Genomic DNA, 65,247 nt, shown 5'->3' on the forward strand with positions numbered 1-65,247 from the left:
ATCAGAGTCACTTGGTGCCACACAGTCCGGCCACAGGCTGCGCCAAGCGCAATTCAAATTTCTCTGGCTGATCCCGTTCCAGGCCGTGGTGATCATCTTCAAGCAGGTAACAATGTCGAAGTGGTCCTTCCAGAATTCCCGCAGGGTGATGGTGGTGCAATCAGTCACCTCGAAGCATCGCCTGAAAAGCTCCTTGGTGTAGAGTTTCTTGAAATTGGCGATGACCTGCTGATCCATCTGCTGGAGCAGTGGCGTGGTGTTAGGCGGCAGGAACATGATGTTGATGAAGCTGAACTCCTCCAACAAGTCCACCTCAAGGCCTTTAGGATGAGCAGGAGCATTGTCCATCAGAAGCAAAGCCTTCAGCGGCAGGTCGTTGTCCAGCAGGTACTGTTTGACAGCAGGGCCAAAAGCAAGATTGACCCAGTCCACAAACAGCACACGTGTGACCCAAGCCTTGCTGCTGGATCGCCACATGACACTCAGCCACTCCTTGTCGACCTTGTGTTTCTTGAAGGCCCGTGGGTTCTCCGAGTGGTACACCAGCAGGGGCTTGATCTTCAGGTCGCCGCTTGCGTTGGCACAGAAGAGCAGGGTCAGACGGTCCTTCATGGGCTTGTGGCCAGGCAACTTGGCCTCTTCCTGTGTGAGGAAAGTCCTTTTGGGCATCCTCTTCCAAAACAGCCCGGTCTCGTCGCAGTTGAAGACCTGCTGTGGAACGTAGCCCTCCGTCTTCACAACCTCCAGGAACTCCAAGGCAAAGTCTTCAGCCGCAGGAACATCAGAACTGGCAGCCTCTCCATGCCTGACCACGCTGTGGATTCCAGATCTTGCCTTGAACCGGTCAAACCAGCCTCTGCTTGCCTTGAAGACTTCTGGCTCGCCTGAGGTTCCGGGCTGTTCCCGGATGAGGTCTGCATGCAAGGCCTTGGCCTTCTCACAAATGACGGCCTCAGTCACTGTGTCCCCTGCACGCTGCTTCTCTTCTAACCAGATGAGCAGCAACTTCTCGACCTCCTCCAGAACAGCTGGGCGGTTCTTCACGATCCTGGTGACTCCCTTGGCTGCATCAGTCGCAAGGATCTTCTCCCTCATCTTCAGGATGGTCCCGATGGTCGATGGGTTCCTGCCGTACTCCCTGGCGAGGTCCGTCACACGCATTCCACCGTCGTGCTTCCGGATGATCTCCTTCTTCATTTCCAGCGTCACCTTCTCCTTCTTCCTCTCGCCGGCCTCCGCAGCAGCAGCAGTCTTCTTGGGTCCCATTGCAGCACAGCTGTTACCTTCGTAAACTCAGAAAATGAAAAAAAAAAATCAGCAATTCAAACCCAGAACCAAGTCCTTGAATTCCAAACACCCAACCCCAAATCCAAAAACCCCAAAAAAAGTTTTAAAAGTTTAACTTACGAAATGGCTGCAAATCACCAAAGTCTTCAAAATCCTCAAATGGCTGCAAAAGAAGTTTTGGGAAAGCTTTAAAAATCACCAAAGTCTTCAAAAACCTCAACTGTTCCCCCAGCCCCTCCCCAACTGTTGCAAACCCCTCCCCAACTGTTGCAAACCCCTCCCCAACTGTTGCAAACCCCTCCTCAACTGTTCCCCCATCCACCCAGCACACAGAAATTCAAAACCCAGAATTTTTTTCAAAAAAAAACAACATGGCCCAATGGTCACAGAAAATCATAAAAATGCAGAAAAAACCACACAAGCTCCCAGATTCTTGCAAACCCCTCCCCAGCTGTTCCCCCAGCCACCCAGCACACAGAAATTCAAAACCCAGATTTTTTTTCAAAAAAACAACAACATGGCCCAATGGTCACAGAAAATCATAAAAATAATAAAAAAAAAAACCACACAAGCTCCCAGATTCTTGCAAACCCCTCCCCAGCTGTTCCCCCAGCCACCCAGCACACAGAAATTCAAACCCAGATTTTTTTTAAAAAAATAAAAATAAACATGGCCCAATGGTCACAGAAAATCATAAAAATTCAAAAAAAACCCACACAAGCTTCCAGATTCTTGCAAACCTCTCCCCAACACCAAGTCCTTGAATTCTAAACACCCCAACCCAAAATCCAAAAAACCCAAAAAAAGTTTTAAAAGTTTAACTTACCAAACAGCTGCAAAAGAAGTTTTGGAAAAGCTTCAAAAATTCAGCAAACTCTTTAAAAAGCTCAAAAAGGCCACCACGCCGCGTGCAATGTGTTGCTCCTCGAAGTCAAGTCGCAACTGCACCTCTTCCAGCAATGCACCCTGGGTTTTAACGGTTTTACGAAAAAGGAAACAAACTTGCAAGACGTTTTCGTCTTGCAAAGCAAGCCCATAGGGAAATTCGTCTTGCGAAGCAACTCGAAAACGAAAAAACCTTTCGTCTTGCGAGTTTTTCGTCTTGCGAGGCGTTCGTCTTGCGGGGCACCACTGTAATTAAAAAATGCACAGCATTGCCATAATTATTAGCAATAGGTCATCCATGAGAAAGATGAATTGTATGTGAGGGGTAATTAGGGAAGGGATTAAGCTGCCAATATCATAGCACTTTTATGCAAACATATCATACAACTACACTTGAAATACTGTGTACAATTCTTGGGCACCACATCTCAATATTGTAGAGATATTGTAGAGCTGGGAAAGGTGGAAAAGGGGGCACAGCCAAAATGATCAAGGGCTGGCCTAACTGCTATGAAAAGGGCTATTTGGGGCTAGTTTGCAGGGGGCGTGATAAGCAGGGAGGCATGACAGAGGTGATACAATGACGCATGGTGCAGAGAAAGTGGGAAGGGGAGAAATTTTCCTCCCTCATAATATTAGAACCCTGCGCCAATGAAGCTGAATTGTGGGAGATCCAGGTCAGGCAAAAGGAAATACTTCATACAGCACATAGTTAAACTCTGACATTTGTTACTGCAATGTGTGTGATGGCCACTGACTTAAAATGAATTGAAAGGGAGTTTAGACAGATTCACGGACTCGGACCCTCGTACCTACGGGACCGCCTCTCCCGGTATGCCCCACAGAGGACCTGAAGGTCCATAAATAGCAACACCCTAGAGGTCCCTGGCCCTAAGGAAGTTAGATTAGCCTCAGCCAGAGCCAGGGCCTTTTCAACACTGGCTCCAGCCTGGTGGAACGCTCTGTCTCATGAGACCAGGGCTCTGCAGCATCTGATTTCTTTCCGCAGGGCCTGTAAGACAGAGTTGTTCCGCCTGGCCTTTGGCTTGGAGCCAATTTGATTCCCTCCCCCTCTTTTTTTTTCTTTGACCTTTCTCCTCCTGTGATGAGGCTGCATTTTAATATTTTAATGTTTCAATATTTTAATTGTTGTATTTTAATCTTGTTTTTAAGTTGTATTCATTCAACTTGTTTTTATTATTGTTTGTAAGCCGCCCTGAGCCCGGCCTTGGCTGCGGAGGGTGGGGTATAAATAAAAATTATTATTATTATTATAAGGCTGTCAAAAATCTGCTAGTCATGGTGGCTATTTATTTGCTGCATCAAGGATTAGAAGCACCATCAAAGATCAGAGGCAGGATGAGGGCAGCTGGCTTCACATCATGTTTGTGCACTTCCAATCTTCTTCTGGTTGGTCCATTGTGGGAAGCAGGATGCTGAACTAGACAAGCCAGGGCTATCCTAAATATCATCAGGTCTAATAATACCCTGAAAGTTTATGATATTTAGGTTAACGGCAGCAATGCTTGCCACTGGACAATGAATGCATTGTGCTAAACAAGGCTGGGCTTAGTTTTTAAAAATTGAATTATCTAAAAAATAGTAGCAACATAAATTGGAGGTTTTAAATTTAAACTGGGTTTTAGAATTTCAGTTGTATTAAGTGCCCCCATTAAACCTGATTTATATTCACATAAAGATGCAATACAAGCGTAAGAAAGTCTGCAACTGAATCTATGGCCCTCTGCCAGCTACATCATTCGTGTGCTTTTCCATGGAAAAAAAAATGAACCAAGGCAAAAAAATGTGACGTTTGAGGTCAAGCATTATAAACATAACACGTGGTGATTTATTGTGTAAACTCTGAGTAAGACTTTGTCAACTAAACAGCATGGAAACTTCCTTTCCTCCTCATGAAGAAATGATGTTCCACCCACTAACAACTAATCCTTGCTTCAGGAAAGTTTTGGGAATTTGAGTCTTTTTGGTGTCCTGTTTGGAGACTGAAATCCTTAATTACACAATTGTTCCCCTAAACTGATATACGTTAAGTTCTGCAGCACATAATGCAGGTGTTGGCCAGAGGTTTTGGATTTCTTCCCTTTCCCTTTTGTTTTGTTTCTGTTCTGCTCCTTTCCTTTTCTCCTTCACTCATATTATTCAATACAAACTTTATCCCAGAGTCAAAGGTACCAAGTGTTTAACTTCAGGGATTGACAATTCTTTAATCTCTTTGCAAGTTATCCCGATTAGGGAGGTGATAAGACCTCTATGGAGGAGGTTTGGGTGGTTGTACAAATAGAAATTTTATCTATGCTAGGCCAAAAGAGCAGCTAGATTCTGCAAGACACTGCAAGATTCTGATTACTAGCTTTGCAAATCTGGAGCACAGTGACCTTAAGGCAGAACCCACCTGTTCCAAAACGTGCATGCCAGCCCTGTGTCAACATGTGGCATCTTTGGGCAGCTGCTGTAGCCCCAGTATCTGGGGAGGACCCGCTGCTGATGCATCCAGATCCCAGGTTCAAAGCCCAACATCTCCAGGTTGGGCTGGGAGAAAACCCTGCCTCAAATCCTGGAAAGTTGCTTCCTGTCAGTGTAAGCAAGACTGAGCTAAATGGACTAAGGTAAAAAGGGACGTGGGTGGCACTATGGTCTAAACCACTGAGCCTCTTGGGCTTACCTTGCCTGTGCTGGTTCACTGCCGCGGAGCTCCCTCCGTGGGCCGGATCGCGGGTGTGCATGAGAGTGCGTGACCGCGATTTCCAGCGTCTGTGTCGACGCAGTTTCCAGTGCTGCAGAAGTGAATTCCCGCACTGCGCCAGTTTAGCGCAGAGCACGGGGACTCACTGAGTGGGCGGCTCGGGGGCGCATGGGCCAGTAAAGCCTTAGGTTGCTGACCCCTGGATTGGAAGGTCAGCGGTTTGAATCCCCGCTATGGAGTGAGCTCCCCTTGCTCTGTCCCAGCTTCTGCCAACCTAGCAGTTTGAAAGCATACCAACGTGAGTAGATAAATAGGTACTGCTGTGGCGGGAAGCTAAATGGCATTTCCGTGCGCTCTGGTTTCCATCAGTCCTCCGTGTGCCAGAAACAGTTTAGTCATGCTGGCCACATGACCCAGAAAACTGTCTGTGGACAAACACCAGCTCCCTTGGCTTGAAAGTACAGATGAGCGCCGCATCCCAAGGTCGCCTTTGACTAGACTAACTGTCCAGGGGTCCTTTACCTTTTACCTTACATGGACTAATGACCTATCTCAAGCCTACTTGGATATCTAAAATGTTGCTGTGTGTGTGTTTTAACTTGTTTTAAGTTTATTCGTAACTTTTTGGACGATTTCAATTGTTGTTTTTAACAGCTTTTTACCAATAATTTTACTGCTCTATTACTTTTGTAAACTGATTTGAAGGTTAAAAACAAACAAACCATAAAGCAGTATATGCATTTTATGAAATTAAATTAAATTAAATTATGTTATTGAATGAGGCATTTTTAGATATTTTGTATTTTATATTGTTTTACAGTTTCTGATTGTTTTCATCTGTTTTATCTTAAGCCATTCTGAGAACGTTAGGAGAGCCTACTGGAAATGGAATACTAATAAATAATATTAAGAAGAAAAAGAAGGAACCTTTTATCATATGTGGTGGACGTGTCCAAAGGTGAAAGACTTCTGGGAAAAGGTATATAATTAATTGAAAAAAATGTTGAAATATACATTTATTAAGAAACCAGAAGCTTTTCTACTTGGAATAATAGGAATGGAATTGCCTAAAAAAGATGCTAGATTGTTTTTGTATGCCACAATTACAGCGAGAATTTTACTTGCCAAAAACTGGAAATCACAGGAAATACCAACAATGGAAGATTGGCAGATGAAGATGTTGGACTTTTTGGAGCTGGCCGACCTTACTGGAAGAATCCACGATCAGAAAGAGGAGGAACATCAAGAAGAATGGAAGAAATTTAAGGAATATTTAGCGAAATACTATAATATAACGTAAATGGAAATACTTGCAAGTATTAAATTTGTTTTAGGATTAAATTATGTTGAATTGTTTAAGATTATGGATTAAGAATATTATGGAAAGAAAGGAAGTTAGTAATTTGAATAGGTTAATTTTATTAGAAAGTGGATACTGTATTGGAAAATTGCTAAAATGAGATTTAATGAAAATCAGTTAGGAAGGATTTGAGGAAGTCACTCAATAATGGAATGAAATTTGGATCTTTAACTGTAAGAAGTTTTGAATGTATGTTTTTCTTTTTTGTATGTTTTGTTATTTGTTATTTTGTGTTGTGTAAAATTTGGAAAACTAATTTAAAAATTGGGGGGGGGGGGGAGAAGAGGAAGAAGAGGAAGCAGAGGAGGAGAAGAAGAAGAAGAAGAAGAAGAAGAGGCCGATAGTGGAAAGTGAGGTGCACGATGTCACATCATTGCAGCACCTATTATGAACAAAATGGGGCCAAAAATACAATGATCTGTTACAGCCTTATCACAGCTCATTGTGCCCTTGGCCAACGATATCTCTTAGCTCAGATACATCCAATAGGGACAATGGAGGTGAAGAATCTGTGCTATAAAACACCTGGTTTAAATCTGCCATGAGAAACTTTCTCTCTGCTTCAACTCCTCTTTTGCATCAGGGCAGTAATAATACTCACCCAGCTTTCTGGGCCATTGTAAGGGCTTTTTTGATCAGTTTCTTGAGTGCTGCTTTCTGGCCCATCAGGAGTAGACTTGAGTTGCAATGGCCTCCACAGTCACTTATGGACTCACTGTTAAAACAGTGTTCATGGAAGACAATCTTACTTGGCTACGGGTGATCGCCAAAGAAGAAGAAAGAAGGTACTAGGAACAGGGCCTTCTTGGTGATGGCTCAACATTTGTTTAATTCCCTCCCACAGGAAATGCACATGACCATTGTAGTTAAGCCATGCTCTTAAACCTTTTAAAATTTTTGATACAAACTAGAAAACACTTTTTGACTGTCGTCTTTTTTTGCGTTCTCATTTTGTATTGTTATGTAGAGCACTGCCCTGTGTTCTTTGGATGAAAAGATTGTACAAATTTAATAATAATAATACAGCTCTTTTAAAATAAGATTTAATACTGTTATTTTATAAATCGGAATGTTTTGTTATACAGTACATTTCTTGCACACTGTCTTGTAGATGTGCCCTTTATTCAGGCATTTTAAAACTATATTTAAACAAAGCATTTTAAACCAAGAGCCAAGCATTATTACCTTAGACCAGCCTTTCTCAACCTTGGTTCCCCAGATGTTGTTGGACTACAACTCCCATCATCGCTGACTGCTGGTCCTGCTAGATATGGATGATGGGAGTTGTAGTCTAACGACCTATGGGAACCCAAGATTGAAAAAGGCTGTCTTAGACCTAATAATGCGAACTTTCCCGATTGTAAGCGCCCCGAAGCAGGGGCATCTTTTGCGTTAAGTCGGTTTCACGTTGATCGGTGCTATTTTTGAACGCAAGCCATTTCATTTTAACAAATGCCTCGGAGCGGCTTTGAAGGTTCTGGGGCTTGAGGATTGTGGCCGAAAGTGAACAAAATAGCCTCCCCGTTCCGGAAAAAAGAGCTTTGCCCCTAAAATCAGCAGCAACGCGTTCCCCGCCCCCCATGAAAGACCCAGGCCCAGCAGATCCGGCGCGGGAAATATGCGAGCCCAGAAGCCTTCGCATTTCTGCTTCGGATTGTATCACCGCTGCAGTTTCCCCCACTTCCTTTCGATTCTGCGATACAAACATGCTCTCCCTCTCAGCTTCTTCCGGGGTTTGGATGATCAGCGAGCGGGTCCCATGCGTAGCAATAGCAGCAGCTGCCGCTCGTAGCAGGAGGCGGGGCATTCCGTGTTTCCACACTGCACGGCGCTGCGCCTCTTCGCCTGCGCGCTTTCTCTCTCTCCCCATCCTCCTGCGCTCGCTTTTGGCTGAGACACTGTTCCTGGCCTCCTGCGCTCGTTCTGCCATCGCAAAGAAGCGCCTGCGCCCTTCTTCAGGATGGTGATCGTAGTCTTCATCGCTTCTTCATCAGGTTCCACAGCGGTAAGGAGAAGCCAGCGGCTCCTGCTCCCCTCCCTCGCCCAGAAGCTGTTCTCCTTCCTAACTTTCCGCCACCCCTTTGTACTGAAGGAAAGTTGCAGCAGCAGGCTCCTTCCCTTCCCTCTCTCCCGTTTCCCCCTACAGTACTGCGATCTCTTACATTCAGGGCATTTCCGCATTTTCCTTCCTTATTTCTTTTATTTCCTCTGCTCGGTTACAAAAAATATGGGCTGGGTGGCTTTTGCAAATTGTAGCAAGCAATTTGGGACAATCTTTAGCAGGGTTTATTTTATCTTCCATTTTATGATGGGGTGGGGGGTGGGGCAACCCTATGTATTATCGGCATCTTCAAGGCTGACATGAGTATGATCCTAAGCAATCTTACTCGGAGGCAAGCTCCGTTGTGCTCAGTGCAACTTCCTGCCCTTACTGTGGCATCAGCTTTCATAGTATGAGAAGCTGAGACTATGAAAGCTGATGCCACAGTAAGGCAACTCTCTGTGCTTGATTACCTGGTGGGTATTTTCCCACTGAAAACAACTGGATTGATTCATGAGAAAACATGCAGTAGGATTGTTTTTCTCTTCAGTTGCCACAAAACTCTTGACAGTGCAATTGTTATGTACATGTTTATAGACATCTCAGAAGTTCCATTAATTTCATTTTGTCTTGCTCCCAGGTAAATGGGTATGCAGCTGCTGTCTACAGCTGCCAAAGCAACACATGGATCCTCTTCTGGAATTTAATTCCCATTGACTTTAATAGGATTTGCTTCCAGTGAAGCATACTTGGATAGTGCTCTTTAGTCTTCAAAGTTCTTTGCAAATACCCTTGAGGAAGGAGTACTCTTATCTGTAATGATTACTTTGCATGCTCCAGTACTGAATCCTAGTATTCAAGACTGCTTCTGCTTGCTTAGGGTGGTCCTTCCAGTCCCCAACTTTTAATTTTTTTTATTGTATTGATTTGTCACAGATATATGTACAAACACGTAACCATGTAAGTACTGTACTTGTCTGAGATAACTTGTTTGCAACCTAGCAAGTTTTTCACTAATAAAAGCTTAAAAGTGGAGTAAACAGGGTAGACTTCTGCTGCATTTGGTGATTCATGGGTCGCAGCAGCAAGTCATCTTTTGCTTACCTAGAAAGGGCTTAAACTGCACCTTCAGACCTTCTGCCTACAAAACTGTTTAGCTGGAATGTATGAAGGCATAATGTGAGTGCATTTTAGCATGTACAGAGTGCCTTTCCTTTACATTCGAGTAGCAACCACCAACTTCCATGTTCCTGGGGTTAGGCAAAACTGTACCTAGGGAAAGAATGGGTTTCAGTTCTCATTCTTTTCCCTTTTTGGCAAAAGCACTTTTATTTCATGGAGATTATCCAGGAGGTAAGCATCCGTTTAATCCACTTAACACCACTCTTCAGGCTTGTCCTGCTGTTCAGAATACAAAGGCTCAGATTTCCCCCTCTGGTATAGAAATTAAGCATTAACCTCCCCCATGTTCCTTTCCTGTTTCGTTTCTTCCCTTTTCAGTATCCAGTTCCACAATCTTGGATGCTCATGTTTTTATTACATTTCTATATGACCTCCCTTCAAAGGGGGTGTGTGCATGTGTGTGCGTGCATGTATAAATCTTGTTATTCTCCAGACATGGCTTGTGTAACTTCAGAAATAGAGCTAAATCAGGTGCCTGATTGTCAGGTGTGTAAATCAGGTGTAGCCCCTGTGGCTTCGTTTGGACAAGGAATTGGAGGGTCCTTTAAGAAGTAAATTTGGTACCAATATGATTTAGAACACAATATACTGTATATACTTGAGTATAAGCCGACTTTTCCAGCACATTTTTTATGTTGAAAAAGCCCCCCTCGGCTTATACTCGAGTGAAGTGGGCGGCAGTGGCCCACAAGGAGCCCCTTCAGGCTGTTCCTCCCTCCTCCGCTGTCGGCGGTGGCGGAGGAACGAGCAGCCCGAAAGCAGCCATTTCCGGCTGTTTGTTCTTCTTTCTCCGCCGCTGCCACCACCACCAGGTTTGTGGTGTGGTGAACCGGCTTATACTTGAATCAATACATTTTCCAGTTTTTTGTGCTAAAATTAGGTGCCTCGGCTTATATTCGGGTTGGCTTATACTCGAGTATATACGGTACCTTGGTTCTAAGCTCTGCTTGGCCACTAAGTTCAATGGGTAGCTTTGTACAGTACCAGTCTCTGCCTACCTCACAGGGTTGTTAGGAGGATAAAGTGGGGAAATCCCATAAATGTCCCCACTCCCACTCTTTAAAGGAAGGATCGAATGCAAATACAGTGGTGCCTCGCAAGACGAAATTAATTCGTTCCGCGAGTTTTGTCGTCTTGCGATTTTTTTCGTCTTGCGAAGCACGGTGTCGGGAAAGTTTTGGAAAAGCTTCAAAAATCACCAAAGTCTTTAAAAACCTCAAAAAAGGCTACCACACCGCGTCCTATGAGTTGCTCCTCGAAGTCAAGTCGCAACTGTATTAACGGTGTTAAGAAAAAGGAAACAAACTTGCAAGACGTTTCCGTCTTGCGAAGCAAGCCCATAGGGAAAATCGTCTTGCGAAGCAGCTCAAAAAACAAAAAACCCTTTCGTCTAGCGAGTTTTTTGTCTTGCGAGGCATTCGTCTTGCGAGGTACCACTGTAATATGACAAAGAACCTGAATATAACTATGATAAAATAAAGCCTGCAACAAAATGTTGCAGTGTGGAATGATTCTGCTTAGGATGTTCCATTTCATCCTTTCCCTGAAGATGTTTGTACTAGCTCAAACCTTGGGGTTCCCTGAACCTGTTTATAACCTCCCACTAATGCATGGATTCTGCTATTTCGGGTGCATAAGGACCCAGCGCTTGGAAAATTTAGAACATTCTTAGTGTATGATTATAACTCTCGGGCTCCAGGACAAGCTGGCTTTTAAAAAGAAATTCCCAACTTGAAATGTACTTGTGGCAGATCTGCCATGTGAGTGGCTCATTCTAACCACAAAGTGCATCTTAGCACTTTGTATGCCAGTGAATCTTAGCACCATTTTGTATGCCAGTGAATCTTAGCACCATTTTGTATGCCAGTGAAGGCTTTCTTAAAGTGCATCCTAGGAGCTCCTTTGTAAAAAAAAAGTCAGACTGTTGGTTCATCTTGCCCAGTAGCGTCAACTTCTGTTATAGACAGCAATTAAGGTGCTTCCCATATTATTTTCTACTGAACTTTTAAACAATAGAAGCTGTGGACTGAATTTTGTGCTGTCACTGGACAATGGCCTAATCAGTGCAGATCCACAGAGATTTGAACTCAAGAGTGCTGATTTTGGAATCCAGAGTTTACTAGCCTTTGCATCATGGAACCAACAACATTTGAGAGTGCTGTGCAGCTGAGGTAATCCATGGTCTGGCTTGTCATTGCATCTGAAACCTGGCTGGTGGGTTCTTTCCCACAAACAAGCCATGATCCGTAAGCCCAGAGCAAACCTTGGTTACAGCTCATCGTCCTCTTGGAGAAAAATAATAAAAGAGCCTAGGTTTGGACTTAATGCTAAGCCAAACAGTGGTTTAACTCTCACCAGGGGTGCAGGGGAAGCTCACTTTTGAACCACAGTAGTTAAGTTTAATGTGATGTGTGAGCCAGACCTTGCAAAAATTAAGGTGCAGCCTTTATGTAGCAAGACAGAATCCAGTATACACTGGAACTTCGGGCAGTTCAGTTTCTTGTGGATAATATTGCAGAATAACTGACGAAATGACTGTACAGTTATATGGGGGGGGGGGAGCCTGTGCATGTGGCAAACGCTCATAAGGAAGTGGTGAAATAGTTGCACCAGTTTTTACAGCACTTCTGAGGTGGATTTGGATTGTTTCTTTATTCTTGCATTGTGACTTCAGATGTTTACCAAGCAGCAGGATGCACCTTCTTCTAAATCTAAAGAAACCCATCAGCAGAGTGACTTGGAGACCACCCACCCAGCTGTGTTGGAACAGCTGAATCTCTGATCAACTTCTGCCTAAATGGTTAGAACATTTAAACGCTGGTAATGCAGTTCTTCTTGCTGCCTGCTCCCACCCTGCTGAGTTCTGATGTGAAAGACCACTCAGTCAGCTCCTTCCTACATGTTGTGACCACACTTGCCATACTATGCACAATTCTGATTGCCCCACTTAAAAAATAATATTGTAGACTGGAAACAGTGTTAGAAAATAGTGAGACGCCAAGCACATTTTGTACTTGGCTATTGACCATTTGCAACCAAGTGAAGATGTCTGGGTGCCACCGTTTCCATCATCTGGAGGTCATTGGATCTGGAATGTTTTCACACACTAGCAACACGTCCTGTAGAATTCTATCAGTTATATTTTATCTGCACAATCAGAATGAATTTCTGGAACCAAACTGCTTTTTCTGTGCAGTTAGAGCAGGAGCAGTCCAGAATAGGCCAATATGTGTGTGGACTGTCCCTGGATCAAGGGACTTTTTAAGTTCTCAAAGTTCTTGAGCTAGCTCAAGGTTGTCATCTGAACTAGCCAGATGTTTAACTGATAATCAATAGCAGTTAGTTCATTATTTGAAAAATAAGACTTCAGAGCTGTCTTACTCCAAAATGTCAACTAGACATTCCGTTTTGGCAACTGTTAAGGAACCATTTGGTGCCTATATTGTGACTGGAAAAGGTGCAGAAAGGGAAATGTAGGGGTGTTACAAGATTTGATGCTTTTTAGTTAACGGGGAAAACCGAGTACAGTGGTACCTTGGTTTTAGAACAGCTTAGTTTATTAAACAACTTGGAAATAAAACGCTGCAAACCCAGAAGTCGGTGTTCCAATTTGTGAACTTTGCCACCTGCTTAATAATACATGGAGACATAAAGTGAAGCCGGATGTTGGAAAATTCAGGACAAGCAAAAGAAACTACATCTCACAGCACCCAGTTTAACTATGGGATTTGCTCCCACATGATGTAGGGATGGCCACCAAGATGGATGGATTTGAAAGAGGATTAGACAAATTCGTAAGAAGATAAGGTTGTCAGTGGCTACTAGCTATGATGACTCTGAATACCAGCTGCTGTGAAATGCCAGTGGGGGGAATGATTTTTTAATACTAATAATACTAATAATACTAATAATAATAATAAATTTTATTTATAGCCCGCCCTCCCCAGCCAAGGCCGGGCTCAGGGCGGCTAACAAGCAATAATAAAAACAAGTTGAATGAATACAACTTAAAAACAAGATTAAAATACAACAATTAAAATATTGAAACATTAAAATGTTAAAATGCAGCCTCATCACAGGAGTAGAAAGGTAAAAGAAAAAAGAAAGAGAGGGAGGGAATCAAATTGGCTCCAAGCCAAAGGCCAGGTGGAACAACTCTGTCTTACAGGCCCTGCAGAAAGAAATCAGATCCTGCAGGGCCCTGGTCTCATGAGACAGAGCGTTCCACCAGGCCGGAGCCAGAGTTGAAAAGGCCCTGGCTCTGGTTGAAGCCAATCTAACTTCCTTAGGGCCCGGGACCACTAGGGTGTTGCTATTTATGGACCTTGAGGCTCTCCGTGAGGCATACCGGGAGAGGCGGTCCCGTAGGTATGAGGGTCCTAGAACGTGAAGGGCTTTAAAGGTCAAAACCAGCACCTTAAATCTGACCCTGTACTCCACCGGGAGCCAGTGCATCTGGAAAAGCACTGGGTGAATATCCTCCCATGGCAGAGTGATTTTGTACTCAGATCCTGTTTGTGGTCTTCCTATTGACATATGGTTGACACAGGACTGGCCTAAGACATTTTGGCACCTGAGGTGAACCACAAAATGGCACCTCTCTCCTCGCCATGGAAAAAGAAGTGAGGGAAGATCTACATCAGGAACAAGGGGGTGGGATTTTGACATCAGGATATGCTGCCTGGTGAATCTTGCCGCCTGAGTCAGTTGCCTCACCTTGTCTCATGGGTGGGCCGGCCCTGAATATAGATCTACATCAGGATCTGCTGCACTTGTGCTTCTTGAGTCAGGTCGCCTCACTTTGAGGGAAGATCTACATCAGGAACAAGGGGGTGGGATTTTGACATCAGGATATGCTGCCTGGTGAATCCTGCCGCCTGAGTCAGTTGCCTCACCTTGTCTCATGGGTGGGCCGGCCCTGAATATAGATCTACATCAGGATCTGCTGCACTTGTGCTTCTTGAGTCAGGTCGCCTCACTTTGAGGGAAGATCTACATCAGGAACAAGGGGGTGGGATTTTGACATCAGGATATGCTGCCTGGTGAATCCTGCCGCCTGAGTCAGTTGCCTCACCTTGTCTCATGGGTGGGCCGGCCCTGAATATAGATCTACATCAGGATCTGCTGCACTTGTGCTTCTTGAGTCAGGTCACCTCACTTTGCCTTGCGGGTTTGCTGGCCCTGTGCATGGCTATAAGTGTCATTGCTAAAATGTTTTCTTTTAGCAAGAAGGAGCTTACGGTGTAGGTATTTTTCTTATGGTGGCAATTGTTGCTAACACTTGATCTCAAAAATCATAGCAGAGATTAGTTTTGTTAGGGAAAATTCACACTAAACATCTTGGTGCAAGAATGTCTTAAAATGTATGGTGTGGACGTGATCAAAGCAATATTTGAAACTTTGCAAAACTTTTTGAGTTTTGCAATGCAGTTCTCCAGTCAAGTAATGCATTAAAAAGTGCAAAACTTTTTGAGTTTTGCAATGCAGTTCTCCAGCCAAGTAATGCATTAAAAAGTGCATATACTGTGGTAAAGTGCATAAGCATGCGTATATTAGTGAATTGGTAAAAATTGTGTTGCATTAAGGAAATGTGATTGCAAAAACGTGTATATTGGGAGAAATTTATACTAAAATGAGAACTTTTCATGAGAACTTTTTTTTTTTTAATAGTTGATGTAGAAATGCAGAGAACTGAACTTAAGAATGGGAAAACCAGAAATGGAAGAGAAACAGAGTTGTCAGATTCTCCCATCCCTAGATGAGTGTTGTAATCCAGAAGTATCTTCAGGGCCACAGGTTCCTCATTCCTGGTCTACAACACCAACCATGTTTGTGGTTGCATGTGGATAACACCAATAATAAAACTCATTGAAAAACAAATCCAAAGAAAATGGCTCCCTCCATTGCCATTTGGAAATGCTTGGTGAATCAGTCAAATTTTGATCTTAGGTGGCAGCCTAAGATCAGGGTCTTTCCTTATGGAAAGCCTCATAAATTCAGTTCCCCATGGTGACTGCTCCTGCCCCAGATCGCTAATGTAACGTTTTCCTCTGAGTTCTGTGCAAAGTACAGTACAGAGGAATTTGTTGATTTTGCCATTTCTGCAAATTGGGAGAATTGAGCTGATTCTGAACCCAATGTCAGTGGTTTGTAAAGGTGCCTTGTTAATTGAACAAGCTAAATGTAAGAGTAACCCCAGGAAGTTTCAATGTTTAGTTTAATTTTGATTGCATTTTAAACAGCGTGTATATTCATGTTGCGTGTATGTCTGTGTTAATAAGACATTGTATTATATTTGCAGTGGCCTGTGGCCAGTGTGGGAAACTTTGACCTTCCAGATGTTGCTAAACTGCAACTTCCATCATCCCTGACCATTAGTCATGCTTGCTAGGGGATGGCAGTTGTAGTTTAGCAACATCTGGAAGGTCAAAGTTTCCCACACTGCAGAGGTCTCTGGAGTGGAGAGGCTCTTTTTGCCTAGTTAATACTGGAAATTCAATAAGTTGCGTGAATCTCTGTCATTGCTTCTGAGATCTCTCCCAACACAAAGTGCAAATTTGGATGGATTCCTGCTTTTGCTTTCTTTGTCTAAAACCCATCAAGAAATGAGAGCAAAGACTCTGCCCTGTGTGCTCGTCAAAGGACTTTAATGGAGGGGTTGGTTCCATAAATATCAAACTTTATGGGCCCCTGGACCCAATTCTCTTTCGAATTTGGAAGGAAAACTTGTACACATTTTGAATAAGCGAGATCGGACCACTTGAATAGAGTTTATGGTATAACAAGAGCATGGGAACAGCATATGTTTTTGTTGATGTTTTTTTTAAAAAAACCTTTCCTCTTATGCAGCCTGCTGATAATGCACTTCATATATAGGTCATGCAGTTTAGGCTTTTATATAGGCTATTATGTCACCCCCTCCTCAGGGGGGGAGACTGTGCACAACAAAAGGGATCCCACAGCAGAGATTACTTTTAACAGCTCAAGACACTGACAGTGGCTTTGAGTGCTATAGCAAGTGTGTGCTAGCATCCATGTGCATGGACTTTGCCATGGACAATTGGTGGTGCTTATTTGTAATAATCATAAAGGATATGACGTAGGGTATATATCTGTGCAATGCTATGGTTTGCCAGAAGCAGCTTAGTCATGCTGGCCACATGACCCAGAAGCTGTACACCGGCTCCCTCGGCCAGTAAAGCGAGATGAGTGCCACAACCCCAGAGTCACCCACAACTGGACCTAACGGTCAGGGTTCCTTTTACCTTTATATAGGAATCTATAGCCTGGGCAACCTTTCATATGTGAGTCCCATTGCATACTACAAAGCCAGGTGCCTCTAGTCAACTGCATGCAGCTGCTGATGTTTGTTTGTAATGACGAACATTAGTCTTTCAGTACAAACAAAATGCCACCTCTAACGACTGGACAACATGCAAAGAATACTTTTTCTGAACAGCGAGGCATGGTACAAACCAAATAAACAAATGTGAAGCAATTGAGGATAAATGAGCACATTTTGGGGGGTGGGGGTTGTTATTGTCTAGTTCAGGCATCACCAACCTTTTTGTGCCTATGGACACATTTGGAAATTTGAGAACATTCCGTGGACAGCAGTCACATAATGACTGTCATGGGAAGGGTGGTGGTGGTGGCATTGAGCACTGTAGGGGTGTGACAAAACAAAGAAATCGCCGCTATTGGATTTTGGCATAATGCAAAATGATTGCTGCATCTAAAATAGTGGGGAAATCCAAGCACAAAATGGTGCAGCCATGATACAGCTGTCCCATCAATAGGGATAAAAGATCACCAGTGCAGTCACTCACAGAGCGAAGTTCTTTGCACCTCTGCTCTGGATAGGGAGGGTAGGCACTCAGTCTTGGCACCAAGTGGCACGTGGGCATTTTTAAGGAGATGTGTTCAATGTACGAGAGGCTGAGGCAGTACAAAGCACTGATTCTTGTGCCCTGTGGATTTAGAGGGGATATAGACCTTTCAGGGTTTCACAGAAGTACCAGCAGCAACATTTCCCCTCAGTTAGCAGCCTCTAGTGTGGTTTCTGCTCCTTTGAACATGGTTTTTACTATTGGTGGTGATCTCTCCCCCTGCACCCATACAGTGGTACCTCAGGTTAAGAACTTAATTTGTTCTGGGGGTCCGTTCTTAACCTGAAACTGTTCTTAACCTGAAGACCACTTTAGCTAATGGGGCCTCTCGCTGCCGCCACGCTGCCGGAGCACGATTTCTGTTCTCATCCTGAAGCAAGGTTCTTAACCCGAGGTACTATTTCTGGGTTAGCAGAGTCTGTAACCTGAAGCGTCTGTAACCTGAAGCGTCAGTAACCTGAAAGCATCTGTAACCTGAAGCGTCTGTAACCCGAGGTACCACTGTACTTTAAAAATATTCTCTGGAAGTAGTCCTGATATTCTGACTGGATGAATGTTTTGCCCAGTGAAATGACCCAGCAGAACAATGACTTAACACAAAATAAAAACCCTAACAAATGATTAGCTAAGGCACTTGGCACAGATTCCAGTTTTCCTTCTGGGAGGCAATCTACCAGTCACACCTTTTAAGTATGATTTCTGTTTCTTCCCCTTCCTTCTGTTGGGTGTGGTCTCCCATGTTTCCTCAGTCCTTTTCAAGGCATGGCTTAATCCTGCAGGGTACAGTCTCCTTATAAAGTTCCCACAGGTTATTAGGGTCCAGAAGAGCCATTTTAAAACACACACCAATAAATATTTACAGACTTAAACCCATAATCTTTATTGTTCCTGAGATGCAGAGGGGCAATATAATGTGATCAGTCTGGTACTAAATCTCATTTGACAAACTCACTCAGGCTTAAGGGCTAATGCCACAACATTCAGAGTTCTGTCTCCCATGCGCAGCAGGTGAGGCTGTGCACCACATTGTGTTTCCAGGGAAGATTAAGGATGATAAAGGCAACTTAGAGACATTTCCTTTCTGGAGAAGCAACCTCCCCTTCCCCTGCCCCTGATCAAGGGTCACAGTACTCAGGACTGGTCAAGTTATTTATTTCTGTGCACCCCACCTTTTCAATTAAGGAATTCAAAGCAGCAAATACAACCCCTTTTCCCCAAATATTTTTTTACCATTGCAACAACCCTGCAAGGTAGCTTGAGCCAAGTAATAGCAGCTGACCCAAAGCCAGCTAGTGAGCTTTGTGGCTGAGTGGGAATTTGAACCTGAGAAATCCCACAGGTACCTCTCACTGCAAGTAAAAAATTTAAATCAGTAACCTTTTCTTGCCCTTTCATGGTACTCAAAACCACCAGCTGCACTGGCTTCCTCACTCTGCCCAACGATAGGAACAGCTCTAAGGTACCTCCCCTACTTCACTTGATACATATACTGTATATATATTTCTGGTCATTAGCAGGATAATGCAAATGACCAAACTGGGGTGGGTGAAGCAGAGAGATAGAGAGACAGAAATAGTTGTTCCAGGTAGTTCCAGGCATACCAAGGTAAATTCCCACTTGGTAAATAACTTTGTTGATGGCAAGCAGGGCAATGATAACAATGGCTAAACAATGAAGCTATTGTTTTGCCATAGATTTGTTTAAACTGTGTGATAGTTCCTGCTAATCCTTTTATTAGCATGTGTGATGGCTAATTAAGTCAGACCCTGTGTGCTGGACAGAGATCCTTAATTCTTTGAAATCAGCATGGGTTCAAAGGTAATGGAGTCAGCCTAATTTCCTTTGAGGTGAGAGCCTGGGGGGACTGAGCACAACAAGGCATCAAATAACTAGGTGTGAGAATACAGATGAGCAGGGCCTCTCTCCTAAAACCAGGGCTTAGGATAGCAAGATGAGAACAGGTGAGATGTAGCTTTTCTTGGGCTGGGGTTGGGGAAGCAAGCTGCAAGGCAGGGATGCTGCTGCCTTTGGAAAGCTGGCGCTGCTTGGGACAAGATGCTTGGAACCACCCTCCCACAGGAGGCTATGGTTGTAAATGTGTGTAAACAAACCATATATCACAAAGACACCATAAAGACTGTGTCCCCTTGTCCAAAAGTGAACACAGACTCTGGGTTAAGGCACACCTGCAAACCTTGGAATCTTGCACCGCTTGGAGATTGAGGTGGCGCATAGCAGTATTGTGCTAGGGAAAGTAAAGCAGCAGATGCTGGGAACCTTGCAGAATGGCCGAGTCCTGGCTCAAGGCTTGGTGTGAAGGGTGATGTCTGTTTCATCAGGTCCAGAAGGCTGGTGCCCCTTCCTGGCTCAATCAGCCCTTGATCTGCCTGGCTCATTGTCTTCTCTGCTCCTGCTATGGCCCTAGGACTGGGATGGGGAATCTCTTGTCCGGGAGCCAGATTTGGCCTTCCAGGTGTCTTTGTCTGGCCCTTGGGACTGTCCCCAGACCACACCACTCACTGGCCCTAATTTGCACCCTGAGTGTTTTTGTCAGCTAGAATGTGTTTGTATTCTGAGGGGGCAGTACAAGAGTCAGCTGGAAGCCCAGGTAGATGGTGTGGGGACCTCCATTCCTGGGGTAGGAAAACCCAGATCCCATGGTTTCAGAGTTATTGGCAGAGTCTTCTGGGCAGATCTTGCTCCACATCATGTTTGAGGTCTGCGCAGAGCTGAACCATGGCGGGCCACAGCTGCATTCACCCTAGATCTGCAAATACAGTACAGACAAGCATCTTCTGTTGTGTTTTGGTTCTGAAATCCTTTCATGACAAGGGTTAAGGACCTTTTGGTTCTGAAACTTGGGCCACATCTGCACCATACATTTAAAGCACTGCAATACCTTTTAAACATTTAGTCCCTCTTTGCCTGCAACTCTGGAAATGGCAGCTCTGTGAGGGGAATAAGAGACTTCTAACAACTCTAGGCACCCTTACAAAACTACATTTCCCTGGATTCTTTGGGGGAAGCTGTAACCATTATAGTGATATCACTGTGTTGTAAATGTGAGACTTTTTAGATCTCCACCTCTGATGTTGTGGTTAGATATTAGAGGTTCTTGACATTGCTGCTTATTTCTTCCATTCTACTGCTGCTGTTTAGTTTGAATTTGGGTGCTAATTTGGGTGCTATCATTTAAGCTTCAAGAGCTACCATTTAATGAAAATGTACATGCATTGTTTAAATCTGCCTTAAGCATTTTCTTAAAGAAAGCTCAGGAAAGGTGGGCTGATCATGAGATTTTGGTAATACTGGGTAGCATTACTACCTATTACTGAGATACAGCTGTGCCTGAACAATATCTATAAATGTGGGTTAGGTCAGTATATTTTTTTTCTGAAAGGCATTCATTGTTCCAGTGACAGTACAGAAATGCACAGCAACCAGCCTTTGGGGAAACACAGTTATTTTAATGTCTCTGACAAGTTTCCTGGCAGACCTAAGCAAACAGCTGAGTTAAAATCCCAGCTTTTAGATCCCTTAAAATGCCATTTACTATATCTGTTGTTGCGAGATCTTGATTTCTGAGTAACAACAGTTGTACAACACTACTCAGGACAGTGTGGAAATGGATATATGTGCTTCCACAAAACTATTAAGAAACTCTCTTTTAATTTCAATTGTCTTATCAGGTTCTGGGACTCTTAAAAAATATATACAACCCTCAAGGAATTTTTACTACATGATAACCGTCTCTCCCATTGCATATACACCCAGCCCTCATTCTAAAGTTCCCCTGGTTCACTGGAAAATCCCAGTAGCAAGTAGGCTACAAATGTGGAAACCTGTGGCCCTCCAGATGTTGTTGGATTTAAGTTCCTATCAGCATCAGCTAGGGTGGCGAATGATTGCAGTTGATGGGAATTGTCCCCTAGCAACATCTGGAGTGCCACAAGTTCCACAGGCCTGCCTAGAGGGGAAAGGTTAAATCAAGGGTTCATAGTCTGACCACACTTTCCATAAGTTGCCTTGTGTGAGAGTTACACCTAGGTCCCCAGCAGTCAAAGTTCTGCACTACCAGTTGCTCCTTCAGAACAGCTCAGACCTTCATTTTTAAATGTTAAGGCTCTAGATCAGGTGTTGGCAACGTAAGGCCCATGGGCCACAAGCAGCCCATGGGGGTCATTTAACCAGCCCACGAGCTGCCCCCAAACCGAGTCGCCCTCTTGGCAAGTCCCCACCTGCTGCGCTGAACCAGAGCAGCGTGGGGACTCACTTCCGCGGTGCCAGAAATCGCATGTGCAATCTGGCCCACGGAGAGATCTCCACTGGAGTGAACCGGCCCAGGCGAGGTAAACCTTGCCAACCCCTGCTCTAGGTGGATGCTGTGACTTTTAAAAAATGTGATAACCAAATGGCCTGGGCCAAGCCAGAATCCCCAGAACACAATGGGGATGTAGTAGACAATGTGAAGGCAAACTTATAGCTGTGTACATATTCCTTTGCTGAACTTTTAAAGTAGTGGATGGATAACCCATCATGTTCAGCGAATGCCCTCCAGCAATTGTTGAGGTTTTATGTGGTGTTTATTTTGGACTAGGCAAAAAGCCATTTCCAAGCATGTAAAAGTCAAACATGGTTTGGCTGAATTTCAGAGACTGCCAAAGGGCAGACTCTTTTCACATTGAAAAGCAGTAATTGGGGTTATGGCTATGATGATTTGGGAGGTGCTCAGTGCTTTAAAAAGAAGCAGGAGGTCGCTGGAAGACATCCTTTTGAAACCTGATAACGGTTTGCCACATTGCATTGCAGACGGAAGTTAGTTGTTTTGACCCAAGCGTATGCTTGTTTTATTTCTTCTTCTTTTTTAAAGTGCTTTTTTCCAAGCATATGTTTTAAGGAGAAGAACAATGGCTTGTCTGATGCTGGGTTCTGCAGCGGCAACATGCAAACTCAAAAGGCACAGCCACAAAAAATAAATAAAAAAAATCAGGTTTTCTAGATCTTCTGATTTCAAAGTCAGGCATAAAGTTAGCAATTCAGCTTGAAATTGGGGGGTGGGGCGGGGTGGAAATGGGTAAGATGACCAAGCAGGACACTTGGCCCCACCTAACCAGATAGAAAGCATCATTGAAGGTAGAATTATAGCACATAGAGAGGAACCGGCATGGCTTCTGCAAGCAGTGGCAGACTTGGGTACTATGGTGCAAAATTGGGCATTCTTCCACCCCACCCCAGTCTTTGCGCTACTTTCCCAAAGGTGGGTAAGGAGGTACCTGGCTTCGTGAAGGAGGCACAAAGACTCTGGCAGGGACCTAGAACCCTCCCATCTCCTTCCCCAAGCTGGGAAAGTGCTAGCTAGGCTTTGGAACAGAGGCAGAAGGACCCTAGGACCCTGTCAGAGCCTCACACCTCCTACCCATAGCCCAGCACCTAGCTCACTCTGCTTTGAGATGGCATCCCCTTGGATCAGTGTACAACCCTAAATCTGCTCCAGCTGTAAGGCTAGTCTAACTAACGAGTCTGTCTAACTAACGAGTGTTTCTCAAACTTGGGTTCCCAGCTTTTGTTGGAGTACAGGTATAACCTTCCATCATCCGTTGCTAGCTGGACCAGTGGTCAGGGATGGTGGGAATTGTAGTCATAACAATAGCTGGAGACTCAAGAGACTCAAGCTTGAGAAACACTGAACACTTCTTTTGAGAGTGTTGACAAGCCTATAAGTAGAGGTGATCCAGTCAACACTGTGTATTTAAACTTTGAAAAAGCTGTTGATTAATCACCACCCTGAAAGACTCCTGATAAGCTTAGCAGTCATTGAGTGGGTTGGTGGGGAAGAACAGGTCATCTTATACATCAGTAATTTTAACCACTAACTTGTTTAAGAAAAAGTAGAGAGCAGGGATCAATGGGCAGTTCTCACAGCGGAGGCTTTTAAGAAGTGAGGTCCCTCAAGGATTCATATTGGGACCAGTGCTTTTTAAGTTGTTCATAAATTAGTTTGGGTTGAGCTGCTTGGCAGCCAAGTTTACTGATGACACTCAGTTGTACTGGAGGTAAGAACAGAAGGGCATTGCAAAGCGCTCTGAAAGAATCTTTTCAAAGTGCATGAATGGTAATTAAATTAGCAAATGTTATTCAATTCAAGCAAGTGCAAAGTGACACATACTATTGCAGAAAATAAAATCCACGTATACGCCTATGGAGTCTGAACTGGTGGTGAGTGACTAGGAATAAGATCTTGGATTCATAGTTAGCTTGATGAAAATTGTGACCCAGTGTGTGGCAGCTGCGAAAAAGGTGAAGCCCAGGTAAGGAATAATTAGGAAACGGATTGATAATAAAACTGCCAGTATCACAACGTTGTTAAACAAATGTTGGACACGCTTGGAATACTGTGTACAGTTTGGGTTTGCTTCATCTCAGAAAGCATATTGTGCAGCTGGATAAGGTCCAGACAAGAGCAACTAAAACAAACACAGAATAAAGAATTATGCATGGTTTGGAGAAAGTGGATAGAGAAGTTTTTCTTGCCCCTCTCACAACTAGAGTCATCTAATAAAGTTGAATGTTGGGAGAGCCAGGACAGACAGAAGAACGTATTTGTCTGGGTTACGTGGTGGAATTTTCTACCACAGGCCCATGTTGGCAAGGGCCACCAACTTGAATGGCTTTAAAAGGAGTATATTCATGGAGGACAGGCATCCCCAAACTCTGCCCTCCAGCTGTTTTGGGACTACAATTCCCATTATCCCTGACCACTGTTAGCTAGGGATGATGGAAGTTGTAGTCCCAAAACAGCTGGCGGGCAGAGTTTGGGGATGCCTGATGGAGGACAAGGATTATCAGTGACTACTAGTCATGACCTCTATATATTAGCTCCAGTATCAGAGGTGGTATGCCTCTGTAGACCAGTTGCTGAGAATTACAAGTGGGGAAGAGTGTTGTTGCACTGAGGTCCTCCTCATTAATTTCCCACAGGCCTCTGCTTGGCCACCAGTGATGCCAGAGTACCTGAGCCTCCAGTCTGAGCCCACAAGGATGTTACATTATTGCATTAACATCTGGAGGGCACCAGGTTGCAGAAGGCTGTTCTGTGTAAACCTCTGGGTAGGAGAGCCTGAGGGCAATTGAGGATGGCAGTTTGGTTGATGACTTATTTGTGAGATTCTAGAAGCAATTATCTGGATGCCTTAGAAATAGAATTCTGAACTAGGTGAATTTTGCCAGGAAGATGACACCAGACATCAGCAGCACAGGACCTGTAAGTTAAATTTCATTTAAAAGTAGGTGTTGTGAGAGAGTAAGTTGCTCTCCCCCCCCCCCAACTTAGCAGGTAGAGTAATCATGGATTCGGGACTTTTTTAGCTGTGTGGGTTTTGGGGTTGTTGTGGTTTTTGTTTTTTGCCTTATGCTGGGTGGTCTTGGACAAATTGTTGCCTGTCCATTTTGATTATCTTTAGTAAAAACAAAAACAAAAAAATTGGAACAGTGATCTACCTTACAGGGTTGTTGCTAAGACAAATAGACTTTGAAAATGCTTTTGCAATTCTTAAAAAATGTGCAGTAGACTGCTGGTTTCTTTTGTGAAACTAGTCCTTTCTTGAGGCTGAAGAACATGCATAGGACTTTCTGTACAGTTTAACAAACTTTGGAATATTTGGACAATATATGTTTGGAGGCAGTTAATACATCTAATTTGATCGGGAAATATTTTGTTCTTGTACATCAACTTTTATAAAGGACTTTGTGCATTATGCTGTGTTGTATAATGAATGATCATTTGAAGTGCTTTTTAAAAACATACAAACATTCCCACAAGCAAGCTTTCATACTGTGACTATTGCCGCAGATTATTAGTTTTAAGTATACCTGTCTAAAGTGCAACTTTCACTTACATTAATAAAGCTACCCTTCACCATTCCTTTGAATACCTTGCAGAAGTCTTCAAAATAACTCCTAATTCTGCTCTCCTTGTTCATTTATTATTATTATTATTATTATTATTATTATTCCTCCCATTTTGCCCTTTCCACTGTCTATTGTACTACATGCACTAAGTAAGCTTGCTAGGATAAAATCTGGACAGCACAAATGCTCAGTTTAATTTTGCAGAGCTTGTGTTGGCTCCCACCTACCCAAAGGAATACTGGCTTCATGTTAAATACATACGCAGCTTGAAACGGTGTCAAGTAAGAGGCCCATCTGACAATCTCTGTCTCCCTGGAGAAAAACCAGCTGCTTTTAGTTTACTTTCTTGTCAAGTTATCGGAAGCAATGTGATCTTCTAGGTTTTTGCATCAGAACACAACTCTGCTGTTCTTCCCCCACACTTTTCTTTTTCTAAGACAATAAGAGGTTGTGTTCGTATCATACCAAATTAACTCTTTGACGTTAGGTAGTGTATATTTTTGTTTGTGTTTTTTAAAACACAAAAATATATGTTTCCCTGACGTGAAAGGTTCTTTGCTTTCCTTAAGAATAAAATTAAAATAAACACATTTTAGTAGTATAATTATTGAATACAAAACTGAAGCCTGAATGCATCTATCTGCAGATAAACAAATGTTTTATAAATATTAAATACACACTGTTCAGAGAAATTCAGCATTATTCAATGCAAGCTGCTCATTCATTCCAATTTAATTTGTAATCTAATCACAGCACTAAAAAGAAATTACTCAAACCAAGCACATTTTGTAGACAACTTGATCTTGGATATATTTAAGTCTTTATCTTCCCCAATAGCTTATATGGATCTATTGTCTCCTTCCTGTATCCTTTCATTCCAGTTGATATGAAATATGTTCCACTTTTCTCTAAATCTATCATCTTGCTGCCTGCGTTCCCTAATCCTTATTATATTTGTAATTTGATCATCTGAATACAATACAATACAAAAGCACTGTGATACTTCTTTAAACAGTCATAGCTCCACCCAAAGAATCCTTGGAACTGTATTTTTCTTGCTGCTGCTGCTGCTGCTGCTGTTAATTTATACCCTGCCTTTTTCCTGACGTGACTCAAGGTGGCTTACTGATAAAAGCAAGAATCTTTAAAAACATAGAAAAACCAATCATTAAATTACAATTAAATATTGATAGAATTAAAACTATATTCATATATAAAATTTGTTTAAAACATGTCAGTAAGTACAGGTGGAGACTGTTTTAGGCTTGTCAAATTGTGACGTGCTATTGCCGCCATGTGGGTCCTTTTGGACCCAGAAGAAGGCAGAGCAGTGTGGGGAAGGGTGGACCGGGATGGGGGATGCTTATATATGCATGGGGGCCAGGAACGGAACCCTTGTGTGAAATGGTCACTGCCTGTACAATAAAACCAGCACAGCAGCAGTGCTTTAATTCAAAGCAGTCAGTTCCTAAAAGCCTGTTGGAACAAGAAAATCTTCACCTGCTGGCGGAAGAACAACAAGGAGGGAGTCAGTCTAGCTTCTTTAGGGAAGGAGTTCAAAGTTCGGGAGCACCCACCAAGAAGGCTCTTGGTAGTTTGTTAAGGGTGCTGAGAGTTGTTAGAAGGCAACCCATCCCAAATTCCCCTGATAGAGCCACAGTTACCAGGGTGCTTTAACAAGCAATCTTCTCTTCCCAGGGAACCAATGTATATGCTGTGATTTATAGGAAGTAGACCTATTAAAACTAATGAACATGATTAAGGTAGTTCATTAATTTTGTGACTCTGTTCCTAGTTGAATGCCACCCGCCGTCTCCATGGAAATTTCCCACATGTATTTAGCTCTTCAGAGAATAGCTCCTCCAAACTGGCCTGCTGAAATTCCAGCATGCCTCAGCATGTGGAAATAGGTATGTTCGTATCATTTAAATCGCCAAAAACAAAATAGCTGGGTGAGGAGCAAATGCTCAGGTGAGGAGCAAAGTGACAGAGACTGCCCACGAAATGCCACAACAGATAAGACAGAGACTCTGCCCTCTCCCCCAAATGCACTAGCAAACTTCCACGCCAGCAGTGACTGCAGATGTAGAAGACATTTTTTTTTATTGACGGATTCTCTGTGATAAAACAGAAACCCATATTATTATTATTATTATTATTATTATTATTATGTTTAAATGCCACGCACTGGCATTTTGTTGAGAATTACCGTATGTCATGTGGACAGTGCAAAAAAACTTCTGTGCCAAAGTAACACTGATTCTGCAATAAATCTCTGTCTGGAAGCACCCCAAGTAGTTTTATGCAAGAAGAGCCTGTTCCATCACCTGGTGACTGCACGATGCACCTGATACCATCTCCCCTTGATTAGACCTCTGGCCTTTTTGCAGCCTGGTAGATACTCTTCCACCAGTTCTCCCACTGGACCCTCCTCTGGCTTAGCTCATGAGGAGAGGGAGAGTGAAGGCAAAGATTCTGGATCCTTTGAAGCAATGTACAGGCTTGTCCAACGCCCAAGGTGAAATGTCTGGGCGAGCTGGGCTGCTTAACATGGTTCTTCAAGTGTACTGGGTTTTCCTGCAGATCCAAAGCCTCTTTTTTGGATGAAGTTCTCCTAGCGTCTGGGTCTGAGGGAAGCACTGTGGCTTAGCAGTGGCGTTGTTACAGAAGGTCCCAGCTCCCGGTTGTGTACTATCCTATCTATGGTGGGATGAGAACTTTACAGAGGCTGATTCTCATGTAGCTTAAATGTGCCATTACCATTTGTGATATTACCTGTATGTGCCTTCAAGGCACACACATGAAGGAAATGGCTTGGTGACCTTGAAGCTAGTCCACTGCTTGCATCATCAGTCCTAAATGTATCCAGTCTTAGCAATTCACACATGGTGAGGTGTGTTTAGTTTTCACTCAAAAAAGTTCATCATCTGAAACCATTACATCTTTTCTAGTTAATTTTTTTGAGGGTTTTTTTTTTTGTATTTTCTTATTCTCTCACCACAACCCCTACCTGAACATTTTGGTGCATTGCATATGCATTTTCAAAGCCACCATCGAACACATATACTGTATGCATGTGCTTTTTTGATTGTCCACCAGTTGCCCAGAATGTTTTGTCGCCAGCTGCACAAGCTTTTGCAGGTGACATGACTTCATGTGTGATTCTTGGCTCAAAAAAGCCCCAGTGCCTGAGACAGCAGAAGCAGCAAGAGTTCAGCAGTAATTACCCACTTCTAAAAATAGTCATGTTTTATCAGACCTCATGCAATGCAGAGCAACAGGGAAAGCGCTTGGAGCTCTTTGCTGCAAATGTCCTGATGGTGCTTGAATGCCCTATGGTCTGAAGAGATGTCAGCACCAGCTGAGGGTACTCAGCACCCTATTAGCAGGATTGCTAGAAGTCTTTGGGAGACTGAGGAGTGAGGTCCACATGGCCGTTTTCTTAAAGTGGTGACATCAGTGGTGTGGTAGTAAATGCTGGCACTCTGTGACAACCATAGCCACGCCCCTTCATGAATTTTGTTTGGCCAGTGCATACTATGGCTTGAACACCAAGCTAGAGTTTTTTTGCACATTTTGAGCATTTTCCGCTCAAATCCTGCTTTGCTTAACATCTAGCCTAATGAAGACTACTGGTGGACTCAAAAGCTTGTTCACTGTTTTGTGTCATTTTGCTTGGGACTTTGGAAATCCTTCTCCATGCCCTCCCTTTTATCCATGCATGCCATGCCAATCTACCTCTTTTTCTGCCTAGCTTCCTTGATGGGTTTCTCTCAGAAGAAAGCTTATTTATTTGGCATGCAGAAGATTAGCAAATAGCACCCCAGGATCTGGCCTTGTTGCCCTGTTGTTAAATAATTGACAGAACCTCATCCCTACCTGCCTCTGCACCACTGAGTGGCATTGTGTCAATTTAGACATCACACTAAACCATGGATTGCAATAATCATAACTTAGAACCCAGACTGTAGTTTCAGCTTCCAAATGTACAACACAAACCACAGTTTAGAAATTCTTGCCTGCTGTTGTTTTCCAAACAACGTGTGCTCCTTCTCACAGGCTATTCCACAGCTCCAAACCATAGTTGGTTCAAATGGAGCCTTAAGCCAAGCTGTGATTTAGCCCAAAAGCAATGGCTCCTGGGGCAGAGATTGACATCTCTTTGCTTCTCTTCAGCCCTGTTGCTGCTGCCAGTGGAGCAAGACAAACCATAAACCCAAGTTCAGATGACAGGCTAAACCAAATCATGGCAGCAGCGGGAGGATTGGGGGAGGAGCACAGTGACCATGATCTCCTCTTGAGGAACCAACGGTACTTGTTTGTGCATTCTCCTGAAGACATAGTTTGGTTTAGCATTAGGTGTGAACTGGCTCTATGTCTTTCCTTCTACACATTCAAGAGAGAGAAAACTTGGCCACAAGCTTTTAAATAGTTTTCTTTGGCAGATTAATAAACTAAAGCATTAAATGATTGATAGATTTGGTGAGGAGGTTAATCTGTAGGGTTGATAATTGAAGAGCACCTTTGTTCTGCTTTTGAATCAGTTCTGACTCTGGTTTGCTGCTGAAATAGAAAGTGAAAAAAGTCAAAGCCAAGATGGCATTTTGCTTCCAGCAATGAGTGCTGTCTCTTGATTTATTGCAAGTTTACCTCTTGCTTCTCTCAGTGGAATGTTGTGAAGGTTTGTGCAACCTGAGTATCTGGAAATGGCAGTGGCAGAGGTAAAAACCAGCTTATATTTATTAATGTTCTTTTTAAGGAAGAAGAGTGAGCTGTAAAATTCCAGGGTGTTATGTTTATGTAGCCTTCAGGAAACTCTAAATCTAAATACTCTAAATCTTGTGGCACCGTTTGGCACTTAAAGGTTGCCAAACTTCTTGTGAGATGAGCTTGTTTACTAATGCACCACAATATGCAACTGGTGAAGTAGTCTGTAGCTAACAAAAGTTTCTGCAGCAGTAAACCTGGTAGTCTTTCAGGCAGGAGTGGGGAGCCTTTGACCCCCCCCAATAGTGTTGGACTCCAACTGCCACAATCCCTAGTCAGCATAACCAGTAACAGGGGATGTTGGGAATTCTAGTTCAGCAACATTCAGAGGGGCTCAGTTTCACCAGCCCTTGCTTTATGATCTTGTTCACACTACAGTGGTACCTTGGGTTAAGAACTTAATTCGTTCTGGAGGTCTTTTCTTAACCTGAAACTGTTCTTAACCTGAGGTGCCACTTTAGCTAATGGGGCCTCCCGCTGCTGTGGCGCGATTTCTGTTCTCATCCTGAAGCAAAGTTCTTAACCCGAGGTACTACTTCTGGGTTAGCGGAGCCTGTGACCTGAAGCGTCTGTAACCAGAGGCACCACTGTATAGCTAAACAATGACTTGTCTATAACCATCAGGTTATGCATTTACCTTGTTTGAGCCGTCTCTTCCAACAGCTCTAGCTGAAGGGTTGATTGCTTTACCAAAAAATCCCTAAGGGCAAATTGGGTATATTTATGTCCTCCACAAGCTATGTCTGAACCCAAGCCCTTTATGTTTCATTGAGGACAAAAGGAGGCAACTGTCTCAGCTGAATGACTTTGTAGGCTTGGAATACCTTGGTTGATCTTTTTTTGGTTCAATAGGCTAACATGTCTAGTCTTCTGGAGGATTTGTTTGTGTGCCCCACATCATTTTTACAGGATCAGTTTCTTTGTAAGGAGGAAGTTTTGGAGATTTGTGCCATGTTTGTCTCATTTGATTTACAAATATACAAGCTGATGGGAAGGGAGGAGCAGGCATGCACCCGGGCCAGCAAATTTTTCCAAAAGCTCAGCCCTCTAGATCTCTCTTTCTGGCCTTTGGGATTCTTACCAGGTCACTCTTGTTCCCAGCCACCCCTCCTTTCTCTGGGTCACACTCTCACTCGCCCTGCTTTGCATCCTTCTTGTGTGCCTTTGCCAGGCAGGATGGGTCTTTGAACTCTGGAACTGCCTCTTGCTTCCCTGGAGAGAGATGGGTTTGTGAGTGTTTATAGGCTACTGTAGGAAGCCAAGCCTCCCATGCAAAGCTAAAATTTGCATGTGTTATTCTGCCCACTTCTGCCTCTGGCCCTGCACACTATAAACACGTGGCCCCCAGAAGATTTCCCAGAAACAAATGGGGCCTTGGCTTGATAAAGGTTCCCAACTTTTCCAGAAAGTGAAAAAAGTTGCCTTTTCAAAAAGTGAAAAGCCGAAAAGCCCAGCTAGACTCAAGCAGCGACATCAAATTCCTGTTGTTACAGAGTTTCCTTTTATTTCGTTTACAGTAATGCTAGGAAATGCTGTGCCCTTTAGAAATAAAAGTTATTGGCTTTGTTTGTTTGTGGCACGCAGGTTAACTTCTTGGCTGGTTTTGTGTTCATTTTAGACTCTGAAAGCACAACTGTTGTTCTCAGCTGGGCACTTTCACAGGGTGCTCTTTCAAATTGGAATGGTATGCGCATTCCTGGTGTTCTCTGGAATGTCAAAACGACATGCAGTTAGGACCTCCAGACTGGCTTAGTTCCCTGTGGATAAATTAATTTGACTTGGCAGCAGCCCATCTCTCCCTTGTTATCGCTCCACTGAAAAGCGGCTCTCTTCTTCTGAGTTTTATCAACAGCAGTTCAGGCAATTTGAATGGACAGATCCTGTGGGCTGGCACCAAGGGTGCCCTGTACAACTTAGTGGTATGCCAGAAACAATGAGTGTCATTCCTGGTTGTTTTTTAAAAATACACCTTTTGGTACTGCTCATATTGAAAACTAACCCTCTCCAAGGAAACCTTGGGAATTGTAGTTGTGTGAGGATGCTGAGGGGGCTTACTGTCAGTTGGGTAGTGAACCCATATATTTGTTTCCAAAGTGTGGGTTTTCTTTTGCTGCAGGATGTGAGATGGTTGGGGTCAGGAAGACATTCTCCTTTGAGTAACACACAAAGGATCTGTACTAGCTGTAGTCTATAGGCTACAAAGTCAAATTCTTCCTCTTAATACACAGTCTGGGACCAGCTTACCTTGCACCATGTATCCCTAGCCAATCTTTGTCTTCAGCCAGAGAGGCACTATTGAGAGTGCCTTGCTCCTGCAAGAAACATGATGTTTAGTGCATCTGTGCCTTGGTTGGCGGATTTGTTGCCTAATTAATACAATATCAAGCCAGCACTTTGTTTCAAATGCCTGCTTCTGATGTGTCTTGCTCAGTCCGTCAGCTATTTGTGAATCGTTGCCCAGAGGTTAAATTACTTTTGTGTTGTTTTTATGGATGTGTGATGATTAGCGCCAAGATACTTTGTTTGTTTGTGGTATTTAGGTATATAAAGCAAGAAGAACAAAGGATAACTTGTAGCTGGGACAGGTTGAGCTAGCCCTAGGTAGAGTAGGCCCAGCAGAGACCTGGCTGCACTTGATCCTGAACCCTGACCTGCTGATCTGAAATGAGGGCAAAGCTGGGGCTAATTTATTTGTTCTGGCTTCTCAGTCTGCAGCTCTCCTAAGCGTTCCTCAGGAAACAGGGCTGCTGATAGGCCTACCCAAAATAGCTTAATTGTGCTTCCTGGCTTTTCAGACCCTTTTGTTACTGCACACTTCTGTGACTTTTACCTGAGCTATGAGCACATCTTTTTAGGGCGGATGGGGTGCCAGCCTGCCATCTTATATCCAGTCCAAGAGACAGTACTGGTTGCCAGCTTATTATTCCCCCTTATCCTCAGTGTCACCCTCAGTAGGTAGGAGAATGGAGACTCCCCCTACTGCCGGGCTCCTTGCCTTTTGCCCTACCTGGCACTGTGGCACGCGGGTGGCACTGTGGGTTAAACCACAGAGCCTAGGACTTGCCGATCAGAAGGTCGGCGGTTTGAATCCCCATGATGGGGTGAGCTCCCGTTGCTTGGTCCCTGCTCCTGTCAACCTAGCAGTTTGAAAGCACGTCAAAGTGCAAGTAGATAAATAGGTACTGCTCCGGCATGAAGGTAAACAGCGTTTCCATGCACTGCTCTGGTTTGCCAGAAGTGGCTTAGTCATGCTGGCCACATGACCCGGAAGCTCTCTCGGCCAGTAAAGCGAGATGAGCGCCGCAACCCCAGAGTCAGCCACGACTGGGCCTAATGGTCAGCGGTCCGTTTACCTTTACCCACCATTATTCCCCAGTTCACTGTGTGACATAAATTTCTTTTTCCATTCTGTCTTGCTGTTGGTCTGACAGTGTTCAAGAATCATTCTGTCTTGTGCCTGCTCTATAGCTAACTGGCACTATAGAAGCGATCTTGAGGAGACTTAAAGCCCTCCCCTCCCCCACTCCCACTGGAAGGACATTTTGCCAAATACACATTTTAAAAAAGCAGACAGCAAGTTGAACTGGGCTGTTGTGTGGGTTTTGCCCGTGCTCTAGAGAGTGATCTCATTTTAGCATGTTTATTACTCTTGCGTTTAGTAAGCAAAGCTTAAAAAAAAACCAACCTTTGAAATTGTCAACATTCCAAATATTTTATTTGTAATTGCCATCTATTTGTTGTTACTAAGGAGCTTACGCTACCGAAAGCACTGGAAAACAATTCAGAAAATTTTCGGCTCTGTACCACTGGCTTGCTGCTTTATTAATTAGAGAAGAATGTGAGCTAGAGTATTGACTACACAGTGTTTCTGTAAAACACAGAGCAGTTCTTGGCTTGAGGAAAGCTTATTCCAGAGAGCAGAATCATTTCTGGATTGTTGAATTAATTTTGAAAGTATCCACAGTGTGACTGGCCATCCACACAGACCCTTGTCAAAAGGTGTGGTTTTTGTTTGTTTTCTCTTTAAAGGTCTGTTTCAATTTTCTCCTCTATGTCTGTTCTTTGACAGTGCAATGTCCCCTTGCTTGCATGATCCTGTACATTCGTATTTCCTTTCTGCAAAAAAATCAAAAATCAAAAAATCTATGAGGATTAGTTAAGGCAGCTTTGCAGTATAGCACCACCTTGATAGCCATAGGCAACAAGGAATTGTGTGCAGGCATGTTAGGAGGCTGGTGAATGTTGGCTTAGACAATATTGTCTGTTGGGCTTGCTCTACACATGCAGCAGAATGAGGTGGTAAGAATGGCTGTAGTCCTATCAACAAATACCTCCTAGCAGAGAGAAAACTAGGACATCAGAGAGGTCATTCTAGCCAAGCCCTTTGCCTGTTGTGCTGGTTTTCTATTTGCAAGGAAGGAGCTGTAATGCCAAGGCAACATTCAGACTTGCAGTCTCAATTAGTGTAGTCCATTTCCCCATCGTGTTCTGCTGCATGTGTAGACCATGCCTCTGCCTTCATCCTTCATGTCACTGCAGTGTACGTAGCTGAATGAGCATCCTACCAGAAGCTTCAGACGTGAGAATCAACTTGTATTTCTCCCTCTTGCTTCCCCTTTCAGCCTCTATACTCCAGCATGCCAAGGAGCTTAGCTACCATATTTGGAGCTTGTCTGCCTATCTTCTGACCTCACATCTGCTCAGTGGAGGATTTGGGTGTTTTTACTTGTCCAAATATGGGAAAGCTGCTTGAAGAGTCCAGCATCTGGCCTGAATCGGAAGTAACACAGTGTTTGTAGTGCTGCTTTTCTTAACAGTAGTCTCATTAGCTTAAAGCCAGCCTCTTTTTAAGCTTATTTTCTAGTGACAGGAGTTATCTGGAGATGGACAGATGTGCTGTCTGAATCCTACAGTTTCATTATACCAACATAGGAAGCTGTCTTTATACTGAGTAAGACCACTGGTCCATCTAGCCCAGCATTGTTTACACTGACGGGCAGCCGCTCTCCTGTCCCTACCTGGAGATTCCAGGGACTGAATCTGGGATATTTTGCATGCAGAGTAGATGTTCAACTACTGAGCTTTTGGCCCTTTCTGTAAAGGAGTGTGTCCTCCATTGTCTCTGAAGACAGATGGATGCCAACAACCCAGGATATTACCCAGTCATGAGTGAATAAATAATGTAGGTTACATTTGGGTGAGAAATGGTAGTAACCATGGTTAGATGCTGTAGGCCAGGAGTAGTTCACGTTGTTTATTTGGAGAAACCTGCCTGTGCATTATGATTGGCCTTAGAGAACCTCCTTGTAGTCCCACCCATAACAGCAATTTGGTTGCTGGTCCCCAGCTTAGCTTGGTATGCCAAATGTGCCCTTTCCTGGACAGGGACAGCTTGGCCACTGGGATTCATGCACTGATAACTTCACAATTGGACTGTTGTAATGCCTTCTTTGGGGGGCTTCCCTTGAGTCTGGTCAATAAGGTGTAGCTGGTGAGAACCTTGTGGCCATGATGTTGATTGTAGCAACCAGTCGTGTACATTATTGCACCTGTGCTGAGGGAACTTCACTGCCTGACAATCAGTTACAGGGACATGTTCAATATATTGTTACTAATATATAAAGCCCTGAACGACTTGAGACCAGGTTACCTGAAAGACTGTCTTTCCTTCTGTATAGACTTGCAAAATCACTTAGATTGCCTGGGGAGATTTTACTTATGGTAAACGCTACAGAGTATTACAGGGCAGTAAACCAAAAATGGGCATTTCCTACCATTGCCCCTGCATTGTGAGGCACTTCCTTCCATTGCACATGAAACATCATCCATCAGTTGCTTCAGAATGTCTTGTAAAGACATACCTTTCTTCCCCCCCCCCCCCCGGCTTACCCTGATCCATGAGATTTGATCCTGTTATTACTAAATTTCTATTCCCACCTGATTCCTATATATATATATTGTTCCAGATTAAAAAGCAACAGCAGGACGTGTGTGGCTTTTTGGAAGTCAACAAGATAGAGTATGAGGAGAAGGACATCGCGGCCAATGAAGAGAACCGCAAATGGATGCGGGAGAACATCCCCGAAAACTGCCGGCCGACCAGTGGGAATCCTTTGCCTCCACGAATCTTCAATGACGGCCGGTACCTTGGGGTGAGAACCAGGCCTCTCTTACCTGCCTTTTGGAAGGATACAGTGGGAAATTCTCCTGTGCAAGCCCTGAAATTAGGGCTGAGAAGAAATCCTCCATCCTAGTCCAAAAGTGAACATCCAATTTTCAGGAGCCAAATTTTGGTTTGGGGTGGGGTGGGGATATTTTGACAGGGGCAGCAGTTTCCTTTTTTTGTCCTCCTTTTTGTACTTTGTATTAAAAGTTTGGCGAAGGGCTATAGCTCTGTCGTAGAGCATCTGCTTTGCACACAGAAAGCCCCAGGTTCACTCCCTGGCGTCTCTAGGTAGTCAGTGTAAACAATGCTGAGCTACATGGACCAATGATCTGACTCAGCATAAAACAGCTTCATATATAAATGGTTACAAATATAACAGTTACAAACAGATTAAAAAGCCTATCAATCTCCCTAGACCCCCAAAGGTTTTCTGATTAAATTTAAAACCATGTCTTCTTCTTCTTTGGTGATCACTCGTAGACAAGTAAGATTGTCTTCCATGACACGGTCTTCACAGTGAGTCCGTAAGTGAATGTGGAGGCCACTTCTGGATCCACACATCCTTCCACAGTGGGGACATAGGTTTCCAGGCGGGAGTTGATCTCGGTGAGGATTTGCCAAGTGTGCCTTCCTCTTAACAGGTTTCTCCCTTTTGTTCTGGGTTTGAGCGTCTTCAAACACCTTTGGTAAAGGCTGTTCTCCATTTGGAGAGCTTGCAGTCCAGTGTTTTCTCAATAGTTGGTGTTTATAGCACATTTTTTAGTGGGACGCGGGTGGCGCTGTGGGTTAAACCACAGAGCCTAGGACTTGCCGATCAGAAGGTCAGCAGTTCGAATCCCTGCTATGGGGTGAGCTCCTGTTGCTTGGTCCCTGCTCCTGTCAATCTAGCAGTTCGAAACCACGTCAAAGTCCAAATAGATAAATAGGTACCGCACCGGTGGGAAGGTAAATGGTGTTTCTGTGCGCTGCTCTGGTTCGCCAGAAGTGGCTTAATCATGCTGGCCACATGACCCGGAAGCTGTATGCCGGCTCCCTCAGCCAATAAAGCGAGATGAGCGCCGCAACCCCAGAGTTGGTCATGACTGGACCTAATGGTCAGGGGTCCCTTTACCTTTTTTTTTTTTAATAGCACATTTTTAAAGATTTGCCTTGAGAAAGTCTTTAAACCTCTTGTGTTGTCCACCGGTATTTCGCTTTCCATTCTTAAGTTGGGATAGAGTAGTTGCTTTGGAAGATGATAATCAGGCATCTGAACAACATGACCAGTCCAATGAAGTTGATGTTGAAGAATCATTGCTTTGACACTGGTGATCTTTACACTGGCATTAGTTTGCCTGTCTTCCCAAAGGATGTGTAAAAATTTTCAGAGACACTGTTGATGGAACCTTTTGAGGAGTTAAAACCATGTAATAAGTTCCCCAGTGTGTAAAAACCATGCAGTATGCTCATATTCTAACCCCTTTCTTCTGTTTTCTTGTGGCTGATTTGGAGCTTTCTATGTTATTCCCTTGGTACTCATAACACAAGACTCTGCTTTAGGTGCCTGGCCTTTATGACTTGAAGACATGCAAAACGTTTTGCCCTTAATGGCAGCTCCTTGGCTAACATCACTTTGGTTCTCCCATGTGACCTGCCTGAGATCTGTGACCTTTGGTGGGAGAGGCTTTGCATTAAAGAGCTAGGCTGATTACATCACAGGGGGAATTGAAAAACCTCCTGCTGGCTCCATTAAACACTAGTATTTTCTCAACTGCAGTTGCAAAATTACTGGTTTCCTCTGTCACACTTGGCAGTATAGAGTCAACCTGACTGAATCCAGCAATGTGTTCTGTGTCGCTGATGATGGTTAATTAATAATAATAATTGAAAGGAAATGGTGTATCTGGGTGGTCTATTTTTCATTATCCTTTCCCTTCCAGGGGTCGGAGCACCAGCTGTCACTTAAAAACAGCAACTCTACCTTACCAAAATACATTATACTGTGTTTGCTTAAGCAGTGTACACGCTTGAACTTTCCCTGGTGCAGATTGGATCCAGTCCCACTAAAATGTGGAAATGTGTAGCTTCCCCTTTTGCCTTTGGCTTCCTGTTTGAGTTAACTTAGATTTCCATCATTCAAGACACAGAAAGCTTAGGGATTTACCAGTGTCATCCTGTGCAATGCCTACTTAGAAATAATTTCCATTCACTCCAGGCAAATCTGTACAGGATTGCAGCATCAATCTCCTCCCATGTTTTTAATTCAAATTTTTCATTTTTAAATAGGATGCTGATTATTATCATTTTTAAGAAAAAGAGCACTGCTTCAAAAGATAAGATAGTGATTTGACGGGGGGTTGGGGTTAAAAAAGATTTATACACCACCTATTTTTTAAAAAAAATCCAAATCCTCTAACTGGTTTGCAGTTTAAAAAACTGGCAGTTTTAAAAACAAATATTGGGTGGATTTCAGAAGATGTTGAAAACAGTACAGTGAAGGTGCCTACCTAGAGAATAGGGGAGCGTGCCACACTAAAAGACTGATTCATTACAAGTGCAGACAAGTTACAGAAAGATGCATGGCCTCTCATTTCTGTAGTACAACTTGATAGCAAGAAATGAGATGCTCACTGTTGGCATCTTCCAGGGTGTCAGTTGGGCAGTGGGGGGGGGGGGACATCTGTGTCTTCTGCAAGTATCAGATGTTGTGCTCTTGGCCTAGCAGGCAATTATCCAGTCCTTTTAGAACCTGGAGGAGGAAGAAACAGAGTAGGAGTTTAAAGATGCATGTATTGTTGTTGCCATGGATACTGAGACCTACTGTCTTGGCACCATGTTCAAGCTATACATTGTTAATGTTAGAAATTTTGGAGCTTAATGCTGTATTTGGGAGCTAGACGATTGCCAGGCATTCTAATTCCCAGCCTGCACTAGATATGACAACTTTTGAAGGAAGCTCTTCTCATGAAGGGTGGGTAAGAAATAGAATATAATTACTATCACACACACACTTTAAAAACTGTCCTGCCTTTATATACGCTCAAGGTACTTTATAAAAATGCAACTTAGCAATTAAAAGGGGGGGGGGGGGTCCTAAAAAACAGTAAGATATCATCTTCACTTTATTTGTATGATGTCTTTCCACAAAAAAATTATGCTTACATTAGCGGTGTGTAGCTTTTATCAATGAAAACAGCAATACATCATAAAATCAACAGTTACGAGAACAATTTCATAATAACGTCAATAATAAAAGAGTAGCGTGAATGTTACAATAAAAAACTGTTCAATCACATCCAAAAAAACCACACCCCAAGTTTTTAAAAAAATCTTGGCTAGGTTACATTTGCATAGGCAGTATACAAATGTAACTTTCTCCTGAGGCTAATTGAAACTAGCAATCCTATGATGTCAAAATACATCAATAAATCCAACTCATTGTCACGCCAAACAGGGGTGCCAACTTGAATAAAATATAGGGGGGGGGTCCCTTGAAGGCATGATAAAAAAGAAAGAAAGAAAAGGAATGAGGTGGGAAAATGAAAGCTAGCAGCTTCTCCTTTATTGGCCAATAAGAGCCAGGTTGGTCTCTTGCTTAACATGATGCTTTTTCCAGGAGGCATGGAGTGCAGCTCCCAGCAGCCTTTGGGGCCCTGGCTGATGGCACAGGCCAGAGTATGCCTCATTTTTGTTTTGTGGTCCTAGGGCAACTGGCAGTGGGAGTAGAGTGTTCTTTCTTGAAGGAAAGGGGGAAGCAACTCAATCAACCCCACCTACAAATGCAGCTAATGAAGAGCAAGATACTGTGTCCTTCATAACCTGGGGCCAAGTTATCTTAGAGAACACTTCTCCCTGCATGAGCCCCCAGCTACCATATCTCAACGACTAGCCCAGGGTTCACCAGCCTTTTTAGATTTTGGGGTGAGCGCCTTCTGATTACTCCCTGCTCCTCCAGATCATCCCCTCCCTGAGAGAGTTGGGGGGGGGGTAGAGAATAAGCACTTATGCAAACATTTTGCTTTTCCAAAGTGTAAACATTGGAACCAGTAGAATTAATCTGAGTCTTGAAAAGGATGTAGAATTGAAAAAGGAAGTGGGAAGGAGTGTTGCTTTTCTAACTTCTTAAACTTTTCAGTTTAGAAGAAGATAACCATCTTCACAACCAAGGGGGCATTGAGTGAGAATGGTTTTTGTAAGGGCCAGGGGAAGACTTCAATGGGCTCTACTGTGCCCAAGGGTGCCATGTTGGTGACCCTTGGATGAGCCATTCTAACTGGATTGTTATTGCTGGAATGTTGATTGTCTTTCTGCTTTTTTTTAATCTGAAAGAACTATGACGATTTCTTCGAAGCTAGAGAGAATAATGCGGTATACGCCTTTTTAGGCTTGACTGCCCCACCTGGTTCCAAGGTACGTATAATTTCATCTTGATGTCTGCTTCCCCCCCCCCCCCCGGACAGGTATTTGTGTAAATATTTTCACTTCTTTAGTAAAACATCATAGTAGTTCTAAGGGAAGATTTCTACTTGTTTTCAGAAAGTCAAGCTATGTGCTTTTGCAGAAAGCATCTATGGAGGATCACTATCCACATAATGACTGCAGCATTGGGGGCACCTAACCTTCTGCACCATTGTCCCACTGAAAATCATCCCACCTCCAACACACACACACAGAGAGAGAGAGAGAGAGAGAGAGAGGTGCTGCGAATTGACCCAGTGGTGCTGTGTATTGCTGGTATACCCTTGATGGGGCAGTATTGCAGGGAAGAAAGGGTTAAACCTCTCTCTCTCTCTCTCTCTCTCTCTCTCTCTCCCACCACACCTTAGCCCTGATCCAGGTTGGCTGCTTTTTCTGGCAGAAAGTAGACTGCTTAAATCCTGTGCTTACCATAATGTGTAGGAAAGAGAGGAGGTGGGTAGGGAAACAATCCACAAGGGGGGACAGGAGAGGGAGTCCTTAAAAATCAGAACTTGCTAAAGCGTTTGTTGTAAAGGTGAATGTTAGCCGTGAAATATCTGAACATTCTTGGAACGTGCTGTCTCTCTGTAACAAACTTTTGCCTTAGGTAGTTTACAGACTTGTTTTGCGTAGCTGTCTAGGTTAGTTAAGCACTGGATTCCTGTGAGAGGTCTTGAAATGGGAAAATTCTTTTCTGATTTCAATCAGATGAGATAGAAGAATGCTAGCAGGCAAGCTAGTCCTATGTAAACACGTTTGAAGAGTAATTGATTCGCTATCAAGTGTTCACAGTGCTACATTTTCTCTCCAGCCCACCTTTTGATCTGATAAGTTGGTTCTTAAGGTTATTGTTCTTAAGGTTATTAGCTGTCATGCTTATTGACTCCTTGAATTTAAAAGGGGGAGGATTTGAAAATATTTAGCATTTGTATTGTGAACCATTGCTTTTTGTGTATGTGTGTGTTTTGGTTATATCTCTTGCACACAGAGAGACACACACCAGTTTCCCTGAAAAGAAACTCTGGGGGATATACCTTGACTTTTCAAAACCTAGCTACTGAATTGCTGATTGCAGGATTTGAGTATACACAAAAAATGTACATGTGATGTCCTCGCAAACACACCTGAGAGCCAGGATTGGCCCTGCCAAGTACATACTGTATGTGCTGAAAACCTGGGTGGTTGTTTTTTAAAACACACACACACACACACACACACACACACACACACACACTCTTATAAATTTATTTAAAACATACCCAAAGCAACAACTTAGTGCAAAAATAAAAAAATAAAAAATCAAGGTTTCTAAAATGGAAACATCTAGAAATGTGCTGGTTTAAAAACTCATCACCAACAACAGCAAAAAATGCAGTTCACAATCCAGGAAACACATAGGAGTGTAGCTGTTGAGCATCTCTAGGGAGAACATTCTAGGTTTGCTGTTGCACAAATTAGAATGCAACTTAAGACTTTTGACAGATGTAAGATAAAGAGACATTGGAACAGATTCTTCCAGGGGTGCTGGTTTCTATTGGGACTAGTAGGGCGGTAGGAAGGTAGATAGAGCTAGAACCAATGATAGCCAGAGCCCACTAATTTTAGCTTTGTACCCATCCTCCTCCTTCCTACTGAGCTCTGCAAGTGGAAGACCAAGACTAAGGAGGAGGAAGATGGCAGGCAGGACCACCCCTGGCTTGGCCTGTAAGTAAGAAGGACTGCAGTTGGTGGGCAGTATCCTGTCTACCCTAATGGATCAGCCTCTATTCAGATATGCTCTGAGCCCACCTTGAAACATGAACTTGCAGGCATTTAAGTGACTTGGGCTGTGATCCTAACCCCACATCTCTTGGCTTAAGCCCAATTGAATTCAGTGGGACTTGCTTCTGAGCAGATATGGTTAGGATTGCATGGCCGAGTACTAGTTGAAGCCCTGCCATCTTGCCCTTTCCCACTGGTTCCATTCCTACTGCCAGCCACTCCCTGCCCACTGTTGTTGCAGAAGGCAGAAGCAGCAATGAGCAACAGAACCAGTGTGAAAGGGGCAAGACTTTGCAGTTCCAGCCGGTGTTTGAGCTAGTCTGCCTTTTATGTCCTATGCTAGCACACAGTGTCTCCTTGGGCCTGTGAGTGATAAGCTGAGATCAGTGGGAATTCTGCCATTTACACAATGTGGCTTTGTTATTTGCCCAAGTAGCGCCACAATTTTTCCTTTCTTGTCTGTCATCAAAACAAACACACGTGTCCAAGTTGCCATTGTTTTGTTTTAATAGTAATAACACCCTTGCATTTTGTTTATTTCTGATGTTGTTGTTATTGTTGTTGTTCTAGGAGGCAGAAGCCCTGGCGAAGCAAGAAGCGTGAATATTTCCCCCTGTGCCTAAAGCCTTAAATGTTCTGCGAAGGGAAATTTCAACAGCTTTTTGATACAATAGCAAAATTATCTATGCTTCAAGAATTCCACCCCACCCCCACCCCCTATGCTGATTGCTGCACACGGTATCCCCACTATACATGAATATAAAATGGAAAATGCCAAGTGAAAACTCAAACTTGCCATGAAGACAAAGGGTGTCATTAAGGGAAGTGTTTAGAAATAATGAATTTCCCCCCACTTGTTCACCCAAGTGGTGCAATCTGCTTTTTGGCAATTGTGTAATTTTTTATTTTATTTTTTGTAAACTTAAAAAAACACCCCACCTTATTTTACTATTAGTAATGCAAATCTGTAGTTATACTTGTAGATCCAACAGCTGAAACAGCAGCAAATAATTCTGTTAATCAACGCCAGTGCCTCAAAAACATTACTGAAAAATAATGTTGGTGTTTCTTTAAATGTGATTTTTGAAATAAAAAAAGTTAATGTGTAGTGTAGTAATAGTTGTAGTTGCTTGCTGAGGTTAGGGTATTTCTTCATTTGTAGGATGCATTTTGAAATTGTCTACTGTAATTTTTCAGCACACAGCTTAGACCTTTATTAAAAATGCCTTATAATTTTCATTGGAGTGACCAATGTGAGGAATTCTCACAAACTAGAGGTTTGATTACATTATATCTGTTTTTCAAGGACCTGAAAATGCCTACTTGTGTAAGATTTTAGTGCAGTCATGGTGAAATGTACATAACAAACCATATTACAAATAAGCCAAAAAAACACAAGAAATAAACTTGCTCTGGTCCTCATCTTCTGTAAAATTTGAAGCCTTTCATGCGACGTTTTGCAAAAAAAAAATCCATTCCACTTTGCTCGTGTATGTATTAGAACTTGAAAAGCATAATCAAGTTATTGCTATTTGGAATAATAGTCATTCTGGGTAAATCTTCGCTGCTTTGTAGGAAGAGAGATACTGAGAAAAAATGCCACCTCTACAGATTTGTCAGCATGGATTTGCAATGCCATGAATCTGCTTTCAGCAATCTTTGCTCGTCGTGTTGATTTTCATTTAGTGCAATATTGAGCTGTTATCATGCAACAGGCAATAACTTCACTCAGAAAGCATTCTGGGGGACTGATTCATCGAGGCCTCTAAGTTGGAAAGTAATCTTGAAGACTGTGTGCCAAAGCTCTGATCCAGTGATATCTTGCCAAACACCTTTTGTCTACTGGCCACAATTTATCTCTTGTCCCCTTGTATATTGAACAAAGATGCTTTCTAATCTGTTGATTTTGACCTTAATAGTCTTCTTGATCCTTATTACCAAGTATTTTCTTTTCAAGGGTTTCCCCGCACTCCCTTTAATTGGTGTGTTTATGAATGGGATTCATACCAATTTGCAGGACTGTCTACTATATGCAAGCGCTCTGAGAATCAGGCTTCCTTTTTAGACATAGTGTAGCTTGTCACCATCTTATCATTTGTTAGACCTGGGTGATGAGCTTGAGGAGTAAAGTCTCCATACTCCAGAATATTTTGAGAAGACAGTGAAGTTTAAAAGAGAAAGCAGTTATGTGACTTCCTTCGCTGACCTGTTTCCCCCCCCCCCATAGAAAATGTTGGATGCAATGTTTGAAGAAATGGGTGCAGTCCAAAAGCAGCTGCTGCCTTATTTTACAAGCTCTGTAATGTAAAAGAGTTGGAAGCACAGCAGTTTATGGAGTAGCTTTCAATATTTGCTTTAGCCCAAATGCTGTTTCTGAGCAGGTTTCTTAGTATGAGCTCTGTTTGGATTGGAAAATATGTTTCTTTCTCCCCTCTTCTGCATGGATTCTCCTTTCTGTCTCCTTTGGGATGTGATTATTGTAGCTTGCAGTGACATCTGAATCAGAAAACTATGGGTTATTGCTTGCTTGCAAGCTATGGGTTGCAAACCTACTTCAGTCCATAGTTTCAGATCGTTGCTTAGAGGGTCTTGCTGTCCATTCTTTTCCTAATTATTCATACCAATGAAACAAGAAACCAGGACCACTTCCAGACAACTGCAGTTGGGATTCAGTTGCATGTCAGCAAATTTAGGCTACACCTTTAATGTGGATTTGGCACTCCTGAACAATAAATCTACTTCCCCCACTCCAAATGATTTTCTTTCGAAAGGATGTGATTGGAAAATGCACTGTAAATTGTAGCATAACAGATGTTTGACATGATGTAATGTAACCTCCCCCCTAAAAAAAAAATACAGAATGCTTGACAACAGTGCACACCATATAACTTGCCCACAAACTTTGTGCAAACAAATGAGGTAGAATGCCCAATAAGTCACTTGTCTGGAAGTGACCTAGGAAATGGAAGTGCAACCAGTGCACAAGATAGAAGGAGGGCTACAGAAATCCATAGCATGTTCTTCATTCTCTGGGACTTAATCAGGGGATGAGGAACCTCAGGCCTGGGAAGCAAATGTACCTTATCTGTGGGACTCTTCTCAAGTCACATCAGCCCGCTTTATACCTATTTAGTGTTTTTGCCAGGATATAATGTGCCCTTAAGCTCTGATCGTGCTTCTTGCTTTCCTAGATGAAAGATACGGAGAGATATGTGAGCAAATTGTTGTTCCACTTTTGCTTCTGTCATCACCCACCACTGGCATGCGGCCCCCAGAAGGTTGTCTAGAAAGTCATGTGGCCCTTTGGCTGAAGAAGGTTCCCCAGTCCAGATTAATCATTCATGTTTCAACCAGATTAGGGATATATAGGCAGCAATTTTAATAACTGAGACAGGTGGCCTACACCCATGGGGACCTGATCCACACATTGTATTTGCCCATGTGTGCCCAAAGTGATGTAGGACTGCAGAAAGTAGGGTGAACCAATGGTTTGTTTTCATGTTTTGCCATACAGTAGGAAGCCATCCCTTTTTGCCTGTCTCTTTCTTTGTCCTCCAGTGAATTAGCATCTGGAGACGCTCCAGCTCTAACTGCACTCTGTAGTAAATTGAGTCAAGGGTGGGATAGGATAATTCCTGTTGGAAGGACAAAAGCTTGAACACATTGCATCGGAAAGAACAGTGGTGGTCTATTGAAGTTGTGGTCCATATATTGAGCTTGAACAGATGCATATTTTTAAGTTTCTTGCATGCATTTTAGAAACTTTGGACTATGTTGTGGATGTTGTTTTTCAGTTGCTCACTTTTACAAGTGGGATAAAAAATTGCTTTCCTTAAAAACATGGCTGTTTTAGGACATGTAAATATAACTCGCACGGAGTCAGCACTGGGAAAATAGTGCTTCTAAATTGGAATGTAAGTCCCCACTTCTCTCTGTGTTGAATGGTGTGCAATGGTACAAGATCTTGAGTTCATGAGTCCCCTTAACACCTTCACTCTCCTTCCCTGGAATGTGGCTTCTTCCAAACACAGTATGGGAGGGTGGGAACAAATATTCTTACGTGAATCACCATAACTTGGCAGTCTTGGGGGTATGACAGCAGGGAATATCACAGCCAATTTCAGGAAGCAATTTTGACATTTCCTTTTTATTGTCATTTCTACAACCACTAAGGCAACGGAACATCTTAAATTGTCATATTGACTCATGCCATAGTATTGCAATAAAGCAATTCCAAACAGCCTGCAAATTTAGAATTGTTTGTGTGTTTTTGTTTTTTTTAAAGAATTCGCAAACCCATAGAATTCCTGCAAAAACAGCACCTGTGAATGTTGGGTTAATGTATTCATAGAATATTGAGACTTTTCCAGTAAGAGGCAATGGCTAGTAGTTGGTACCATCATATTATAATGGAATTCTCTGTCTTAGGGTACAGCTACGATTGTGTCTTAAATGAATTTAACTGCCAATTAGATAAATTCACGGAAGGCAGACCTATCCATGCCTGTTAGCTACAGTTGCTAAAATGGAACCTCCAGTTGATCTCTTTAGTATCAGTGGCTCAGATCCGAAGTTGGGCAGGATAGCTCCCTACACTTGCTGGAAGCTTCCAACCAATCACTATTTGGAAACTAGCTGCTAGAAGAGGTCTTATGTTCATATCAAAGGTCAAAGTAAGTACAAGCTTTCATCCGTGCTGTGAGCCGAACCCTGCTGCTGCTGCTGCTGTTGCTTCTAGGATTCAGTTTTGTTCAGTCACAGCCATTGTGCCCAGTTTTGATCTTGGTCCTACTGTGAATCCCAGTTCAGGACAACTTTATCATGTGTTCTGGGAAGAAAATGTTCAATTCTGAATGTTAGTGTGCCATTTATTATCCCTGGACTGCTTTGCAGGTTCAGGTAGCAAGCAATGATTCCAGGAGATATGGTGAAAAATCTATAACAAGCATTATTGCTAGCTTGTTAAAGAAAAAAAGATTGTGTAGTTCAGGCTGCCTTGATGGCAATCTTAGGGCACAATAATCCAGCAAGAGGCTAATTCTCATTGAGGTATACCCCTTTAGGTGATTCATTGTTGTCCCATTCTAAAATGGTAGTACTACTACTACAGTGGTACCTTGGTTTTCAAACATAATCAATTCTGGAAGACACTTCGAGGTCAGAAATGTTTGAAAACCAAGGACTGACAGCTATCTTGCACTCAACAGAAGCCGCATAGCATGTTCAACTTCCGAGGTTTGTTTGAAAACCGAAATGTTCGACTTCCGAGATGTTTGAAAACCAAGGTACTACTGTACTACTATATAATTCATTCTGTGACTATAGGCCATAACTACATCATGCAAAAAGAAAATTCCCTGTTTACATGGAGGGTGTGGTTTGTTTGTATGGAACGACATTCAGTCATGCATGGCACACCTGCATCTTGAAAAAGTAGGCAACCCCAGATGTACATTCAGCAGCACCGTGAGAACTAAGCCAACATCTCCTTTATAAGCATTTGCCTTTAAACAGCTTTTTGAGACTTGGTAAAATTGAATTCTTGTGCTTTATATTTAAAACCTGAGATAATGTACTCTTTCCTCAAGTAAGGGCTTTCTTGTTTTTATTAATAATAATCAGGCTTATCATTTTTAACTATCTTGGGGTTGTTTTTTAAGGGTTGTTTTTTTTAAATTAATGACTGCCTTTCCTGTTTTTAATGGGGTTTTTAAAAAAATCTTTCTGTCCCCTTCTGTGATCATTCTGGGTCCTGGATTAGGAAATCAAATCACAGGATGTTCTGGTTCTCTCTTAATATATATATTTTTCACAATTGCTGATTTCTTTGAAGGGTATTTTGTCTTCCTGCTAAGTTAGTCTTAATAATGGTAATCAACACACAGCAATGAAAATCGATTTCAAAAAAATCTGTAGTAACAGATGTACTTCTGCATCTTTCCGTTCACTCTGTTTTGTGTTACAGTAGTATGAATTTCATAATAAAGATTTCTACCTGACACACACATACACAAGCTTTACTGGTGTCTTGTTTATTTGTAATATCTAACATGCTTCCATGTTAGAGAGACTGTGGCCTTCAGCTTTTCCCTTTCCCTTTGCTCCAGCCTACAACAGGGGATCCCAGTTCTACTGTGTTCTCTTATATTTAATCATATATTCTAAAAGCAAACAGAAATGAAGCCCAAATGGGCCACTGAAAAAGAAGAGGAAAATATTGGCAAGTACTGAAAAACCCTGAGATCTGCTAAAGTATCCACCAAAAGAGTCACAAAATCTTGGCTGATGGAGGGGTAGATGATGTTGGGAGAAGAATGGCTTGCAGTAGCTCTGCACAAGAGAGTTTTGGTTTAGGAAGTGATGATGAACAGCAGCATTTTGGTCCAAACTACATGTGACATTAGGGATGCGGGTGGTGCTGTGGGTTAAAGCACAGAGCCTGGGACTTCCTGATCAGAAGGTCGGCAGTTCGAATCCCCACGATGGGGTGAGCTCCCGTTGCTCAGTCCTTGCTCCTGCCAACCTAGCATTTCGAAAGCACGTCAAGGTGCAAGTAGATAAATAGGTACCGCTCCGGCGGGAAGGTAAACGGCATTTCCGTGTGCTGCTGTGGTTCGCCAGAAGCGGCTTAGTCATGCTTGCCACAAGACCCAGAAGCTGTATGCCGGCTCCCTCGGCCAATAAAGCGAGATGAGCGCCGCAACCCCAGAGTCGGTGACGACTGGACCTAATGGTCAGGGGTCCCTTTACCTTTACATATGACAGTGCATACATATTTTTGCATTCAATACGCATGAAAAAATAAATAAATCACAAAGCAGCCCCAGGGTAGTGGTGATAATTACTAGGGTCATAATAGTTGAGGAGGAGAGATTTGACCCTTTCATAGGCACAAAGCTTTCTTATACCGAGTCACGCAAATGGTCCATCCAGTTCAGCATTGTCTACACTGGCCAGCAGTGGCTCTTCAAAGTTTCAGGCAGGGAACATTCCCACCTGGAGATGGAACCAGGGACCTTCTCCATGCAAGCCAACCCACACCTGCAGCCTACTTTCCTCTATCTAAAATGAAATGGCACAAATGACAAAGGAGGAAGGACACATACCCAGGCCCCTTTTCATCTGAACCCCAAACCATCCTGAAGCTCTTGTCTTAATTCTGTGGGCTGTATCATGTTGTGTACCATGCAATCTTTCATAAATTAATGGTTCTTTCGGTTTGTTTGAAGTAGTTCTATGAACTGCCACATCGGGCATACTGTATTTGAATAAAACTATGAAATTCGTTCACACAAGAAGCAGCAATGTCTATCAATTTGGTTGGCTTTAAAAGAGAATTAGACACTTCATGGAGGGTAAGGCTATCATGGCTACTGAGTATGGTAGCTGTGCTCTGCCTCCATAGTCTGAGACAGGATGCTTTTGAATACTGTTTCTGGAAATCACAGATTGCATTCAGATCCTGCTTGTGGGCTTCCCAAAGGTATCAGATTGACTACTGAGAAGAGGATGCTGAACTATAAAGGCCACTGGCCTGATCCAGTGGGCTCCTATGTTCTTAATGGGCATGAGACATTAGTGGACTATTACCCATAAGACAAAGGACTGTTAACAGATCAGCTGATTTTGGCTGCCGTTTTAATATTCCATCCAGATGTGCAATATTTTCCAGTACCTATACTCAAATGTTTTTTCATAGCTAAAAACAATGTGTTTCCACTGAGCTTCTGAAGAAGGTAGTGCTGAACATTGTTTCACAGAGAAGACGGCATGGCACTTGAAGCAAACGTTATCCAAAAAGCTGATTTGTCATTTGTGCAACTAAGGTATTTATATCTTGGAATTTTTTTGACATGCAGAATTCACAAATTTCATCTAAGTCAAAAACTGGACAATATTTTAATATCTATGTGGAGCCACATCTCAGATGGAAATCCCTTCTCTTGCAACATTGTCTACCCTTCCTATCTTCAGGAATTTCCTAACTTCTTCATTTTCAGTTGCTTCATACAGCATCTCAAAATCCTAAAAACAAATGCAAACAGCCCATTATATAGATTCAAGAAACCAACAAATCTGCTGTTTGGTATGTGTAATGGTTACAGCCACCTTACCCAAGATGGTGTTCTCCAGATGTTGCTGGACTACAACTCCCATCGTTGCTGACCATTGTCTTGAACTTACAGGATCTGTAGTCCCAAAACAGCTGGAGAACATCAGGTTGGAAAAAGCTTGGACCTGAGAGGCTTGGATTAAAATCTCCAGTCAATTATAAGGCTTGCTGGAGCAGTCACTATCTCTCAACCCAACTTGCCCTCCAGGATTGTTGTAAGAATCATTGACAGAAGGCAATGGTGCTTGGACATTTGAGGACGTTTGGGCTAAAAATGCAATAGACAATAGTTCAAATGGATAAAATATAATTGTGGGTTAGCTACTGTGAGAACAGTACATTGAGCTTTGGCCTGATCCAGCAGGTTGTCTCTTATGTATCTTAGCTGCTTCGTGTGTGTGTCTTTGTGTTTGTGTAGAGCCTGATCTCTTACCCCACAATACTCCTCTCCATTAAATATTTGAGGTGGAATCGCATCTGGCTTCCCAGCTTTGTCCCTCATCTCTTGTAGCAAACTTTCACTGATGGACACATCCACTAACTGGTACTTCATACGGTTTCCATCCAGAATGCGAATGACATCAGACTGCCTTTGCTTTACCTAGGCAGAAACAAACATTCCTGTTGAAGATGGTAGCCCTGAATCATGGAGCCTCTCTTACATGAAGGACAATCACCCCCTACCCCATATAGACCTCTAGGACCAGTTAGAATCTATTTTCACAGTTCAGAGACACATTTCAGCCACAAACAAAAGCGCTCGAGGAGGGTGAGGAGTAGAGCAGGTGAGGGAGTGTGGCCTGAGGAGAGGGGAAAGTGGTCTGGGGGATGTGCTGAAAACCAACTTAGATCATCCAGGGAAAAATTTATGATGATGCCACAACCTACAAGATATCTTAGAATGGTGACTTGTTAATGGTTGTTTCCCATTGTTGCTTTGGAACGCCCTTCCCTGTGCCATTTGTGAAGCATTGTCAATTATTTGCTTCAGTTTCGTAAAGACTTTTTGCCCAGTTTTCCATTGATCCCTAAAACTGGATCATCTATCATTTGACTTTGTTTTTAATGATGCTGTTTTAGTGTTTTAAGTTAAACGGTGCTTCCTCACAGGTAAGTGGGGTTAGCATGACAGTCTTAGCTAGAAGTGCAAGGTAGCTTTGTCATCATCATAATTATGCATGCCGCTATCTAAGGAAGAGCTTCCCATTTGCTGAAGGGACTTTCCTTCCCTGTATTGTTTTTTCCCCTTCTGTCACAGGTGAGGCAGTGTGTGTATGTACATTCCTCCAGCAATGTCAGATTGGAGCTGGGTGGTGGTGGTGGTAAATCAGGTCAGACAGTTAGAAGAAAACATAGTGCATAATATTTGGATTTTCTAACGGAGTAGTCAACTATTTGCATGTTGACACAAAGCACTGGGGTTCCAGGACTTAGCAAAGTGTAGTGTTCTGAATAAATGCTCTGAAAAAGTGCAGAACAACCCTCCCTTAGAGGCAGGTCTGGTCCTCTCATAAGGTCAACTAGGCAGCAGTCAAGGATGTAGATAGAGGTGGGTGTATAGTACTGACCTTTGATGGGCACAGTTTTACACAGATTAGTTTTTGTTATATCTTATACATTTCTGATACCATTTTGCTTTTCTTTTATGCTTTTGAGGAAAGTTTCTCAAGCTCAAAATTTATAAAAACTTACATAGGCTCAACAATATTGGCAAAAGAGACTAGTTGGCTTGGCAACTATATCAATCGAACATGTCAAAACTTTGGCACTTGACCTGGAGGAATCAGTGACAAAATTTCCAAAGGCAGGCAAAGTTAGATTTTGATGTGCCTGAAACTGAAACTTTTAAGAGACATAAATTTCAACATCACATTTGTGTGCTCAAAATGATTTGTGTGCTAAAACACTTCCTTTCCTATTTCTGGAACATAATCGAAGATGGTTGTATGGCTTATTCCTGCAATCTAAAATGTAGCAGTTTCAAGTTTTCATATATATTTTTTCCTACAAGGTGTCTGTTTTTGAAAATTGAAGTTAGCATTTTTTAATTTGGGGGGCAGGGGAAAGCAGTGCACCCAAGTAGTTAGCCTTGCCCAAGGCATGAAATAGCCTGGCACCAGCACCACTTAGAAGAGAGCAAGGTTTGTGCGTGCGCCTAGATAGATATGTACAGCCAAAAGTCAAAGTAGCTGAGAGTAAGGAATGGGCTCCTGTTTTTCCAAAAGGTGCATTTGAGCATGTGCAGAGTGCCATGGATTTCCTCTAAGTCAGCCCACACCTGTGCCACGAGCCCCTCCTATTCCGCGCCAGGTGATGGACCCACCTACCCAACCCTCCGTTTGGTGGCTCTATCGCTGCATCCCAGGGGGGGTGGGAGCCGTCTCTACCTCTCGCCTAAACCCTCTCCTCTCACCTCCCTGGATCCTGTGACACTGGTATAATAGACCCGAATAGTGCCCATGCTCACACCGGCTAAGGGCCCCGACCCTCGTTCATCCACCTCCTCCGCCCACTTTAATTTTATCTGCTCTGTCCTGGATAAAACTCTCCCTACCGCCCGCCCGCCCGAGCCACAATCTTCGCAGTTGCTATGGAAACGCAGCATCTCCGGCGCTGCCTGGATTTTATCCCTCTGCTCCGTTCTCCGCCTGTAGGCTCACCGTACTTTCGGATTGGTCTGCTGGACCTGCCACTCAAAAAAAAGGCGAGCCCTCACAACGCAGGCTTATACGCTCTCACGTTCTTCCGCCTCCTGGTGGTTACTCTCTGGCGCCCCCAAGCGCGGCTTGCGAGGAACGGCAGGAGTTTTTTGTTGTTTGGAGGAAAAGGTTGCGGGAGGGCGCGGGACAACGGTGCTTATACCTTGGCCCGCTGCAGTAACCATTCCCTGCTCTGGTGGTGGCTTCACTGCAGAAGGGGTGGGCAATCTGGTGCCCTTCACGGGTGTTGGATTTTCATCAGCGCCAGCTTGGTATGGCCAGCAGTTGGGGATGATCAGTGAACTGTAGTCCCCAAACTGCCAGAGGGCACCAAGGTGGAAGGGACCCAGGGTCAACCCCCTTTTGCAGTGCAGGGACCTTAACTGAAGAACCCATTGCAGATGGCTATCCAACTTCTGCTTTAAAGTCTCCAACGAAGTTGGAACTTGTAATGAATCGGGGAACAGCCACAGCTCTGTGGTAGACCATTTGCTTTGCATGCAGAAAGTCCATAGCTGTCAACCTTCCCTTTTTTTTGCGGGAAATTCCCTTATTCCAGCGCCGTTTCCCGCTGCTATCCCGGATTGTTAGATATCCCGTAGACTGTCCCTGGGACAGGTGAGGCTGCTGATCCCTTATTTTCGAGGCTTCTGATCCCTTATTTTCAAATCTGAAAGTTGACAGCTATGAGAAGGTCCCTCCAGGCAAGGCTGGGAAAAGACTCCTTCCTGACACGTGGGAGAAAGCTGCTGCCAGTCCGTGTAGACAGTTCTTAGCTTGATGAGCCAATTGTCTGGCTACCACTGATATAAATAAGGCAGCTAGCTCCCTGTGTCCCTGCTGCCTGAAGGAAGAAAAGACTTATCGCTTTTTCTACATGGAACATGTAAGCCCTGGACACTGGGGCACAAAACTGGTATCGCCTCAAACTCTTGCCTTGTGGTCCGTTTGCCAGAAAGGCTGGCCATTGCTATTCTACATTGCCAGGAGTGGAAAAAGATGGAAAACTGAAACAAGTAGGCCCATTCCTACTAGAATTGGTCCATGAAACTGCCGTTGATTTTATTTAAGTTATTTATATTAATAAGGTACCTCATTCCACTCCTCTTTCCCTGTCCTGATTCAGGAAGGATTAGAATTGGGGCTGGTGGTTAGATGACCAGATGCCTGCCTTTAAAGATGTGGGGAAGGGGGAAGATTTGTGATGAGCAGCTTCAAGGCTTGGTAGGAGCTGTTGGAGCTGACTTGGAGCTTACATTCACCTCCTAAAGTCAACGAGATCTAATGAAGTGTAGTGTTTTGATTGTTAACACAGGCCAGCTTCAAATCCTTATTCAGCTGTCACCTTGGATCGGTCACTAACCCACCTGACAAGGTTGTTGAGAAGATAAGTGGTGGTAGAACCATGCATGCCAGCCTGGTATATTTGCAAGGGCTGCCGCTTGTCTTATAATTAACAAGTGGAACCTGAAGCAAAATGTGGGGTGCTCCTGTTCAGAATTCTTCCTAGCCTGTCTTGTCATCTTCTAGGATCCTCCATTTCACCATCACTCAATTTCCTGTTCCCATCCTCTCAACAGTCAGCATTCCTTGTTCCCTGAGCATGCTCAGTCCTCATTAGGCTCTTTGGGGTTCTACCCCCATTAAAGTTTTTTTTACTTCTTAGGGTTCTCCCAAACCTGCAGATATTTCCCGTGTGTGTGTGTGTGTGTGTGTGAGAGAGAGAGAGAGAGAGAGAGATACCGATACCCTTTTGGACTATGAAGTATCCACATGCAAATAGTTTTCCTTTTATGAGGATATAAAGTTAAATTAAATAATTTATTTGTTAAGTGTTATCTATCTCAGGAAGGAATACAGCAAGGCAGATGGTTATGAACATTCATTTTCTACAGGGCATAGATTACGTGTCTTCTTCTTCTTCTTCTTAACTGCTGTGAGCCAAATAATGACAATGACCATTTATGCAATTATAGATGAGAATGTAATAATCTAGTGTGGGAATACAGGAAGTAGCCTAGTCAAGAATCTAGTAAGAAAAAAAGGAAGGGGAAAAGTTTCTGTGTTGCAAGGAGCTTGGAAGGGGAAATGAGCCAACTGTTTGAGGAGTTCTAAATGTTACTGGGTTTGTGCACTCCCATGGAAAAAAACCTTTACTAGCCTTCACTGTAGACATTGAGTATCACTAACCAATAGGCCTCCCAGTTCTGCAAGACACACTGGGCACTCTCCAGTCAAAATTAAACATTTTTAAGTCTTAATGGTTTCAGTGAGTTAGATCTAAGCACATGTTGGAATATCCCATTGAAATCTAGAAATATTATATATTGTAATTATATTAGCTTTGGCTTAATTTGCTTAAAATGCTTCAACTCTTCCTTTCTGGCTCTGAGCAATTTATTTCTTAATGCAGGTGAACCCCTACACAGACCATTCTTTCGTAATTAGGCTTCACAATATAATATAAATTTAATGAATAATAAAAAATAATAATTAGGAAATGCTTCTGATTGTCTGTGATAATTAGTTACTTAATGTATTTTAGATCACCCTTCAACTGAAGTTCCCTGGCAAGCATGAAGTTTACATTAACATACAGAATGAAATATCAATAAAAATGTAAAATTACAATAATATAAAATTAGGCAGGGCAACACACAGCAACAGTTGTATTATAAGGCTCCAGTTCCTAAAACAGTTGTATTATGAACCCCTAAAGTCCAGGGAGAATGGATATGTTTTGAATTGATAGCAAAAAAAGATTTATCCTCAATGATACCTATCTCCACTGGGAGAAAATTCTACCTGTCTTGAATGAGTGCATCTGTCACATGACAGTCAGGATGTGTTCAGACATTTAATAAACTAACATTAGCATTCATTGATAGCCATAAATCTCCCTCCCTTTTGCAAATAATACTTTTCAGCTAATGGGGTTGAGGGGCCAAAACTGTGTAAAGAAGCTTGCATCTGGAGAAAGACGGAGAGAGAGAAGGCAAGTGAGCTGTGATTTATTTTACTTAAAGGGATTCCCTTTGGAATGCAGTTGCTGTCTTTGGAGAAAGGATGACGAGTTGTCTGCTTTTAGGAGCCTGCTTGCTTCCAGTTGGTTTTGTTTGTATATCTGCAAATATACAGCTATTATATAATAAATGCCCAGTATTCACTCTCTCTCTCATCCAACTAATCTGAATTCTCCAATGTAACCCTGCCCCCGGATGTCTCACCTTTTATGGAAGTTGAGGGTACTTAGCATTGGTGCCAACAGTGGAAAGGAGAAGAAAGTAAGACGATATCTGTGGGATCAGGCTGGAGACCCACCATCATCCAGCATCCTGTTTTAAGAGTGGCTAATCAGATGTCTGTATGAAATCTGAAAGCAGAACCCAAGGGCAACAACAAACCCCCTCCCCATTTGATTCCCAGCCACTGGTATTGAGAGGCATACCACCTCCAGTGATGAAGGTAGAACATAGCCATTGTTGCTGGTAACTACGGATAGTCGTATCCACTATATAAGATCTCTTTCCTTGGGTGAGTGAATCCAGGTGCAGCAAACAACAGTACTCAAAAGAGAAATCATATTCCAGCAACGCCCAAGAGCTTCAGCGGGAATTAGAATGATCACAGTGTTAGTTCAAGGGAAGCCCAAAGGAGGGTCATTGTAAAGTAAGATGAGATCCTTCCTGAGGAACCTTCTGCAAGGGATTAAAACTGACCCAGAATCCCAGCTACAATTGGGGTTGGTAAAGAATCATTGTGGATGGACACCTGGCTATCTTGGACTCTAAAGTCTTTCAGTTAGTATCTGGAATCAAAAGGCTTTGGCTAACCCAAAAACAGACAGTAAAAAGATATCAGGAAAAGAAACTGCAAGTAGTAACAGTCAACGCTGAAAGTGGGTAACTTAGGGTGGGACCAGCTGCAATCTGATGAGGGAAAACCTCTTACTATGCAAACTGATGCATTCAGAAAACAGTCTCCATGTGTTCAGGGGAGCTTACTACCAGACCCAGTGCAGGGTTACAGACTGTTTTATCCTGTGTTCACATTGTAAAAACCTTCATAGGAGGAAGCCAGCCATTGCAGTTTGTTTAGCCTGGAGATGCAGCTTTTTCGGAGGTATGCAAAATAGAGGTATAGAATTGGAGACACTCTTGTTGACTGTGCACTAGCTGCATTTCAGGACTAGCCCAGGTAGTACTGGAGAACATATTCCCCAGACAAGAGACAAACGTATTGGGGACAGCCAGTACTATATAATATGGAATAGTGGGTCACTTGGTGAGGCTCAGTTCAGAAGTCATGGGAGAATACTGTTGTAATGGAGCATTTAGTTGATCTGAAAAGGAAACAGCTCCCTGGGAGTGAACAACATCTGGAAAATGAGGGAAGCATTACCTTGCGAAAATGAGCCTCGGTTAGAAGGAAATGGGACAGCCTCATAATCAGAATGGAAACTGCAACTCTATTACTACCTAACTGTGACTAAATCACATTGATAACCAAGTTTTAAAATAGCTTCAAGCCAGTCATCTTGATTTAGGAACACACGTGATCCAAGTTCCTCCTTTTCTACATCCTCAGGATGATACAGGGAACTGGCAGTATTCAAGCGCACTAACAATGCCCTTGCCCACATCCTAAATAAATAGTACAGTGGTACCTCGGGTTACATAAGCTTCAGGTTACATACGCTTCAGGTTACAGACTCCACTAACCCAGAAATAGTGCTTCAGGTTAAGAACTTTGCTTCAGGATGAGAACAGAAATCGTGCTCCGGCAGCGCGGCGGCAGCAGGAGGCCCCATTAGCTAAAGTGGTGCTTCAGGTTAAGAACACTTTCAGGTTAAGTACAGGCCTCTGGAATGAATTAAGTACTTAACCCGAGGTACCACTGTATTCACTGCCAGGATGAGTTTTTGCTGCATAACGTGGAGCCCAAATCTTTCTACCTACATAAGCAAAAGTCTTGCTGTACTGTTTGAATACCATTTTGTGCCTTCATCTATTCTGCTGCCCCCTCCACTCTGCACCAGTTATGCTTGCTGTTTCCCCCTGCTTCATGGTAGGCAGTGGAGCCTGGTCCTTTTAGGGCAGATAGGGCACTGCCCTGTCCCCCTCAACCTGCCTTCTTACTTGCAAGCTGTCCAAGAGGTGGTTCTGCATGCCACCTTCCTCCTCCTTCGTCTCAGTGCTGCCTTCATAGAACCCAACAGGGAGGAGGAGGAGGGGAAAGCTAGAACTCATTGGCTCTTTGGCTCTGGCTCCAACTACTGTTGGCCTCCATGCCTTCCATCCTAACCAACCCCAGTGAGCACCAACCACAATTAGTGGAAGGGCTGCCACTGGTAGTACTCCAGCAGAAACATTCCAAGTAAACTCATTCTCCATTTGCTGATTCTTGTGTAACAAAAAACAACAGCATCTACATGCAAGAGGGAACTATTCACAGGCTTACTACTGGAGTCATAAGATTTGCAGCAGGCCTTTTTTCTTTTTGGAAGGAGGAACCCCACCCCCGCACCCCAACCAAACAGCCCAGACTGAGCATACTCAGTGGGCATTGAATTGACTGTTGAGAGGAAGAAAATGGAAAAGGGAGCAGGGAATGGAGTTTCCTGGAAAAGGATTAGAAACCTGAAAAGGAGCATTGTATGCAGCAACATTTTATTGCAGATCCCACCTGCAAAGACGATAGACAAATCCCACTCTCTTTCCCTGTCACAATAATCCTTCCAGTCACAGCATATAAAAGCAACACACCCCAGCAGCAATTCCCACTTTGCATATAAGAAACACATTGTACTGAGAAGAGTGAAGTGTAACTATTGTTTCAGTAGTCTTCTGTATTCTGCACAGGGCAAAGACAAAAGAACTGGGCGCAAATCTAATATCAGAAACAGCAATGTTCAGAAACCGGTGGAAGAATATGACTTCAAAGAGAGTTTCCAGCATGTAAAGGCTGAATTCATCGAGAAGTACAGTTCTGTCATCTGTGACCTACATCAGGAAAACAAGTTTTTATTCTACTACAGGTATTAATTGGCTAGTTAGAATGCATGAACATCCACACTGCTTTGTGACTGACCACTGTCTTTATTTCGCAAAAACATAAGCTTTAATTTTAGTCAAAACTTTGTGCAGAAACCTGTGGACAATTCAGTATAAACTTGTCTATGGGCCCCTCCAGACATCCTTTTCGTTGCACATTCGTAATGTTTTGTGCTCATGATGCTATTGGGTCAGTCATAAGCAATTCTGTTTTCAGTACTGTTTGTGCTTGCAAGAGTTTTGGGCCAGTCACACTGCTTCGTTTCCAATCAGTGCATATCCTGTAACCTGCTGAAATCTGGTAACTTTTTATAGACATGTGCTTTATTTTAGTTCTGTTTTGTTGTGTAGCCCTTGGCAATAATGTAGTAAAAATAACATATAGTATTCCTCAATAATGAGGATGCATCACAGAACAAACTGAAGCAGAACGTGTTCACAACTAATGCATGATTAGTGTGCCAAAAACATGTTGCAGAATATACCCACAAAAAAGCACCCGTGTGGACAGGCCCTGTCATAATCATATTACTCAGACCTCACTGCTTATTCTCTCTCTCTCCGCTGACTTAGCATTCCTTGCATCTGACAAATTAGACCTACGTAGTTCACTAAAGCTTCTGTCACAATAGATCTATTGGTGCTCAAGGTGCCACACAAGACCCTTTGACGTATTTGCTGGAACAAACTAGGCACAGCTACCCCTCTGAAAACAGGAACTGCAGACATTGAGAAATAAAAGATTCTACATCTGAATCCATTGAAGTTGGAAGTGGCTGAGTAAACTACCAAGGTTTTCGGTCACTGAGTTTGTACACAGTTCACAGCCCCATAGAAAACATACATGCGGACCCAGTAACAGAGAGAAATGAGATTTTAGACATTTGTGGTAAAGAACAAAAATGAAGGAATGTAAAGAAATCTGCAGATATGAAATAGAACTAACCCCCCCCCCCCTTTTTCTTGCTGAACTATGTTTAAGAACAAGTTCAGCTAAGTCATCTGATTCAGGTTATATTTTTAAACTAGGTCTAGAAGTTGGAAAGATGTGCAGATGCTCCAAAAGTTGGATTTATTAAGGAAAAGCTTGGAACGAAAGATCAATAAAAATAAGGAAAAAGGCAAGCAAGAAAAGATGAAATATGAAGTTGTCCTCCAAGCTCTGGTGCTTAAGTAAAAATCTAATAAGCAAGTCTTCCATTATAGTAATGAATTATGCAGATGGGATATTTATTAATAACTTATTATGAAGAAGATTGTGCATAAACCATATGTATAGAAATGTTAACAAACATTTTCCTTACTAACTCTATGTTTTTCAAATATGCAATTTCATTGTGTAATTTATATTTAGTTATTAGTAGTTTGATGCATTTTTCTAAAAACAAACATCCATTTATATCAGAAGTGGCTGTACATTGGGTTTTTACAGGAACATTCAAGTGGCTACAGTGGAACTTCGGGTTGTGAACGTGATCTGTGCGGGAGGCATGTTCACAACCCGCAACATTCGCAACCTGCAGCGCCACGTCTGCGCATGCGTGGGTCACAATTCGTTGCTTCTGTGCATGCGCAAAGTGTGATTTAGCACTTCTGTGCATGCGCGAGCGCCAAAACCCGTTCCGATACTTCCGGGTTTGGCATGGTACGCAACCCGAAATCACGTAACCTAAAGCGTCTGTAACCCGAGGTACCACTGTATTTACATAGCAACTTGGGAGGTGGGGAGGGGAGAGAGGCGATAACTTCACTAAAATGCTACAATGGCACATTTAACACAGTAGATATACTTTGGACCTTTATGTTGAATACCCACAGTTAAGAACTACAGTGGTACCTTGGTTCTCAAATGCCTTGGTACTCAAATGCCAAAACCCGGAAGTACTGTAAGTATTCTGGTTTTTGAATGATTTTCAGAAGCCGAACATCTGATGCGGCTGTCGGCTATTGTTTCCAAGACACCTGCACGAATCAGAAGCTGCGCCTTGGTTTTTGAACATTTTGGAAGTCAAGTTTGGTGCTTTTGTTTTTGCTATTTATTTTGCATTTTTGTTTTTGAGGCTTTTTCGGTTAATTTGTTTTTGTGACTGTGTGGAACCCAGTTCAGCTACTGATTGATTGATTGATTGATTGATTGTGTGACTCTGGAAATGGATAAAAGCCCCCCATCCAAACAATGACTATCATCAGTGCAGGTAAGAATTTTTTTATTTTTATTTTTTTATCATCTACAATACTGTCTTATTTATTTTATAGTACAGTACATTGATTATTGCTTTTATTTTATGGATTAATGGTCTTGTTACATAGTAAAATTCATGTCAAATTCCTGTTTTAGGGGTTGTTTTTAGTCTGGAACGGATTAATTCGTTTTGCATTGCTTTCTATGGGAAAGCGCACCTTGGTTTTGGAATGCTTTGGTTTTGGAATGGACTTCCAGAACGGATTAAGTTTGAGAACCAAGGTACCACTGTACTGCACACTGGGCTTTCAGGTCCAGCTTCTTGTAGAGCAGAGCAATTAACTAAGTTCACTTTCGTTATTGTCTGGTTCCCATTTCCATGGACTTACGAAATTACTCAAGTAGCAACCGTCACTTGGAGAATATGAGTTTTGTTTGGCTTGTTGCCTAATACTCCTTTGCATTAAAAAATAATAATCATATCCTCTTTGGGGTATGTTGTCACTGGAGGTTAGATCACATATTTTTCCATGAGGGTTGCATTCTGTACTAGAAGAAAAGGGGAACAGGATAGCTCACTAGACAGTTAGTACTCAGAGGATCTTTGAAGAAGGTAGAGACTAAGGAATCCTCTGCCTCCAGTTTTGCTTCTGTTTACATTACTGATTTTACAGAGCATGTAATTCTTGCCTTCCTGCAAAGGTATGTTGTGTACTTTTATCACTATTTATTCTATTATTATTATTTTTTAAAAACCAAACATTTCTTGTACTTACAGTGCAACACTTCTGTTCAGAAGAATGTCCCAATTTTTCCAGTGGATTTTACTCTCTGGCCATTTGATTTAGTTTCGCAATTTCATCTGCTAAACTGTGTTTATGTTTGTACTTTTGTACACAAATTGCAGTGGCAAATGGCTGATGCATATGTGTGTGTGCATGCTTTTTCCTGACAAGTGTGTTTAGGACGGTGGTTTAGGACGGCGGCTTTCTAATTTTGAGCATAAGTGCTGCTTCATTATTTTTAATAATCAGTTACACATATTCATTTGTAGATGTGTAACTGTATCGCAGGAATATGAATTGGTTTGATTTGCAGCTAAGATTCAGTTTGGAGCTAAGATTGCTGCTTCTTATGTTCATCAATGAGAATCTTTTTTTTTGGCTTTGTATGCATATTTTAAAATGTATACATACTTTTAAAGAATCCTGTGAACTGTAGTTTGTTATGTGTGCTAAGAGATGTTGGGAGACCCCTAGTCCCCTCACAGAGCTACAATTCCCAGAGTTCCCTAGCAGTGGGATTGATAGTTAACCCTCTCTGGTAATTGTCGCTCTGTGTGGAGAACAGTTGTGCTTTAACAAACTCCCAGTTCCCTTAACAAACCAAAGTTCCCAGGATTCTTTGGGGGAAGCCATGACTGTTTAATGTGGCAAGATACTGATTTAAATGTATAGTGTAGATGGGGCTTAAAAGTATTTTGATTTATAGATGAGAAACTGGGCAGAATCTGATGTTTCATTTATTTATTTAGTTGCTTATATTTTAATATGCCACCTTCCATTCATTTAACAAGGATGTGAGAAGCCCAAGTTCAGGTCCTGCCATGGCCCACAGTGTGGTTTGGGCAAACTGAATATTTCTGGCCTCACTTTCCACAACTGATTTCTTTTTAAGGGAATTATTGTGACTTACCGTATTTTTCGCTCTATAACACACACTCGACCATAACACGCATGTAGTTGTAGTTTTTAGAGGAGAAAAATCTGTAGGCATGCCATCTATAGGCATTCCCTCCATAACACGCACAGACATTTCCCCTCACTTTTTAGGAGGAAAAAAGTGAGTGTTATGGTGCAAAAAATACGGTACCTTGCAGGGCTGTGGTAAAGGTGAATAAGACAAGACAGCAGATGTGATATTTGCACTGATGGTTTCCCCCTAGTTTGCGTCACTGTTTTTAAGGTTTACACTTGACCAACAGTAGCTGGGTATAAAGGCGGCAATCCTTTATCTACTTTAATGGAAGTAAGCCCATTGAACTCAGTGGGACTTACTTCTGAGTGCAAATGTATAGGGTCACACTGTAAACTATTGTAAGATCCAGTTGAAGTCTACTGCTGTTTCCCTTGGGGTGTTAAGAAGATCCCAGGGAAAATTCTGGAGGGTATCTGTCAATTGTCCTGGGCAGACAGAGTTGGGGAAAAGCAATGTTCTCCAACCTGGCATCCTGCCCCAAAGTTTTTGGACAGCAGCTATTGTCAGCCCCATCCAGCACGGCCCATGCTTAGCTTAGAGGTAATGTGAGTCAGAGCCCAACAGCATTTAGGAAGCAAGTGAGTTAGGGAAAGCTTCTGTAGAGCATTTTGCTGCTTGAGTTCAACTGCGTGCTGCAGGACTGGGGAAAATGTTTGTTTATTTTATATTCTTTATTGAAAAATAAAAAGTACATAATCACAAATACAGAGAGTAAGATAAGACACAAAGAAGAAGAAAAAGAAATAGTACCCATGTAAAAAACAAAACAAAACAGAAAAAGAAAGAAATTGTATACATTACAAAACGAAAAAAAATGTTATTGTAGTTAACCAGACCTTAACCTAATATGGTATTTATACAAATGAATTCTAAGTATCATTAAATTTGTCCATGGCAAGTCTATGTTTGTTTGCAACTTGTTCATGTGTAGTGAGTTTGCACATACCTTTAATCCAATCGTGGAAAAGAACCACATTTTAGTTTTTTTCCAGTTCACCAATACCTGTCTTTTTGCTGCAGTAAGGGTGCAGAGAGTCCATTCATATTGTCCCTTTGTTAGATTCCATGTATTGGGTATATAATTCAAAAGGATATTTTCCTATGCAAATTTCAGATTTTTCTTTACAGTCGTGTTGATTGTCTCTATTACCTTCCACCAAAATTTTATCAATATAGGGCATTGTACAAACATATGTTTTAGAGAAGCATTATCCCTGTTACATCTCCTGGAGCTATATGCCTTAGATAGTCCTTTCATAAACAAGTGTAATGGAGTCAAGCCCAGTAAGTTCTGTTATTTTTTGTTGTATGAGCCTTAATTTCCAAAATGACTTCATCTGCCCCTCACTTTTTTTTAAAGGAATATTATCTACAATACGAATTTGACAGCCTGCCTCAATTCACAGCCAGAATGCTAGCAGAAAGCATACTCATCAACTTTGCCTACCAAGAGGAATGGCCAGACAAGACCCACCAACCCCAGACACTAAGAGAAGTTGGAGAAGACCCCTGGCAAAAGCAGTTTAAAGATACAGATGCAAATGGAGACTTTTGTACAGAATCCAAGAAGCAGTCTGCAGAGAAGGTGGCACTGATGTGCTGCGACAAGGAAAGAGGCCAAGAAGTTCCCCAGCAGAATTTTCTACAAAAGCCACCTGCGAGAAGATGCAACAATATCCCCCAGTCAACTCCTCAGTGCATACCAAGACAAGAGCAACACTGTGAAAACGAGCTGGATTTGTATAGATCTTGGTCGGGTCAAAGCCTTTACCAGAACTATCCTGATCTGCATATCGGAGGAGATCACATAGCTGACCATACGTGTGATTCAGGTTGCATCATGGAGCAGACCTATGATGCATTGTCTGCTGGCCCTGTTTTGTTCTCAAAAGATATCCCCTTAGGACATTCGCCTCTAAATGAACCTGTGTTGAAATCCAAGTCTGTCAAGTTCTGGCATGGAGAAGAGGTTGGGGAGAAAAGCATGACATTCCACAAGCAGCCTCTTTCAAACTCCATACTCAACAACTACATGGAGGCAGAAGTCCAGGAACT

At 42.8% G+C, this 65,247-nt stretch overlaps 3 protein-coding genes across 10 annotated transcripts in view; 2 read left to right on the top strand and 1 right to left on the bottom strand.

Annotated features, from left to right (window-relative positions):
* The first annotated feature begins 8,017 nt into the window (after window positions 1-8,017).
* Window positions 8,018-48,401, top strand: SH3BGRL (SH3 domain binding glutamate rich protein like). The gene is made up of 4 exons (XM_080991359.1): window positions 8,018-8,241; window positions 35,990-36,175; window positions 40,498-40,578; window positions 42,958-48,401. Exons 1-4 carry the CDS (start codon window positions 8,197-8,199, stop codon window positions 42,988-42,990), a joined length of 345 nt encoding a protein of 114 aa, XP_080847485.1. The 5' UTR covers window positions 8,018-8,196; the 3' UTR covers window positions 42,991-48,401.
* Window positions 48,402-50,008: 1,607 nt separating this feature from the next.
* Window positions 50,009-53,120, bottom strand: LOC308468858 (SH3 domain-binding glutamic acid-rich-like protein 3). 3 transcript variants are annotated; one of them, XM_080991355.1, is made up of 3 exons: window positions 53,055-53,120; window positions 50,934-51,101; window positions 50,009-50,412 (listed from the first exon to the last, which is right to left on the bottom strand). In XM_080991355.1, exons 1-3 carry the CDS (start codon window positions 53,103-53,105, stop codon window positions 50,311-50,313), a joined length of 321 nt encoding a protein of 106 aa, XP_080847481.1. In that variant the 5' UTR covers window positions 53,106-53,120; the 3' UTR covers window positions 50,009-50,310. The 3 variants fall into 3 exon arrangements, with proteins under 3 accessions (XP_080847481.1, XP_080847480.1, XP_080847482.1); XM_080991354.1 differs by having other exon boundaries at window positions 52,968-53,120; XM_080991356.1 differs by lacking the exon at window positions 53,055-53,120 and adding an exon at window positions 52,914-53,048.
* A 171-nt stretch (window positions 53,121-53,291) lies between these two features.
* The window catches only part of LOC308468844 (TLR adapter interacting with SLC15A4 on the lysosome-like), a 12,530-nt gene continuing 574 nt past the window's right edge, over window positions 53,292-65,247 (top strand). Inside the window, exons 1-5 of one of the 6 annotated variants that reach the window (XM_080991323.1) lie at window positions 53,292-53,352; window positions 54,515-54,593; window positions 59,068-59,236; window positions 60,282-60,373; window positions 64,553-65,247. The exon at window positions 64,553-65,247 is cut by the window's right edge and continues 574 nt beyond it. In XM_080991323.1, the coding sequence (XP_080847449.1) occupies window positions 64,604-65,247 (644 nt within the window). In that variant the 5' untranslated portion in view covers window positions 53,292-53,352; window positions 54,515-54,593; window positions 59,068-59,236; window positions 60,282-60,373; window positions 64,553-64,603. Of the gene's footprint in view, window positions 53,353-53,374; window positions 54,086-54,514; window positions 54,594-59,060; window positions 59,237-60,281; window positions 60,374-60,637; window positions 61,448-61,974; window positions 62,137-64,552 lie in introns of those variants that run through there. The other 5 variants (XM_080991326.1, XM_080991322.1, XM_080991324.1 and 2 more) reach the window with 5 other exon arrangements.

This window comes from Podarcis pityusensis (assembly GCF_964106645.2).
Source record: "Podarcis pityusensis genome assembly, chromosome: Z".
Lineage (NCBI taxonomy): Eukaryota > Metazoa > Chordata > Lepidosauria > Squamata > Lacertidae > Podarcis > Podarcis pityusensis.

Bases quoted from the DNA above. Each gene is read 5' to 3' on its own strand.
- SH3BGRL (XM_080991359.1), top strand. From the start codon at position 8,197: ATGGTGATCGTAGTCTTCATCGCTTCTTCATCAGGTTCCACAGCG. The intron at 8,242-35,989 runs GTAAGGAGAAGC...ATATTGTTCCAG, and splicing joins CTTCATCAGGTTCCACAGCG to ATTAAAAAGCAACAGCAGGA. The intron at 36,176-40,497 runs GTGAGAACCAGG...TTAATCTGAAAG, and splicing joins ATGACGGCCGGTACCTTGGG to AACTATGACGATTTCTTCGA.
- LOC308468858 (XM_080991354.1), bottom strand. From the start codon at position 53,105: ATGCTGCGTTTCCATAGCAACTGCGAAGATTGTGGCTCGGGCGGGCGG. The intron at 51,102-52,967 runs GTGAGCATGGGC...GTTTCTGCCTAG, and splicing joins GGTCGGGGCCCTTAGCCGGT to GTAAAGCAAAGGCAGTCTGA. The intron at 50,413-50,933 runs GTAAGAGATCAG...ATTTGTTTTTAG, and splicing joins ATGGAGAGGAGTATTGTGGG to GATTTTGAGATGCTGTATGA.